The following is a 72,089-nucleotide window of genomic DNA, read 5'->3' on the forward strand; positions in this document are numbered from 1 at the left end:
AGACCTGGTCTTAAAGAATATTCTACCAATCTAAGAAGACGCTAGAGGAAAGTTCAGACCAAACTATGAGGGACCATTCATCGTGCAGAAAGTAATAACGGGAGGAGCTCTGATTCTCACAGAAATGGACGGACAAGTCTTCCCGCAACCAATCAATGCTGACACTGTCAAGAAATACTACGCTTAAAACTGATCCTGAGACGACGAAAGGCCATCTTTGCTATTCTAAACCAACTATCAACCTTAGTCAACCGTTTTGAGCCATCACGTTCATTTCTTAACCTAAGACTGGGGTAAGTCAACAATTACAAAAAAAAAGGTGACAAAAGAAAAGAAGATCAGAGAAATAGAAAAAAACAAAAGCATTGAAATACTCCTGGCCCGCATGAGGATAAACTGTGAATGGCTAAAAATACAAAAAAATCAAGAAAGTTAAAAACTCGAACACTTGATCTTGGCTCGATCCAAATATCCAGCCTAAACAAGTTCGAGAGACGTTGGGAGGAGACATAGATCACTTTTTCGAAACAAAAATAGACGAACCCCATGTTTATTCCACTTTAGATAAACTAAGACTCAGACCTTAACCTTTTTGTAACCTTCCACTACCATAAGCCTAAGCCAATGTTTCGTCCTACTTAAAGTCCTTTTTGATCAGGAAATGTTCTAGGGCAACATAATACAGTGGCATCACTAATGATCTTGCAACTTGGTCCGGACCTCAAAGTCTTGTTAGTTGTTGGAAGACTCGAGAGGGGAATCCAGATCGGATATTCGAAAAAAAAAAGAGTACTCGAAGTGTAGAGTAGTCGATCTCGCAGCTCAACTTGAGTTATTGAACCAGAATAGTCATCAGCATACTCGAGAGGGGAATCTAGATCTATTACTCAAGAAAGAGTGCCACTACAAGAGTAGAATAGCCGATCTCACAGCTCAACTTGAGTCACCAAGCCACAAAGATGCAGAGACTCCGAGTAGAATTGTAATGAAAAATCAATCAAAAAAAATATAAGCATAATCTGAAAGGGCATAGTGAAAACCTGAAAGGGCGCTATGAGTAAAAGAATCAGACTATGACAAGATCAAAGCCACCAGCACGATGAAAATCCCAAAAAGGACGTCAATGCGTAAAAATGTGAAAACCAGGTCTGATGAAAACCGTAATGGACATCAAGGGCAATAAATATTAAAAAAAAAAAAAACTCCTGGCCCGCAAGAGTATAAACTGTGAACGATAAAATCTTTCCAAAATCCCGAGATCCAAACAGATAATAGTCTTCCAATACCAGGGTACTGTAAATGACTCTAAAGGAATCAAAAGAGCAATTGACGTTTATATCCTCTGTGGTTGGCAAAAACACCAAGATCGTCGTAACCAAAGATTTTACAAACTCTGAATTTATCGTACTCATTTGATAAAGATATTTCATAAAATTTTAAAAAGAAAAATTACTATTTTGGCCGATGATGAAGAATTTAGGACTTATTCAAACTTCAAGTTTTCAAAGCATTAGATACACCTGAGGCTAAGTAAGTACAAAACCTATTTTCTTTACATTAATCTTTCAACATTTTGCATACATTCAGATAATGAAAAGAAAATACAAAAAGAGTGAATACAATGCAATCAATCAAACATCATGAAAAAAAGAGTCAAGACGTTCCTACAAAGCAAGGATCCGGACAGTCCGACTCATCATCAATTTTTCAGCGTCCGAAGCATCACGACTCACTAGACAAGATGCGAAGGCATCGAAACAGGGACCCCAAACAAGCCCCTCCTAAGATCACTCTTCGGACCTACTAAGACAGATAAACCATTGATCATCGAACTCGTAGTTGAAGCAATGGAAGAGTTTATAAGAATGGCCCAACTAGGGAAACCGTTGTGAATGCATAGTCTTGATCATGCTTATGAGATTCTTAGTGAAGATGAGTACATGCAAACATTCCCAAGGGGAATTGGACCAAAATCATTTGGATTGAAGTCAGAAGCTTCTCGAGAAACTACCATTGTTATCATGAATCACATTAACCTTGTTGAAATCCTTATGGATGTGAATCAGTGGTCCACCGTGTTTTCTAGCATTGTTTCAAAAGCAACGACTCTTGAGGTTGTATCAACAGGCTAGCAGAAAACTATAAATGAGCCCTTCAAGTGATGACAGTAGAATTTCAAGTCCCACCAAAGAGAGTTTTCAATTTCCTTCGCAATGAGAACTTTAGAAGTGAGTGGGACATTCTTTCTAATGGTGGTGTTGTTGAAGAAATAACACATATTACTAATGGTAGAGATCTTGGTAACTGTGTCTCTCTACTGATAGTTAATACTCCAAATTCCAGCCAGAGCAACATGTTGATATTACAAGAGAGTAGCACCGATACAACGGGCTCTTTTGTAATCTATGCTCCTGTTGATATTGTTGCAATGAATGTGGTTCTAAATGGGGGAGACCCAGACTGTGTGGCACTCATTCTCCTTGGTTTTGCTATACTCCCCGATGGGCTAACAGTAAATAGAGGTAGAATTACTGAAGTTGGGTCTGGTAGATCTCTATTGACTGTCGCATTCCAGATCTTGGCCGATTCGATTCCAACTGCAAAACTCTTTCTTAGATTTGTGGCGACTTCTAAACAACCTCAGTGCTTGCACCGTTGAAAGGATCAAATGTATCATTACAAGGGACAATGCATGAATTGGGAATGTTAACTTATGATAGAAATAGGGCAAAATCAACAAAAAAAGGCAATGAAGAGGGATTAAAAAAAAAAAAAAAACTTCAAAAACCTTTCGAGTTGCACTCAATTCCAATTTGTTAAAACGCGACTGAAGAAATACCTGAATTTCTAAACTCATCAAAATTTCATAAAATCCAAGATCTCACACGAGCTCCGCGCCATCGAGATCAAGGAATTAATAAGGCAAAACTCTGTTAGACCCCGTGCTTGAGTAGCCATTTTCCACAAAAATATTCAATACAATCGGTAATTCAAGATCGTGTTTTTACAGAATTTTTCTGTCCCGTACAAATAGGGGTTTAGTCTATTCTTTGCAGTTCTTTGCATACAATTCTTGCAAAGAAGGGCAGTTGTAGACACCTCAATTTGAACGGGCCACTACTCGAAAGGGCTGAAAAATACAGATTTTTCAAATAAATGGGCCAACGGGCCTTAAGGGCCAAAGTCATTGAAAAGTGACATTTCAATCGAACCAAGACCCTTAAGACCTCCTAATGGTTTGAGAGGCCCGCCGAGAGGACTCGGCCAACCCTCCGTTTTCCCAATATTCACCGCTCCGCTTCCAAAATAAAAAACGCCAAATTTTCGATAAAGTTCACCGACGGGCCTAAAAAACCCGATTTGCCAACACGTGGCATTTTGATTAATTTAATAATTTCAAAATCTAAAAAAAATGGATAAAACAAAAAATGTGAGACTTGGGACATCTATCACTTCCTCTACCCTCACCGTTCCATCGTCGAAACCAAAAATACTCTAAGCCCATTTACGGCCCACTAACCTTCATCTCTCTAAAATCAATTTCTCACCTTATCCTCAACCTAAAATCGATCCCATATCACCTAAACCCTAAAATGAACCTACCCTCGAAAATCCAACCCAAAACAAACCCCATCCAAGCCAAAATAACCCACAACCCTCTTAAAACTCAAACCAATACACTAAAAGCCCACAAACCACTATCCATACCCAATTCATTATCTAACCCACAACCTTAACCCATCAACCAATCACCATCTTGATAATCAAATATAACATATGTCATCACCCCATCTCACCTTCCTCATCCAACTACCTACCCCCATTAATTTTCTTTAAACCTCATCAACCCACACATCAACCCATCACCTTTTCTCTCAAATCAAACACATCTACCCACACCCCTAACCTATACCTCCCCTAATCTATCCACATCAACCCATCACCTTTTCTCTAAAAAAAAATCTAATCTACCCACACCCCTAACATATACCTCCCCCTAATCTACCATCATCATTCCCTACAAAACCCACATCTATAACCTAAACCTACACCCATCCTCTTAAGTCAAACACTCAACCTCTCACATCAACCCATCTCAACCCTTAATTTCCACCCATTTTAACACATGGCATCATCTCCCACACCCTCCCAAAATATCATCAACCACCCTCTTACACAACCCTTCTTTTAATTAAAATCTCATCCCCTCAACTCACTTCACCAATTAATTACTCTCTTACACAATCCCATCCTCTCAACCACTCTCATTTATTTTATTCCATCTAATACTCAACCCAAATGGGTTGAAAGATCCAACCCATTTGAGTTGTAAAACAATCCATTTACCCTTCTTACACAAATGCCTTTTAATCATCTCTAATTTACCTCCACTTTTCTCTTAAATCCCACACCATTATACCATTTTTCTTTATTTCACCCCATTATATCCCTAAAATAATCCCTCAACATTTATAAATACCCTCTTCCTCTTCCCAAAAATCCCCCAACTTTCACTACAAAAATTCTCCCCCCAACTCTCACTACCAACCACTATTATCAATTTTCTCTCACCAATTATCTCTTATTAACTCCACACCAAGTCTCACTAAAAAAAAAAGGAAAATCCCTACTCTCTCTAATCACCTCTTCACATTCTCATACTCTCATATTCTACTAAGGACTCAAGAAGACTCAAAGAAGGAGAAAAAAGGAAAGAAAAGAAAAAGAAAACTTTGAAGCTTCAAGGTGGGTTCAAGGCAATCCCTCATTTTCTCTCTACCCTCTCCTCCTCCCTCTTCTATTATCCCCTCTCCTCTTCATTTATTTTAAATGAATTTAAGATGAGTGGATCTCAAAGTAAATGATCCATTAGGATCATCTCTTTCAATGAGATGATCCTATGATCAAACCGAAAGTAAATCCTTACTTAGGGTACAAATGCACACACGTGGCACTTTATTTTTTGTATTTTTTTAAATCAATGATCGAGTTGAGTTGAGGTTACCACTATTTAGTGGGGAGAAAAGAGTGCCTAATACCTTCCCTTTTTTCCAATCGAGCCGCTTACCTCGAATCTCAAGATTTGATCCGTACCTTATCCATCGAGAGTCACTAAATGCCAAAACGATAATTTTTCAAAAAATGTACATCGGGTGACCATTCACACCCCTTACAAAGATAAATGGTGGCGACTCCTAATCTTAGTAGATGTGGTCATCATAATAACGAAACCATATATCTACAAGTTCCATACACACATCCACATCAACAACGATGTAAATTTCAATGTTACTTCAACATTTTCAAAAACAAAATTATAACAAAAATAAATTAAATTTTTTTATAATTACTGGATTCATTCAAAACTTTCAAAATGGAGAAAAAAAATTACTTGGTAAAAATACATTTTAAAATCAAACTCAATTGTATATAATTGTCTCCTAAATTACCATAATTTATTATATAAAAAGGGGACCTGATATTTGCACCTTATAAAATTTGTTAAATTATTTATTACCCCCTAATTAAATGAAATTATAAAACACACCATTCAAATATTATAAAAGCTTGTTATTACTTCAACATTACAAAGCATTATGACACATTGAATGAGAATTTCAATAGTTGTTTACATTTAGGGTCAGGCTCATACAAAATCCTAAATCTAAGAGAGAGAGACAGATGTTTCTAATGGCACCTCAACTTTTACTATTCTCAATCATTGATCTGTTTTTTTTTTTTTTTTTGTGAATCTGCATTGAATAGGCCAAAATTCTGGTACATAGTAAACTGTTCATTTTAATTCCCATAACATGCTTTTACAATGAATTCGTCCCTTTTATAATTTATGAATTTGTTGATAAAATATTAATGATTTTACCTTATCAGTGATCTCATGAGTAATTTATCAACGAAGTCGTTGAATATTGTAAAAGTGACGAATTCACTAGAAAAACATGTTTTGGGCGAAACCAGAATTTGGACAGCACACAATTTGGGAAGCCTCAATCAATTTTAATTGGGGTGTAATAAGTAAAAGTTGAGGTGCCTAAAAAAGGTAAATTCTCACAAAAACCTATGGTTCACTAATCGAACCGATTTGTTTTTAAGAATTTCGGCTTGAACCGGTTGGCTACCGGTTCGATCCGGCGTTTTGGTGTTTCTCTTCTCTTTTGATGGGAATTTCCCCTTTTTTCGGTTCCCTTTCAAACTTCCTCCAAACCAACGGTAAAAAAAGCAGCCATTTGTTTAAAAAAATAAAAAACCCTAGAAATTCCCTTTTAAAATTCTCAAATGGATCTGAGACCATTTTATTTTTAAATTAAATGGATCTGCGACCTTTATCAAGGTCTTCTAATCTTCTCAGATCCATCACCATTGTTTGATTCCAAAATCCTAACTTCAGACTCAATGAGCCCTAGATCTGAACTACCGATCCACACTAATGCGATTTTTGAAGTTGTTTTGTTTTCGATCTCCTCATATCTGGAGATCTAATTGCAACCAAAAATGCAATTTGAGCAAAATATGATTTAGGGTTCAAATTACTAAAATAAAGTTTGGATTTTTTTTTTGATTAATTTGGGCCTCCACTGCATTTCAAGGTTCAATTTCCCCAATTTGATTCATCAAATATGGTTTTCTGGGAAGGGTATTTAAGCGACGAATCGATGGGAACTTTTGCGCCCATTATAGTTTATTGGGTGTATGCTGGATTTTATGAGATTTTGCCGCCATTTGATCGTTATCGTTTGCATACAAGAAAAGAGGAAGAAGAGAAGAATTTGGTTCCACTTTCTTCTGTGATCAGAGGTGTTCTTCTGCAACAACTAGTTCAAGCAATCGTCGCCCATGGACTCTTCTTGGTCGGTAATTGTTCAACTTATCCTCTTTTTTACTTTTTCTTTTCCTGAGTAAATTTGACTTATTTTTGCATGAGAGATGATGATGTATGATTGAATTTCAAAGGACACTTGTCCTTAGGTGAAGAATTGTGAAGTTTGATTCTAATGTTAGCTACACAATAAGAAATTGGGTTTTTTTTTTCCTTGAAATACTCTTGGATTTGGAAATTCTAGTATAGTGTGTGTTGAAGTTCTAATATTTCCATGGAGGATGTGGAAATCTTTCTTGTAATTTCAATCCTCCCTTTCGGGCCCAAATAAAGATATTAGTGTCTTTTCCTTAAACACGGGAATTCGGGTTCTCTTCAAATGGATCCATTTACCCTCGTGGTCCACAAATCTCTTTATTGAGCCACTGTCACAAAATTCTCTGAATCTTTTCAAAAGGAAAATTTTGGCGAATAAGGGGTTGTCCGATTAATTCACTGAATTAAGTGAATTAATTGGTTAATCATAGAGTTGAAAAATAAAAGTTATATGTAATTGGGGGATCGGGAACGAGAGAAACAACAGTGTTCAATAATAAGAATAGCAGCTCTCATGCAGGTTTCTTGGAGATCTTGAGTTTGTTATACCTTTGGTCAAAGCAGAGCATAGAGTTCGTGGGGACTACATTTGATGATTTTGTTTTTAGATGGCACTCCTTATGTAATTATTGATGATGTTTTTCTTTTCTTTGAGGCTCTCTCGGCCTCTTTGTTTCTTGTCTTCCCTCTCTGATTAATATATTATACTTTTCAAAAAAAAAAGTTATATATATAATTGACTAACTCTGGCCTAACCTCCGCCTCTCTCCATCTCTCGAAACCCTACTCTGTAATGCACCTATTTTATTGGTTAAAAACATCATTTTTAAATCCCTGAATTTTTCCAAAATGAGTTCTAAATCTTCTATGAATTTAACTGAACTGACCCCTGCCCAATAAATGCTGAACCCGAACTTGGTTACTGTGATTTGAGCTTTCGAATTTTATCTTGAAGTGTCTTTCAAGAGTTAGAAATCTTCCATACCTGTTGTTAGCTAGTGTTTTGATATCCTCCTATTGTATCTTTGTTTATGAGAGAGACCACACAAGGGCTGGCCTTGTCGTGTATCACCAAGCTTTTGTATTCTCAGTATCTCAATTTTCGACAAAGAAAAATGTAGCCTAACATGGTCCCCTTATCTTCTCTAAAATGTTTGAGAAATTATTTTCTAGCTGCCATTCACAACATCAAGAATCAAATCAGCTGTAGGAAAAGATAGTTTTCCTAAAATGTTTTCTATCTTTTGTAAAAAATTTCAGAAATTTTTTTCCAGTCTAGCATACTGCTTCATGTATGACATGAGAAGGACTATATGTGGATAACAGCTGAATCATGCTGACAAATATTAACTCCTCATAATTAACAAGCACACTGTAGAGCCAAACTGTCAGTTGTTACCATAAAATTAAAATGAGGTAAGCAAAGCAGCCTTGGTGCTGGCTATGATTTAATTGGAAATAAAACACTCAAAGCATTTCTTGTGAAATACACCATCTTGTTTACCTACTTCATTTGCATTGGACTCCAGCTTCTCTATCATTGGAAACCTATGTAACAAGGACACTCGATATTCTAAGACTTCGATGTATCGGACACAAGCCAATGTACTTTTCCATGCAAACCTCATACATGGCTAATATGATTTGCTTTCGTGTCTGTCACATCGATGGTACTGGATTATATGTAGCTTTATTTTTCTCTGTTGTTTTGTGGCACACATACCAGCCCTACTTTACTTATGAAGTCATATAGGGGGGTCTATTATCAACATCTTATAATATGGCTGGAAAATAGTCATTACCCATACCAAAAGAGCAAACTTCATTGTTAATTCACTTGCCCAGGCACTCTCTGAGCTTAACAACCTTCCTAACCAATTCCATTTGGCTACTATTTGGGGTTCTAAAGCTCCTTCTAAGGTTTGTTTTTTCATTTGGCTAGCCACTTTGAATAAATTACCCACGCTTGATCTTCTTATCTCTCGTGGTTGTGACGCCCAATTGTTGTGCTCTTTGTCTAGCCAGTGGTGAATTCGTTGATTACATCTTACTTCATTGTGAAGTTTTCTCCGCCCTTTGGAGTAATTTCTTTGGTCTATTTAGGATTTCTTGGGTTCTTCCGAACACTACTTTCTCTCTTTTTCAAAGTTGGGATTTATCCTGTTTCTTGAGGAGAATGAACATTTTGTGGAAGTTTCTTCCTTTTTCCATCTGTTGGGGAATTTGGTTGGAAAGGAATGGGAGAATTTTTAGAGGGGTGACCTCAAACTTTCATGAGATTACCCTGAACATTTTGGGGATTTTATTTTTTTGGTGGAAGTTATACCTTGACTTTAAGGGGGTCTTCTACGAAGACTTTGTCTTCAGGTGGGAAGCTTTGATAGATTGTTAGGGGCTTTTTGGGTTGGTCACCTTGACCGCCTTGTATGTCTCTATTGTATTCTTTCCCCTCATTAATGAATTTATACTTATCAAAAAAAAATTATTCTTATGCTTCTTAACATGATATTTAGAGCTTCCTTCGGATTTTTCTTTTTTCCTTGATCAGAGGAAGGTGTTTTTAGTTGTTTTCCATCTCCTCTCTTTTGCTTAATCTTCTTATTTCCTAGAGTCTAAATAGCAATCAAATTTTTTTGAGAAAATTCCAATTGATAACAAAACAAAAAATTAAAGGGTGTAAACATTGAGGCATACTGAAATGATAGTCCTGAGTATATGGTCAAGAAGTAGGGAAAATGAACCAATGAAAGAATGGATACTTTGGGTCATCCAAATTAGGGGAGTTTCCTTGGTGGATCTCTGTCTCGTCAAGTCATAGTCACCTAGTCGGGGTTCGGGAATAAGTCGGCAAGGGAAAATGGCAAAATTTAGAAAGTTCATGAAAATCAGGCTTGGGTTAGGACTAATTTTGTTCCTACCAAGTGGTGTTCTCATATTATATCATCAAATCCCATATTAAACTATAATAAATCACTAACCCCATGTTGATATCATCCATAGATCTCAACAAAGTAATCGTAGGTCCACAACATATTTAGTCTTTTATTGTTTGAAATATAAAAAGATTACAATCATGAAACTGAAAGGAGAGAGGAGGCTGAGAAGAAAAACAAGAGGAGAGATGGACAAAGAGGGTTAGGAGACTGATGGTGAGAGATGTAGGGTTTTTTTGTCTGTGTGTGTGTGTGTGTGTGTGTGTGTGTGTGTGTGTGTGTCTGTGTATTTAATAGGTGACTTTTACATTTTTAATTGCAAAGTAAAGTCGTGATTAAATCGCCAAATTTGGTGACTATGCTTCATGTAACCATGTTTAACCTATCCCACATTGTAAACTGTCCTTAGAGTATACAATGGGCACCTTAAGAGTTTTTATTAACATTTTGTAAAGTATGTCTGTTGGTTGGCTTTTTGATTCAGATGACCTCGAAAGCAAGTTCATCGGGCATTGAAGTTCAACCCTCCCTTCAACTTCAACTTGTACAAATCATAGTCGCAATGCTTGTCATGGACACTTGGCAATACTTTGTACACCGCTACATGCACCAAAACAAGTTCCTATACCGGCATATCCACTCTCAGCATCACAGACTAGTTGTTCCATATGCAATTGGAGCTCTCTACAACCACCCCATTGAGGGTCTCCTCCTTGACACATTTGGCGGGGCCATTTCGTTTCTGATCTCAGGAATGACCGCAAGGACTGCTGTGTTCTTCTTCTGCTTTGCTGTTGTCAAGACTGTCGATGATCACTGTGGACTCTGGCTTCCTTGTAACATCTTCCATCTTATTTTCCAAAACAATACTGCTTATCATGATATCCATCATCAGTTACATGGCACAAAGTATAACTATTCTCAGCCATTCTTCCCAATCTGGGATAAACTTCTTGGGACCCATATGCCTTACAGTCTTGTGAAGCGCCACGAGGGAGGTTTTGAAGCAAGGCTGATGAAAGACTAGCCGTGTATTTTGACCATTTACATGACCCACGGGTCAGAGAGGCTGAACTGAGATGTTTGGAATTCCTTGTAGCAATTTTCCGAGGATTCGTTTGTTAGCAAAATTTGGGGTTGATATTAAAATAGTTCATTGATTTGCATTCTGTATACCCATACCATTTCATATGTTTGTGTAGTGTCATTTATGTTTGAAATGCAAATCTTGCAGTTGGAGTTTGATGAATTAAAACTCGTCGATCACCTCAAAACTTGGCCACCAAGTCGACTCAATTTGATGAATTGAACATATTCTCTGGAGTCATATTTTATCCCGGCGTTCGGATTTCGTGTTTTAACGGTCAGGATTGCTTTAATGAGTTATTTTCATGTATACATGGATTCAAGATATACATGCATATGGCTTGGGTTCTGGTGATTCACGAAAAATAACTCAAGAAAAAACATATGAGCCCAACCTAGATTCAAACCAATACTCAGTTTTCTGAAAATCTCAATCCCGTTTTTGAAAATTTATGTACAAATGATTACAAAGATTTAAATATTTCTGATTGATTGAAAATTTATGTGATAGTTGATAACCATCCTGCATCCGTATTTTGTGTAAACTTCTCTAGCCTCAACCAGCAAAAGAAACTACTCCCCCAACTAAAGTAGAAACACATTGTTACTGAGGATTATAACATCGTCCAATCACCAAGAGTTTTCGTGAAAGAGGACAGATCAAAGCCAGTATATCGCATTCATTTCTACAGATTTAGAATGAATTAAGATCCCGAGAACTGACCAATACATCAACATAAGGTTGCCCAGAAAATTTTCAAATAATTAAGCTTAGATTTTCATTTGGTTGCTCAGCAAGTCACATTGAGTTTCAAACTTATTTCAATGGTTGTCAATTGTCACAAAAAGAAAGAAAAAACAGACTTCTTGTATTACTACATTGGCATTTATTTTTAGAATTATACAACAGCAAACATTGGCTCATTTGAAGCATCGGTAGGGTGGGGTGTGGTGGGGGTGGGGTTCACCTAAATGCACTAACAAAGTTATCAAATCACATTAAAATTTTGAAGTTAAACAACAAATTTTCAAGAGATACACATGTTCCAAGCAACTAATAGATAAGACATTTGTGTCCATGAGAGGCTAAAGGTTTTGTATCCTTCAGATATCTATACACCATCCTATCAGTGTCAACTCTAGCCCAGACATCGTCCCTGGATGAGCATAGAATTGATTAGCAACCAATTAGGGCATAAAGTGGGTTGTATTTTATCCAAAATCCAAGTGATCTGAATCTGAATATAGCAAGTTTGGACTCTTGGGGTAGACCCAAATAAAAGAAATGAGTCGAATATAGGTTGATGTCCCTTGATCCGTGTCTGATACGCATCCATCCCTATATCTGCCTAGATCTGAATGATATGCTCCTTTGAAGCTAATATTGTATTTTTTAAAATATCTTTTTTCTTCTACATTAATTTTTATAAAATAAAATAATTATAATAGTTAAATAGAATAGTATAACAATTAGAAAAGAAATACAACAAAAAAAATGTTACATGGTCTGAAATTATCAAGTAATTTAGTCAGGTCGGATCCGGAATTAGTGATAGTATAGCAATTAGAAAGGAAACATAGCAAAATAATAATAATAATAATAATGTTAAACAATATGAAATTATCCAACAAGAATCAAGTAATTCAGTTGGGTAGGATCTGGATTTAGTGAAAGCACATGGTATTACCCAAAAGGGTCGGGGTTGGGGTCGAATTCAGATACTGATCTGGATCCAAGTAAAAAACTTGGATATGGATATACTCAGATCCAGGCCAAACCCAACACATTTTAAGCCCTACAACCAATTGACCACAAGCAAAAAATCACAGAATCAACAATCCATCTCTAACCAACCCATTGACATAGAAGGAAAAAAGCAATACACCATTCCAAAATCTGGTACACATAATTTAATTTATCAAGGAAAGAACACATTAAATCAAACCCTAAGAATGATAAGATGAACTTTTAAGGCATTCACTTTGACATCTCCGTAGGCAAATATCATTCCAGTTGGGTATTTGATGTTGGTTAACGCAGACGGTGCGAGCACAAGCATCAGAACAAGCATCGATCTCAGAGACACCACAGACAGTAACACAAGTGTCAGGAGTTGGGTCCTTGGAGAACGCACCAACCCGCTTCAACATTCTCTTTGATGTACAGACCCGCTCACAGACAAAGATGTCATCGGAGCTCTTCTCCCTCCCACGGGCACTGTTAATTCTTTGCTCGTCCCCACGTCTTCTCTTCATCCTCAGAGCTTGCCCTGCAATCATGGCTGGAATAGTGGCCCCCAATAGGGACCACCATACTTCTACCATCACTGTTGTCCAGAGTTCAAGCCAATCTTTTGTCTTTACGGTTCTTTTTCTACCTTCAAAGAGAGAAGAAAAAAAAATGGTTGATTATATAATTGGTATGCATTTCTTTTCTACAAGTCATGGAAAACTAACCATCCAACCACTATATAAAGAGAGATTTTATTGCCACACCAACTTTTGCTAACGTCACCCCAATTCATAAGTAAATCACTAAAGAATTAGAACACATCTTGGGGTGGCATTAGTAAAGTTGATGTGGCAATAAAAGCTCTATAAATGAAACTATTTTTGTCAGCCTAGACAAAGCCATGATTTTATCTGAAGTCGGAAAAACAAATAGGGAAGGATTGGTGCTTCAAAATGGATCCTATTTTTGTCAGCCTAGACAAAGCCATGATTTTATCTGAAGTCGGAAAAACTAAAAGGGGAGGATTGGCGCTTCAAAATGGATCCTATTTTTCTACTCAATTCTATCTAATATCAATGCATCTTCAGATCTTTTCTTAGTACTACGGTAAATGTCATACTGGCACTCCTACCTCCCTTTCAGAGCCTAAAGTGTCCCTATTGGTGTGTTAGTCCTCAGAGAACATGCCCAGACCATCTCAACCAACTCTTAAAGCCAGTGGTAGGCCTTCCCTTAGACCATGTTAGCCATTCAGCATACCCCAAACATAGAGTTACAGAAATAATTCAGGTATAATTGAATGTCAACATCCAAAACACCAATACACATGCAGCGAAAGGGGGACCAGTAAAAGATACGGTACAGAATGTATTAATTTTTAATAAAAGGTCAGGAGAAAATATTCAGCATATAAACATACAACAAATTGTGAGGGGAAAAAAAGGAGAAAACAAGACTGCCACGCAGCACTACATTAATAACATAGAATAAGAAAAATAAATAATTCATAATAAAGCAGTCCATTTCCATCAAAACCAAATTTGACTAATAATAGAAATCTAATTTAAATCAAAACCAATGTATTAGAAACATTGAACAAGGTCAAAACATCAAAAAACTGACGGAAAGAATACCTACAAGATAATACAAAAATGGAAGAAAAGATTATCTGCTATGCATGCATCATTCACCAATAGAGACAGACAAAATGGAGAGAGAAAAAGGAAAAATGAGGATTAAATGAAGTATCAACTTGTGAGGAGGGATAGTTCACGTTATCCAAAAAAGTGGGGAGATTTGAGGATGAAAAATCTTAAAGATATGAACAAAGCCCTATTGAAAATGGCTTTGGAGACTAGGGCAGGAAGTTGAGCCATTGGAGGAGTGTCCTAGACAAGAAATAAAGGTACAATCAGCATCGATATGATACTAATAAAGTCAAACTTCTTATGGCTTAGCATAATGACCATGGTGACCTACCCTACAATCGACCACCACTATTGATGAATAGTTTGCAAACTCTGAGATGGTAATGTATGCAAAATGCTAACAAAGATAAAGAAAGAAAATTAAAATTCAGACCACTATGGATCAATCAAGACGAAGCTCAAAAGAAATTATCGAATTTTTTCCTTTAGCTTTTGTACAATGTACAAAGTGTTCATATGTTTGATTACACAGAAAACGGGTACGAAATCAGAAATCAATGGAAAATCACATTTCTTACCCCGTTTTCTGTGTAATCAAACATGTGAACACTTTGTACATTATACAAAGTGTTCTCCCTCCCACACACCTCCCTTTGCCCCCCTTCTTCTTCTTCCCCTTTATCAGTTTTGTTTCACAAAAATAGGGCATCTCCCTCCCTCCCTCTTCCCTTTTATCAGTTTTGTTACACAAAACTGGGGCATCCCTCCCCTCTCTCTCTCTCTCTCTCCACCTCCATCTCCATCTCTTCTTCCTATTCTTCCTCCCCACCACCATCACACAAATGTGCAATCAAACAGTGAAATTCATTTTTTTTCACTCTATCAGTTTTCCCACGACGATTTCTTCACAAAAACAGAGCATCACTCCCATCTTTCTTCTTATCCCCCCCCCCCCCCCCACACACACACACACATACCCCATGTGCAATCAAACAGTGAAATTCATTTTTTCACTCTTATCAGTTTTCCGACAACCATTTTCCCAAAGGAATTCAAATTCCCTTCGAAAATGACTTCCTTGCAACGGGTCCCAAGTGACCAACGACCACTTAACCCTTGTTACACATGCCCCACGTAGCACCCCCACTCATGCACACCATTCAAAGAATGAGACAATTTTGGTCAGTTTTATAGTAGATGATGGAATTTGAAAAGACGGGGCACAAGAAATTTTCAAAAAAAGTTAGTTGAATTTCTTTCCAAAAAGAACCTCTCTCATTAAACTATGCCCACATGTAGGCCCACGTGGCACCCCCACTCATGCACTTCACCCAAGTTTGGCTCAGTCTGGCATTTTGTGGCATGGCATGCTCACATGTGTGGTTAGCACAACGACCACAACTTTACCTAGGGCTAGAGGAATTATCCATTCTACACACTATGAGTTTACTCTCCATGAGAAATGGTTTTTTTTTAAGCAAGCAAGTTAGTAGTTAGTAATTAGTAGGTGGAGGTGGTTTTTGAACCTAGGTTGTGGACTTGTAGTATCAACACTCATATGGTCAATAGCAATGATCACATCTCTTAACAACTACAACACAGTGTAATGTCAGCAACAAATATGTCCAAATTTTCCATTATGTTAAATCAATTTTTTTTAGATCTAATTTTACTAACACCTAGTAGTGTGTTGGCCCCTTTTCCAAGCTCTTTGGTACTATCTTGATCATGCCAAGGAACATGAAGTAGGTTCGCAATAGTGGGTGGTAGTTATCTTTTTCTCCTCACAATAGAGTTATTTCGTCCTAGTTTCATTTTGTGATATGTTGGGGAGGATGGAAATACATAAACAACTAGCTATTTGAAGGGGAGGATGAGTTTCCATATAGATTACCAAATGTTTATTTCATGAGGAATTCCACTGTTGGATGTTTTGTCAGTCTAGGTTCTATCTTTTGGAGGGAATTGTCCCGTCTTCTGCATACTTTACTAATCCAAAAAGAGAGATAAAAGGGAGCTTTGAATTTGCAAGTAGGAGAAGGTGAAGAGGGAGAACTAGAGAGAATGAGCAAAGGAGAGTGAAAGGGGCAGGATATCACTACTTTTCTCATCTTTTATTACAGAATCCACAAATTAGTCTTATATGATTTAAATATGGGCAAAACATATGTTTCAAAAAGAAAAGCAAACTTTCTATATTTTAAATCATATTGATATACTTGTCTCGAACATAATTACATGTAACAATACAAATAGGTGGCCAACAAGGTTTCTAGATGCTCTTAGATGTGCACATTTTATTTGTTTTTCCTAGTCTCGCCAAGCATCCATATGAACATCCTCATCTCAACTATACTCATTTTATCAAGCTTCAGTTTCTCAAAGCTAACTACTCCCACTTGCAACAACCACCACCACCAAAAAAAAATAAAAAAAAATAAACCTAACTAATCGTATGATTTCTGTATCACAGTGAAGAATCTATCTTAATGAAAAAGAACAAAAATAAGTCCAAGAATTTTAAGACAGATCAAGCAAGAAAAACCCTAGTAGTGTTCATGAGTGGAGGAAGAATCTATGTTACAATCACTATTAATTGTAGGGTTTTGATGTCAAGATAAAATCTCAGAAAATAAGTAAATTAGGTTTCATTACATCACTTTGAACCAAGAAAAACCTAGTTCTCAAAATTTTAAGGGCCTATGTAGACACAAGAGCCAAAAATACTTTTCAAAAAAAAAAAAATACTTCGAATTTTGAAATAAAGTTGGAGCCGAAGTACTGTTTGAAAGAGCTGAATAAGTACCGTGGTTTAGGATATGTGTTTGGGAACAAGTTCTGAGAAGTATTGTCATTGTACTCTTAAGATAGATTAGTGTTTGGAAACCATCTAGATTTCTTAAAAAATGATCAGAATGCCCTTATAAGTACTTGTAACTATTTTTAGCCCTACTAATCCAATTACTATGCCCTAAAATATGTTTTATGAACTATTAACTATGCAATGTAAATGATTTTTTTTTTTCTTTTGATAAGTAAATATCAAATTATGTTATCTAATTATAACAATTTCATGTAATAGGGAGGGAAACATAAAGCATCATTTGGTGAGTTGGAAATGCGTGACCAAAACGAAGTGTAGAGGTGGCCTTGGGATCAAAAGGTTTGACTTAGTCAATTCAGCTCTCCTAGGCAAATGGCTTTGGCGGATGGCGTTGAGGAGGACAGTTTATGGAGACATGTTATTGCTTCGAAATGCAGAACAGTATTTCGGGTGGGAAAGCGGGACAAATAGGGATGCTCATGGGTGTGGGTTCTAGAAAGAGATCTTAAAGAATCTCCCGTTGGTTAGGGTGAAGACCCGCTTTAAGGTGGGGAGAGGGAATAGGGTAAGATTTTGGGAGGATAGCTAGTGTGGGGAGGAATTTCCTGCCTTGTATTCAATTTCCACTAAGAGGGGTCTCCCAATGTCAAATTTTAAGTGGTGGTTGGATGGGTCTTGGAACTGGGATTTTGGATTTCATATAGCGTTCAACAATAGGGAATTGGGGGCGGTTGGGAGGTTAGTGAATATCACCAATTCCTTTTCGATTGAATCTGACTTTGATGACACTCGGGTGTAGTTGGAGAGTAAGGATGTAATGTTCTCGATTAGATCGTTCTTTCGGTCAATCACAAATGTAGAGCCATCTTCTTTCCTGTAGGTTGCAGTTTGGGGGCCTAGAGTGCCTTCCAAGGTATCCTTCACGTGGACAACAGTGTTAAATATAATTCAGACCTTGGACTTATTGAGATACAGAGGTTTTTGTGGGGTCAGTTGTTGCACGTTGTGTCTAAGAGCTACAGAATCGGTGGACCATGTGTTGCTTCATTGTAGTGTGGCAGCTGAGGTGTGGGCCCATTTCCTTAGTCTGTTCGGTGTTTCTGGGTGCATGTCGGATTCTGTTTGAGTCAAGGCTTGTTATTGGGAGCTCCTTTCATGGGTTCAAGAGAGTGCTTTGGCGCCTTACCCACTTCACAATTTGTTGGGTTCTTTGGTTGGACCGTAATAGGCTCATCTTTGAGGATAAAGTTTTGGAGTCTTAGTCTTTCATCTTGTCAATCATAGGTTTCTTGTCTTTATGTTCGAAGGTGTATAAGGAACTTAGGGGGATTAGATTTAAAGATTTTGTAGCGAGATGGGAGGGGGTGTGTTGTATTCCATGAGACCTTGTGTATCTATTTTGCACTAGGTTGGCCATAGATGGCCGACCTTGCTATCTATTGATGAAAATTTTGCTTTTCAAAAAAGAGAAAATGTTTCCTGTCAAGAAGTTCATTTTCAATTCCTTTTGGTTTAACATATAATGTGAGCTTAACTGAAAGATAAGAAAAAAGAAGTTCATTTTCAATTCCTTTTGCTTTAATATATAATGTGAGCTTAATTGAAAAATAATAGAATACACATAGATAGGTTACAAAGTAGGTAATACCTCCCAACATAAGAATCTCCTAATGAACAAATTGAATGATTGGAGGTTGTTAATGTCAAGAAGATTATTTTCATTTCCTTTTGGTTTCATAAAGAATGTGAGCTTAACTGAAAAATAGCAAAAATACATGGAGATAAATCACCATTTTTCTTATGGAGTTCGCACCAAAGTTCAAACTTGTTTTCCTCTGTTCATTCTTTATTTCAATTTTTATGATTTCAACTCTGCTTCATTGTCGTCTCTTTAAAGAATGAGATTTCAATTGTCCAACAAAACAGCAAAAGCAAAAGATATTCAGTGACTCACTTTTTTAGAAACCTTGAAAAGGATTTTCTAAAAAAATTGATATTTTTCTTCTTCTATGTACGATTCGAGCAAGAACAGAAAATGAGTTCTCCAAACTCGAAAGGCCAAGATCACCATAATAAATAAATAAATAATTATACAAGCTTTATCAGAAATGCTATAAATAAGAACATGTATACAGTAAAAGAATTACACTAAGAAAAACACCTTTAAAATGAAATTTCTATATTTCGCGCTGTTGGATTTGAGCTTCCAGGAGATTTAAAAATCGCTTGAAATCCGTCAAAAAACCTTACCTAAAATGATGATTGCGGCGAACCAATTCAGAGAAGAAAGGAACGAAGGAGAAAAAACCTTATTTTGTTCTCAAAGATATTTGATTGGATTCCATGATTTGGCTAAGGTCTCAAAATTATCAAAAAAAAAAAAAAAAAATCCCAGTTTTTTGGTATCCAAACACATACAAAGAAACCACATTTACAGATAAAAAACCACTCTCAGAAAAAGAAAATCAGAAACCCTAACATCAAATTGCTCCTAACTTCTAATCTGAAACTTCCCCAAAATACTAGGGGGGCGGAGAAGAAGGGAAGAAGAAACAAAATTAGGGTTTGATCTGCTCTAAAAGAAGTGATTTAACTATTGTTCGAAAAAAAAAAATATATATTCGAGAGGAATTTCTCACCTTAAACCCTATCGCAGTCTTCGGTGCGAAAGAACTGTTCTCCTCTGTTGCAGGTATGTTGCGATGGAGAGACGGGTTTATGGAGGAAAGATATAGTGGTGCTGACTTTAAATACAATGGTGTCCGGCAGATCATTCAAACAGGCCCACAATCTAGTCAAATAGACCCGTTGGCCTGCTTCTGACTTGGACAGCTAAGGCCCAGGGCTTGATTTTAAGCTCGTAAAGTAAGCTAGGCTAATAATTTTCAATCCCGTTATCTAAGTAGGATTAGGGCCTGGGCCCAAGGTCCAAACAAAATGCTACAGTAAATGATGGAAAAAATTACTTCATAGACCGCACGGTAGGGACTTTTTCTAAATGCACCCTGAGTTTTAGGGCAGTATCTTAATAACATGGTTAGTAAAAACTTTCTTTCTTAATCCCCCTACACCAAATAAAACACGTCGAATGCAAATCGTCCATAATGACATTTCAAATCAACCATTCATATCAATGATCTTGATGATTCATGTGAAACATCGAGATCATCAATTGTAACGAAATCAATATCAACCATTGGAGTGTTGATCTCGATGATTCATGTTCAAACATCTAGATCGACATTTTGCGATCTTTGATATCAATGGTAGTGAAAAAGTTGATCTCGACATTGGAACAAACTAGATGACACTTTCACTTGAAAAGGCCAACAATGAAGAAAACTCTCAGTCTTTCTTGACAAGCATATTGAATCAAAGATACCCACAAAAAAAAGAGTATTAAAAAAAACCAGAAACATCAAAAAATAAACAAATAAAAAACCAACATCAAAACCCAAAAAATATTATCAGTGAAAATCACCCACAAACCAACATCAAAATTTTAAAAACATGAGTATTACCAGATCTGAATTCAAATCAGAGAAAAAACTTTGAAACTTGAAAGTGAAGAAAAAAAAAAACTCACTTGTAGTTCGATAGAAACCCTAACGACGAAACCTTGCTTCGCAATCCTATAGAGAGTTGGGAGAGAGAAAGATTGGGTGAGCAAGAGATTAGCTCGAGAGAGATGGAAGAGAGGGAAAATGGTGGTATGTGTGAGAGTTTACTTGTTGATAGAGTCTTTGTGCGATAGAGAGAAAACCAAACAGGAAAACTCGTGAGTTCAACCCACGATATATCTCGCAAAATATTATGCTACTTTTCTAACTGGATTAGTTTGTGGCCCACTTTTAGTGGTAGCAACTAAGCATGCACAAAATAGGAAAAAAATGAAATAATTTGTGTTTCTGGCTCTCAATTTTCCCTTCGCATCACTCACACAGACTGTGGAGGGCAATTTTCGAAGGTGTTGACATGTGGCTCCCATGAGAAAAAGCAACCAATCCACCGAGTTATGTGAATAACTACCGAGGCACACAGGTCGGTTAAATCTAGCTCAGACCACTTAAATGTTGACGTGACAACGACGACAGTACTATCACTGATGGGACACACGTGACAACTCATAATCTGATAGATCAGTTGTAACCACCACAGACTTGTCAGGGCAATTGTAGCAACTCTTGCAGCTGTCGAGTCAAAGAGCAGGCCAACTTCTCTGAGTACAATCACTGAGAATATCCTAGAGAATCCACCAATCAGGATTCCTATAAATACCAGGTTGCAGTTCACATCAAAGGTTAGAAAAATTCTTCTTAGAGAACTCCTTAATAGCTTGGCACTAGTTCTAACTTGATCATCAGAGTGGTCCTGTTGCAGGCCCCCACCGAGCTAAGAGTCGTCAAAGGAGATCTCGAAGTAGTGTGAAAACTTGCATCTACACAGACTATGGCTTCTAGCTTGACTAGAGTTTTTCTATTAAAAAAGTATGGCAGTGTAGAACCTTAAAACCTACCAAGTGAATCCAAATATGGAATGCAAAAAGGATGTGAATCCTATTGTCGAACATTTGTCAATAATCATCGCTAGTTGTGGAACATTACTTCCTAAAGTCGAAAATTCTTATAGATGGTGGAAGGTGAATTGCAAGGTGGATTGAAATGGAACTTGTGTTGGGTTAGGGTTTACATTATGTGAAAATCATGAAAATTGAAGAAAACAATTATTGGGCTTGGCCTGACAAATTTTAGAAATACAAATTTGACGGCCACAAGCGCACGAAATTTAGACAAAATTTACGCAAATTTTTTCACCTCTCTCTCTGGTGTCTTTGTGTTTTTTCCCCCTCTCTTCACTCTCTCGCTCTGGTTTCTCTACGTTTTTCCCCTTCTCATTCTCTCTCTCTCTCTGTTCCATGAGGAGCTCTCCCAATTATGAGAAATTTCTCTACGTTTTTTTCCCTCTCTCTCTGGTTCGTGGGAATATCTCTTTCTGCTTGTCTTCCTCGATCACATCTCTATCTATATTTGATCGATCTCTCTCTATATCTGATCTCTCGATGTCTCAACACTGAAAATGATGGAGTGAAGATGAGATCTAGGGTTACTTGGAGCCTTAAAGTGATCTCTCGATTTCTTAGGTTGGTGGATTCATAATGTTGTTCAGTTTATTGAAGATGAGATCTAGGGTTTATAATTCTACGAACTCTGCGATCTCTAAATTGGTTTTAATCATTATTTACTTGGATACGATTTTCATTTTTTCTGTGAATCTAAATAGCAAGGATCAAGGTTCATGATCTCAGAGCTAAGTCAAAGCCAAATCTGTTGATCCAGTCCATCGTCCCTCACAATCCCACCTCTTTCCAACTCTCTCATCCGTCTTGATCAAGGTTCATTTTTTATTTGTTTTCATTTTTATGATGGTAATTCGTAGATCTGATCTTAAAACTAGGTTTTTAAAGATTGATTTGGTGTTTTAATTGCAGTATTGTTATTTTTTTAATGAATGTTTATGTTTTGGATTCCATCTTGAATGTGTAACAGTAGTTTGGGGGAAAAATTCTAGTTATATTTGGTTCAAATCATATAATTTTCTGGAAAAATATTTAAAATTAGATTATGTAAATAGATATTCAGAATTCAGGATCTTGTTTTCTTCTTGTATTGTTTTTGAGAAACTGATTTCAGACTCTAGAATTAGAATCTCATTTTCTCAACTTGATTCTATAGTTGTAACACATAAAAGTAGAATAAACACATTTTCACAAATGCAAGAAATAGATGTTGCATTGTTTTGTAATTTTAGTCAAATGTATTTTTAATTATGAGATAATTGCTTTTATGATCCAAATCAAAAGTGACATCAGATTTTAAAATCAATTATTGGTGAAGTTGGAAATCTGAACCAAATGCCCACAAATAATATCAAAGTTGCGTGCTAATTTAAGTTAGAAGTGACTCTTCTATGGCATTGAAAATCCTCGGGAGTGAGTACGTTGGATGGAGCTACAATCATTAAGGAATGGGAATTTTGCTCAAAGCATGATTTCCCTCAAAGTTTCTCTCCATAGATTCTTTAGAAAGTTGGGGGGTTTATTCGTCATCAAAGCCTTATATCAAAGATTTTGGAATTTTCTTTAATACCAAATCTTCAATAAAGTATATTGAGATTGATTTTTTTAGCTATCTCAATCCACATTCTTTTATAATAGTGTTGTTCGTTTAGAATTTTCATTCTGCATGTTCCTTCTAATTATGATTGTGATGCAATTGGGGGCATGAATTGCATGAGATACGATTATTTGGTTTTGCAAGTTTTCTTTTTAACTCACCTAATGATGATGGTAATGGGATTACTAAAATCTTTTACATAATTTTAAAATAATTCCCAACATGCCAGTTTAAACCCAATTATGTGTTTCTATAAATTATTTGGTGCATGGAGATGTTTCTGATTTCAATTTCGAATAACTCTGTTTCTTTTAGACATTTAAATATGATGATAACACTTAAATTTGCAAAGAAAAGTACCTTATATCACTTTCTGGTTTATCTATATTTACGACTCTTAGTTCTCTCTTCCTGAAAATAATCAATAACTCTGTTTCTTTTAGACATTTAATAAGGATAATAACATTTGAATTTTTGAGCATATCGGATATTTTGTGTTGTGAAAGTGTGTATTGGGCTCATTGGTTTTTATCTAAATAGTTTTTTATAAGCAGATTTAATCATGTAGCTACTTAAGCACCTTTTGAGAATTTTTTTTTTCATTATTCTTTTAATGAATTGCTCTTCTTAAGTTTTTTGTTGATGATTTATGTACAATATTCCAGGGTGCACATGGCTTTATGAAGACACATAAATGGCGTAATACAATTGGAGCTTTTATCAACATTGAAGCATCTGGGATTGGTGGTTTTGGTAGGTTCCATCCAAAGTTTCCTAATATTATTTGACTATAATTTTTTACCAATGAATTTCAATTAACAGTAAACCTAATCTTAAGATAATATACCTGTAAGCGAATGAAATCAAGATAAGAAATTATCATAGCAAAGAATGTTTAATTTTCAGTCAGTGCATATTTTCTCCATTTATGGTCGACAATTACTTTTACTAGCGTGCAGGCCCTATGTTACTCTTAGCATCATTTGATGGGAGGTAGTTTTGGACCATGAGTTGGTCATCAAATTGTTTTAAATTAGTGGTCACTTGTGTCCTTATGGTTAATGACATGTTAGGAAACAATGATGATCTGTACTTTTTCTAAAGAGGATACAAACTCTCTTATCTTCCTCATTAAGTTTATTCCATCTTCATGTAGTGTTTGAGAGTGTTTGGCTGATTTATAGTTTTTTATTTGACAGATTTAGTTTGCCAATCTGAACCTGGGTCTTGGCCTTCTCTTGTCTATGCTCAATCAACAGTATATCCCATGGCACACAGTGTAGCACAGGTTTTCCATTTACTCTCTCTCTCTCTTCCTCTAAAATATCTTTATACTATTGAATATGCCTTAAAAGGATGAGGAAAAGAGTGAAAAAGGATCTGAGTGAATGGTGATAGTAAGCCAAGATCTGAACACGTCTGAAAAAGATATCACCTTAGATATAGTGGACTATAGACCAGTATTCATGTAGCTAAACCCAAGTAGTTGGTATAGTGTATCACTGACTGATTGAAAATTAATAATGTTGTTGGGATCTATCAAATGATTAATATTATCCTGCTCATGTGTGGATAATTTAGAAAAGCAATTCTCAAATCCTATTTCATGAACATCTTTTTTATGGATTTTCCTGTCAATTTAATCAACGAAGTTAAATTAATGCAGTTTAGAGGTATATTCTTCTATTAATTTTATTGGGAAAGGAGCTTATTCTAATTTGACCATCAAATGAGATAGTGAAACTAAGTGTAGCGGTTGATTTGTCCATTACATCATCCAAAATAAGCTAATGTTGCTGCAGCTTAAAGGGGTCAAACGGGGATGAGTATCATGGTCCTAGACATAGCTTTATTTCACTAAATAATTTGAACACAATAATGTTCTTATCCATGTGTCTAAGGACAACTCCAATTTTTTTTTACTAGGCATAGACTTGCATTCTTGGAGAATGTTCCTTGTTGCCTTGGTTTCGACGTTTCTTCAAGATGAGCTGAATGTTTTGAGTAGGATCACATTCCATAATCAGAAACTAAATACCCATATCCCATACTAATTTTAGTCCCTATGGTGAGACCCCAAAACTCTGTGAGCGTGATGGTAGCATCTCCAGTTCTGCAAGAGTTAGAAATTGTACTTGTTATTTTCTTGGAATCCTCCTACAGATGGTGGTCCTGGATTTCCGTTTGAACTCTATTCTCAAATGAGTTTTGTCCATCACTTTGAAGGCGAGTACCTTTGAAGGTATTCAAACCTGCTATTGTGGTTATTTTTATTTTTGGGGCCATGGTGAGCACAATTAACATTCTAATATTCAACAAGTCAACAAGACGATGGGCTTGTTTGGTAATTATTTGGTTGAAAATTTAGGACAAGAATCAGGAAATTGAATCTCCAAGGCTCATCAAATAGGGGGCTTGAAGACAGCTTTAGATAAAGTCAAAATTTTATGGTCGCATGAGTCCCTAATGTGAGAATTGGTTTTAGGAATAAGATTCCGTATAGGGGTAATATTTTGGCATAAGTAACAAACAATTTTTGTGTATGCTGGAGTTAGCTTCTTTTATATCTTTGTTTCTTAGATGCTTTTTATGCATGTTTTCTAGTTCTAGATAGTTGATGATCCTACAAGTGATTTAATTTCTATATGCAGCATGTTTTTCCTTCTTTTCCTGGAGATACAGATTATAGAGTATTTGTTGAAGATGTTGGAAACATTCCAAAGCTGGATATTATCTTTCTTTTTGGTGGTAACGATCATACCTCTTATGATACTGTCGAAAGATTATTGTATGCATTACAAGTGCTATTTTGGTACATATTCTTTTATTTTTTTAAATAATTTAGTAACATTTTCCCCATTGGGGGTCTCTAATTCATTTGAGTTTCCATAAATCAGATCAGGAAGTATTCAAGCACAGGGAGAGAATTTGATCAGCTTAATTAGGACCTTCACAAATTCTTTTAAGCTACAAAATGCCCATGAAAGGCTATCTATTTTTATTGAGGCGAATGAAACCAAGAATGATAAGACTCCCCCCTCCTTTGGTTCATTTGTTTGCGATGATAGTCTCTCTTATTTTTCATATTATTAAAACCTCATTAAATTGTAACTTGAAAAGTGCTCATGGGTTAGTGGCTATCACAAAATATACATGGTTGACATTGCTCTGTTTAGCTCTACTAATTTTTATGTATTATCATCATACTTGAAGTGAAGTTATTCAAATTTTTATTTTATGATTCTTGTAACATTCCTCTTGATCCATTGTTTATGGAGGGAAACTTACCACCAACTCTTTACAATGTGGTCAAGGACCAAGAGTATTATGGAGAGATTAGAGTTGGCCTCACATCCACTCCTGAGGTATTTGTTTTGATGCCCTTTAATATGTTTATATGCATTTTCATAACTATATACAATAAACAACCTAAAAGCTCAACTTAAGTTCAAGCCCTATCTATCCCTAGGTGACTCAAGCACTATGGTTCTGTATACATTCCACATCAGTTGAGTGTGTTTAAGTTTAGTATTATACTTTTTAATTAATTACATAACATGCTTTGTTTGTATTTCATCTTCTGTATGATCATTGATTTCTTCTTCTGCTTATTGTTTTGTGGCTCCGGCATTTAAATCAGAAAAATGTCACATTTCTGTTGATGAACTTTTGATATTGATGGTATGGAGTGATATTTTGGTAATCATGTTTTGTGTTCATGAGGCATGGGAGAATGTGGGACTCTCTTTGACTGTTTGATGGTATTAGTGGTTTATATATGGTGATTGATTCCGCATGGCATGATCTTTGAACTTGAAATTTTGCGCATACATCACATAAGAAACTTTTGACACGACGGTGAAGTCTTCAACCATCTCAAAATTGAACCAATAAGGAGTATCTGATCTAGGAAACAGCGACAATGTAGGAGAAATTCAAACCTTGAGGAAAATAAGAGGACACGATAGAACGGAGAGAGCCAGAAGAGATGAAAGGTATCACGACTATTTGCTTATGATTGTGTTTTATTTCTAAGCAATTATGTGACTCAATTTCATTTGTTAGTGCCTAATTGCGTATGTTAGAGCTTGTTTAATAATGGAATTTCAATATATAATATGAATTTTGAGTTGTTTAGCTTAATTTGGAGCTTATTTTATGATTTTTCTTTTATTTTTCTGAATTTTTTTTGTTATGACTAGTGAATTAGAGGACCGTGTTATTGTTTGTTAAACCTCCAAATTTGACGGTCATACTCTAAGGAATTTTTTTTTTTTTTTTAAAGCTCATTCTCCAATAATTTGATTGTCAAGGGTCATAAAAAAAAAATTTCTACAAGAAAATATTTGATGGGCATATTTGACGGGAGGGTTCGTCAAATTTTGAGAAATTTGACGGGTTAAGATTGTCAAATATGGGCTTTTTTCACATAGTGTTAGCCACGTGAGGCCTAAGCCCCCAACCATTAACAACCTACTTTGGAATTGTGCGTTTTACTTGACTCGGGCCTAAACTCAAACCAAAAATGGGCTACAACTCCATGGCATTGGATTTTGTGGAAGATAAAGATGAATGGTGGCAAAAGACATCTCCTTAGAAATCAATGTCATTCCAAATTTTTTTTTTGGCTTATCGTGTGTATCCCCACCCTTCGAGTGAGATTAATCCCATGGTCACACGCACTTTAAAGACTTTCAAAATAATTTAACTAGACAATGAAAGTATTTGAGATGAACTGAATACCCAGATCATTAGATCTTGGGTTTTAACACTTATCAAATAGAAATTGTACATATAGTTACATAACCACCCTAATTACAATATCAAATTGATTCAGTGCATTTGTATGCACCTTAATACATTGTATCATAACTAACTCCATGATCTTTATCTAACTACACACTAAGATAATGATTTGATGCTTCTCAATTGTAGAATCGAGCCCAAGGCTAGAACTGGCTGAAGAAGATGATTGAGTTGAGGTAGAGGAAAGTGGGGGAATGAGGTTCAGAGTAATAGGTTTAGAAAAAGAAAGGTCGGTGAGCCGATGTTTTAAGTCTCGATCCCGTAGAATCACCTCAAGGACACCAACAGGAAGAGGATCCAAATCCTTAGGGTAACCTGATGAGAAAAGAAAATACACTAAGAGGTTAGCAAAAACTTTCACAAGAAATAAAATAACAAGAGGCTCGGGCTATTTACCCCCAACGAACCCATTATACTTGAGAGGGGGTTCGAGATACTCAAAGGACCGTTCCCAAAACCCTGTGATCTTTATAGGAAACAGGTGCCACTCATTGTCAGAGTCAGGGAGGCCAAACATCATGTCCCTCCCTTTCCTCTTAAACAAATATAAGTGTCCTATTCTCTTCGGGGCATTGCTCATCGTGAACTGAGTATGGATATCATCAAGTTCGAGCCTATGATGTTCTACCAACTTTAAGTTTGCCAACTCGATCATTCGAATGATTTGGTAAAAAGTACTCGTCATTTGGCTAGGGGCCTTGTGATAAAAATTAAGGACTTTGCGAGTCAAGGGACTTAAGGGAATCTGGAGGTCAATATAAAGTTGACCTAAGTAGATCACTATAGTGTCTTTCTCCCATTGTTCCAAAGGTCTAGGTGCATCAGTATAGGAGGTGGTGATAGAGTTAACAATTGCGAATTGATCCCTAATAGACTCAATTTCGGGTTTAAGAGGGGGTTTATAGGTTTTTTTCCCCAATCCTAAGAGTTTAAAATAAGGAAAATAAGATAATGAAAAATTCAAAAAAAAAGTTAAGAGAGAAAGGTACCTTAAAGATGAAGAGAAGTCGAAGGAGAAGAACCAATCTAGGAAAGAAGCACATGGCAATAGACAGAGGACACTAGGGCAATATAGAGGAGAAGATGACGAGAAATAAAGAAATGGGGAAAGTGATCCCTTAAATAGAAGAAAGATCCTTTGGAGTCGTAAGACATCAATGACCTGAATCACATTGAAAACTTAGTAAATGGTGCACAAGTAAATGATGTGTATTATGAGGCACAAATGGGGAAGATGAACCTCGAGAAACGAAGCCACCAAGTAAATGATGTGTATTATGAAGCACAACAATCGAGGTGACCAGGTGGAAATAGTGCGCAATAGTGCCAATGAAGGCATAATATGTGTGTGTAAGTAGTAAATAGTCGTCGGCATAATACACGAGACGTGACACCTCTTCAAACATATTCACACCGTTCAATCGACGCGTTAAACATGATGTATAAGGAATCAACACGTAAGCACGACCTTAAAAGAGGACCTGGGGATGCTAAACCAACACACCCATTAAAAGGGGGCGAACCCTACAAAATCATTAGTACAATACCTTGAGGCATAGGATTGGATAATGAGTCCCAAAACCTTATGTTGTGCCTAAACTTTCGAGAGGGGGCATTGTGGAGGGAAAATTTATCAGCCTAGGGTTATGGGACACGTGGCAAGAACATGCAAGAGTATGGCATCCGAACCGTTGAGAGAGACGGGTGATCGGTAAAAGGAGTGACATAACCTACAAGGTCGGAGAGTACGTCTAGGTCCAAATAACATTGTAAATCCCTAAAATTTTAGGATTCAATACTAAATGAAGCAATCTGACTTTGAATGGGATACGAATCGAAGAAATAAGAGAAGATCAAAGAAAGATGCTATTAGAGATAAAAGATGAACAAGGAAACATACTGAAACAGGGAAACTATCCTAAAAATTTGTAAATAGGGCTTCCATATTATGAAAAATGTACATATTTTCTGACTTGGACGTCGGAGTGTTTGTGGTGCAAATACCACCAATTGAAGGGCAAATCAAGATCAATCAAGTGAAGGAGAGTAGATCTCGAGGCAAATCACAAATTTGATCTCTAAAACTTCTATTTTAAGAGCTTTAAATATAAATTAATTTTATAAAAAGATTTTTTAATTTCCAAATCAAATATATTTGGCAATTTTCTCTTCTTTAGGAAAGTAAAAAATTTTCCAAAAGTGCTACGGTTCTCGTAATGAAGAGGGTTCCTTCAAAATCACAAACAAACATCAGATATGCGGATAGTGTGGCAAGGGATGAGCCACATTTTCATCGGGATACAAACGAAAAAGATATACGGTTGTTGACTCTTGACACGTCAGCCGCGTGCCAATACCGCGTGAATTCATCATTATTAATTTTCTTAAAGATTCTAAAAGATTCCCATCCTTGGCTTTGTTGGACATAAAAAAGCCCAAAAGCCGGCCTCTATAAATCTTCCACAACAGTCCCTCGTCCTCCAGTTCACATTATATCTTGAATAATTTACCAAAACGGTACAGTTTTGGAAATTAATTACCAAAACGGTAAACTGTAGCAATTAATTCCAAAAACGGTAATTTTACCGTTTTCGGAATTAATTTTTTTTACCAAATCGGTAAAAACAGTAAAATGTAATTTTTTAATATCGAAAATACCCTTTTTTGTTTTACATGTGCATTTACCATTTTAACCTTACAATAAATCAAATCCAACTAGTTCTTTGTATTCTTTTCTGCACTTCGTCTTCTCCGTCTTCTCAAATCTGAGATGTCTTCGTCTCCTCTCATCTTCCCAAATCTGAGACGTCTTCATCTCAGATTAAAGGACTAGTTGATTCCGGCATCACCTTTATTCCTCGAATCTTCCATCACCCATTCGAAATGACATTTGATCTCAAACCATTAGCTGCATTTTCTAACTTAACAGCCCCCATCATCGATCTATCAGGGTTGAATTCATCAAATCGATGGTCACAAATCATCGATGAAGTAAAAGAAGCATGCCACATGTGGGGATTCTTCCTACTAATCAACCATGGAATACCCATGCAAGTAATGGAGGAGACGATCAAGGTCGTCCGTTCGTTCCATGAGCAACCAGTGGAGATGAAGAAGAAGCATTATGGGAGGGATGAGAAAGTCTCATTCTACAGCCATGTGAATCTGTTTTACTCTAAAGCAGCCAACTGGTGGAGGTTGGGTGGAGCTCCAACCCATCCATGGTGCCATCACAGTTAACGTGTAGGTTGGGTGTGAGTTCATCAAATTGACGGTCACAAACGGCACCAAAACAGAAATATGAAAGATGAGAGGTCTTTTTCGTAATTTCAGTCAAACAATAAAAAAGGGTATTTTCGGAATAATGTTTTTTTATTTTACTGTTTTTACTGATTTGGTAAAAAAAATTAATTCCGAAAACGGTAAAATTACCGTTTTCGGAATTAATTGCTACAGTTTACCGTTTTGGTAAATAATCAAAATGTGGTGCATGTTTTGGTAAATTTGCCTTATATCTTCTAGTTTCTGAACAAGAGTCCATTAATGGCTGAAAAACCGGTCCGATTGGGAATCCTTGGTGGTGCAGATATCGCTCGCAAGGTATCGCGAGCCATAATTCTGTCCCCCAACTCAGAACTCTACGCCATCGGGAGCCGTTCGATCGACAAGGCCAAGAGATTTGCGGCTGAAAATGGTTTCCCTTCATCAGCCAAGATCTACGGTAGTTACGAAGGGGTTCTTGACGATCCACACGTAGAAGCTGTATACGTGCCTCTCCCTACGAGCTTACACGTGCCATGGGCAGTGTTGGCTGCTGAGAAGAAGAAACACGTACTTCTGGAGAAACCAGTGGCGTTGAACGTAGCTGAGTTTGATCTGATATTGAAGGCTTGTGAATCCAACGGTGTACAATTCATGGATGGAACCATGTGGATGCATCATCCGAGGACTGCAAAGATGAAAGAATTTCTATCCGACCCACACCGTTTTGGTCAACTTAAATCGGTATATTAATTTTTTTCAAAGATGTTTAAATGCTTTCAATGTTTAGAAAAACTTCTATTGTTCTTGATATAGTCAGTCTTCCATGGGCTATGCAGGTACACAGTGTCTTCACATTCAGTGCAGATCCCGATTATCTCAAGAACAATATTCGGATGAAACCAGATCTTGATGGCCTTGGAGCTCTTGGTGACCTTGGTTGGTACTGCACCAGATCGATTTTATGGGCTGTAGATTTTGAACTTCCCAAAACAGTAACAGCACTCCGTGGACCCATTTTCAACGAATCCGGAGTAATTCTATCGTGTGGGTCTAGCTTTCAATGGGAAGATGGGAAGGTAGCAACCTACCAATGTTCCTTCCTTTCCAATCTAACCATGGATTTAACTGTGATTGGGACAAATGGAACCCTTCATCTTAACGACTTCGTTATTCCTTTTGAGGAGAACTCTGCTTCGTTTACTCTCTCATCGAAATCTGGATACACAGAACTCTCAATAGGGTGGAACCCATTGCCAAGCAATCATATCGTCCCTACAGATCTCCCACAAGAAGCCCGCATGGTGACTGAATTTGCAAGCTTGGTTAAAAGTATTAAGGAGTCTGGTTCAAAACCAGAGAATAAATGGCCTGCCATCAGTAGAAAGACTCAACTTTTATTGGATGCAGTGAAGACTTCGATCGAGAAAGGTTTCGAGCCTGTCGAGATTGTAAGTTAAATTTAAACATTTTGTAGTATGAAAGACTTATAATTAAATAAAACAGAATGATCCAATTCTCTTCATTATCACTGTTTATGTTGAGTAATTAGTAATGAGATCATCATTATCATCAAATCCTTATACCAAAAATTTGTGTTTGTTGCAAAAATTAGTTTAATCACATTGGGTTAATTTGATAATTATCATATTGCAATTTATAAAAGGTTTAGGGCCCTTATGGGTTGTAATTTTTGCATAAAAAAAGTATATTGTATCTTTCCACCAAATGTTAGCAACTCTCCTTTCTTTCATTTATTTTAAAATCATTTATATATTTTTATCAATCTTGATATATTTCTTCTTTCACAATTATATAAATGGAAATTGGTAGTTAAAAACTCAATGATTTTTCAAAATTTTCAAGGTATAATTCATAAAATCTACCTAGTGTCAAACCTCAACACTGAAATGAATATATTTTAAAAAAATGACCCTATTTTGAGTATTTAAAAAAAAAAAGTGGCACTTTTTTTTGTTATTATCATGAACCTATGGAATTTTTATGCTAAATGTCCATTGTTCTACATGTAAAAATAACGTTCATTTTGAATCTTGACTTTGTGGGTGTCGTTCTCATCAATCAGGGTGGTGAGATTCTTGAAAGGAAATGTAATAAAAAAACATTTTCCTCTATCGATAATCCATTTTAATTAATAATTATATATATATTTTTTAAATCACACATTCATGGCTCAACATGGAGATGAATTGAATGCTGAATTTTTTCTCGGTGAATATTATATGCTGATTTTGGCCAAGATGATTATAGTGGCTCTCAAATGATTTTAGTGAAAATGAGTTCTAAAGCAAGCCCTTCCCATGGAAACCATAAATGAAAATGTTTGATATTTGAATGATCTATTTTGAGAAAGGATTTTAAATAAAATTTAGATTTGGTAACAAAAAGTAGCTCAATTTATGACTAGAACTCAACCAATATAAATGATCACATCCAACAATTAGAAGTCACTAATCTAGTTGAATGTTTAATCACATATCCCACGAGACAAAAAGTTGGCCTTATATCCTAGATCTTCTCATATGTCCATCTCTCGTGCTTTGTATAGCTTCTACTATTTCACAGAATCCCAGATTGACCAATCACAAACACCCATGTGCATTGAGGGCATCTCCAAGTTACAAAACTACTTATTAGGTTCCATGTGATTGATCATCTGAGATTTTTATTAGTTCCAGATTCACTATTCTGTCCTTCACTCGTTATTTGGATTAAACATGCCGCACACTAAATTGTGCTGTTATGCCACGTTATTTTCTTGCATTATTCAAGTTAACACTGATAATAAATAGTCAATAAAATTTCAAAGTTAAAACTAGTTTTTATAAGATTAAAACTATTAGAAAGGAGTCTAAAATTTGCTTAAACGAGGATGCTAAACTAGTAAATGAACAACATGCGGCCACATGTAGATCAACACTTAATACTGTACAACCTAATCCAACACTCTAACCCCTAAGTTTCAATTTTTTGAAAGATACGAGGATAAGAAAAAATCCCAATTGACATAATTAGTCTCATTTCTTTTATTAAAATATAGGGAGTGAACTGGGTATTGGACTTGAATTTTGGATGTTAGTGGAAGTGTGTCGAGCATATACTACTGGGTTGACCTTTTGGGCTCAATTGTTAATGGGTTGGATTTAAAGTTGGGAAAATTAAGCCTAAAAAGGATTGAATTTTGAGGCCTTCTTAGAGGACGAGACTTATGGTAGTTGTCAAGTCAATGACCAAAGGGATAAAAGGCTAATAAACCAACAAACCATATTGATTTTAAAGTGTGTGTAGGTTGGAAGAGATGTTGAAGAAATTTGACATAATCTTTGTTTGATGTCGCACCCTCAGTCCTAGGAATTCTTGAATGCATATGTACCAACATCTTATATAATACACTGGTAATGACAATCAATATATGCACACATTCAAAAGTTGAAGAGAACAATATGAAACAGTGGGTGCAAGTGAAAATCTCATCAATGAAGTTAGACTTGGTACTGCAAGGCAACAATGATGATTTTTTTTTTTAAATTTTATGGAGGAAGGTGGAGGATTTGAATAAGAAATGTAATAGTGCATGGAACCTATTTGTTAAAATACCATCAATAGATTACAAGGAAAGGCGTGGTTGATGTAACACGATAATTCAAGCTATGGTAAGGGAAAAGCCAAAGGTGGTACATGTACTTGAAAATAGATTCAATATTTGATATAAACACAATGATTGATCTATCTCCAAAATATGTTGCAAGCAACAAGAGAAGGTTGGATGTAGGAAAGGCAAATGTTTTAGGAAGATATATTAAATATAGGATCATGGCTGGCCTAATCGTAAGATCGAAGTAGGTCATAGCTCTGATACTGTAAAAGTATTTGTTGTCATCCATGACTTGTATTGTTTCTTGTATTTTATTTCCTTATAATTCTTTTTAAATGTAATTGATCATTGTAAAAGATCATGTTGGGAAGTCTTTAGCTTGAAGAAAACACATCAAAGTCAAAATTCGTTGAAGATCAAACTCAAAGAAGGTGACAAGAAGAATGAAGGACCAAATCGAGATCGACACATGTCAAAAAATGGAATTCAGAAAAAGATTAATGTGTGTGAGTCTTCTTGGTCGGTCGATCGAACTCGAAACTCGTAAACCTATCCAACTTTGTTACTCGGGCAACCGAACCCAAAAATTGGGTACCTTCATTTCTACTCACTCAAGTAACTTAGTCAATTCAGTCAACTGAACCTAAAAGTTGTGAACATTTTTTTTACTCACTCAGGCGATTGAGAATGTTTGATCGACCGAACTCGAAAGTTTTAGAGCTCTTGAGTTTGCTTGCTCGATCGACCCCAGACTTGTTTAGTCGACCGAGAGTTAAAATTTCAGTCGTGCGACTTTTTCTCATTCTGTTTCAAAAAAATAATTTTTTTAGAAAAACTTGGTTTTTGAGAATTTTCGACACTGATGACTCCTTCTAAAGTCTGTCCTTATTTGTTAGGATTTCTTATTTAAATAATATTCTTTTTTCTCTTCTATAAATAGGAGAGATCTTTCAAAGACTATCAACACACAAAAGAAAAGGGAAAAACACAATTAGCGCTAAAGTTTTTGTCGTGCAACTTTTTCTCATTCTGTTTCAAAAGATCAATTTTTTTAAGAAAAACTTGGTCTTTGGATATTTTCTAAACTGATGACTATTTCCAAAGTCTATCCCTGTTTATTAGGGTTTTTTTTTTATTTAAACTCTATTCCCCTTTCTCTTCTGTTAATAGGAGATATCTTTCAAAGAATATCAACAAGCAAAAAAAAAAAAAAAAAAAACACAAATAAATCTGAATAAAAGCCCTTGAGTTTTTCTATCCTTCTTTCTTCTTCTCTGATTATTTTCTTAGTAATATTTTGAGTTAAAGAAAGAGAGAGTTGCTCTATTTTTTAAATTTATTTTACAAAGATTTCTCATTTTGAAGTCTCGGAATGGCTCAGGTGAGAATCTCAGGCATAGTGTTGCGGTGGGATGCTTGTCTTTCTATGTAAGCGATTGTAATCTGAAAGCATTGAATAAAAAGACACTAGTTCAAGTTATTGAGAGTTTCAAAAGTGGAGTAGGGATTGAGATCACCCGAACCACTATAAATATGTGCTTTTTGTGCAGTTTGAATTTCTCTAAACTCTACTACTGTTTATAATTTCTAAAATTCTAATTGTTTATATGTTGTAATTTCTTGATTGATTTTTAGTTTGATAAGTTAAAATTTGTAGAAAACCCATTCACCCCCTTCTAAGTGTTTTTTAGAACTATTTTACTTGGTATCAGAGACATGTTACACTTTCTTAGGGCTTAACATCCTTGATGTGACACTTGTTTTAGGAGTATGGTTATGAAAAGGAAAGGTGGCTCAATCTCTCAACCATCATATTTTGATAGAACTCATTATGCACATTGAAAAATCTGTATGAGAATATGCTTGGAATGTGATGATAGAGGGATGGAATGAACCTGTAACACTTACTTTAGTCAATGATGTCGATATGAGTGGACTATAAATGAACGTGAAATATACAAAGTTAACTAAAAAGTTTGAGTGTTTTACATTGTGTTTTATCTCCTAATGAATTTAATCGTATTGTTTCATGTAAATATGTTAAACTAATTTGGGATCTCTTAGAGTTTACTCATGAAGGAACTTCTAATATTAAGAAAACGAAACTTCAAATGTTAATTACAAAATTTAAAACTATGAAAATGGATGGAAATAGATCTTTTATGAATTTTTATACTAAACTGAATGAAATTATCACTTCTATGTGGGATTTTGAAGAATTGTTTCCTAATGATAAGATTGTTAAAAAATACTTATGTCACTTCCTGAACGTTTTTATCCTAAAATTACTGCAATAGAAAAAAGTAAGGATGTTGATCAAATAAAAGTAGATGAATTGGTAAGATGATCTATGCAAACCTATGAATTAAATTATCATACTAATAAGGAAAAGAATATTGTTTTTAAAACGTCTAACAACTCATCTAAAGAACAAAACGATTCTAAAATTGAAAAAGATTCAAACGAAGAAGTTGCCTTAATGAGTAAATAATTCAAAAAAAATTATAAAGCTAAAATGAATTTTAAGCAAAGAAAAATTTTTCACAAAATCTGACAATAAATTTAAAAATTTAAGAAAAAAAAATAATAAAAAAGAGAAAACTAATAAAAATATTCAATATTATGCTTGCAAAGATTTTGGTCATATCTCTAGTGAATGCGCTAATACACATAAGAAAAATAAAAATAAAGCAATGACAACCACTTGCACAATGTGAAAAAAATCCAAATTTGATGGCCTTGGGTTGTCAAATTTCATAAAATTCGACAGACCAAGAGGTCGAATCGGCGTTGAATTTTTCATTGCTATTTTTTTTTTCGACGGGCCAAAACTGTTAAATTAATAAAGGATGAAAAAAATTCGACAACTCTAAGCCGTTAAATCTAGGAACATCAAGAATTTCGACGGTCCTAGACCATCAAAATTCAGTTTCTAAAATTCGTGGGCCTTAGCCCGTCCAATTTTCACGTAGTGTTGGGATAATGATTCAGATAATTCATCAAATGAGTCTAAATATCCTAATGAAAATAAAAATCTAATTCTTTAAGAGACTTAATGATGATTACAACAAATAATTTTGTTCAAAAAATTTAGCTGAAAAATAAAATAAAAGAAGAACATGAAAACATTAATTGTATTTTTGAAGCCTACAATATGTTATATAAAGAAAACTAAAATTATAAGTAAACTTAAATAAGATTTGAAAAAATTGATGAATGAAAGTTCAGAATTATTGATTACAAATTCTAACCTTCAAAATCTGACTAAAGAGAACTTGAAGTTAAGATCCATTGTAATGAAATTTGTAAAAAATTAAGATTTTGTGGAATCACTTTAAGAAATAAAATAAAACAAGATCAATGAACTCTCAAAACTAAATTGAATTCTAAATAAAGAGATCATACAAGTTGAAGTTAAAATTAAAAGCTTGAAGCTAACAAACAAAAAATTAATGATTTTTCTCAAAGTTATGAAACTTTTGATAAGTTACTTAATACAGGAAAATCATTTGGAGATAAAAGAGGTTTATGATATGTTCAAGATAAATCGTTACCATCAACATCCAAAATCATATTTGTCAAAGCAATATCTCTCTAAGAAAAATCAATTTTTATTAAACACCATTAAGCTATTCTCAACATGTAATGAGGTAAAAAACTGTTATTATTTATCATTATTGTGGAATTACAAGTCATATGCAATTTGAATATAGAAAAAAACGAAATAATCTCATAATTCAAAAAGAAATTTTTTTGAAAAATAAAGAAAATCATTGGAAAATAGAAGAACTAAACAGAAAGTCAAGATTAATAAGAGAAGAAATTCAAATAGTAAAACATATAAAAAGAATATCTCCTAAAAAATATGAATCGCAATTTGAATCTAAAATCTGGGTTAAAAATGATAAATTGAAATGTCTTGTTGTGCAAACTACTCTTAAAGCTTCTGAATATTTTAAATTGTATTTTGATAGTCATTGCTCTAGACATATGACTGGTGATAAATTCCAATTCTATATTTTAAATGACTATAATAACGGTAATATAACTTTTGGTGATGATAGTTGTATTAAAATCATTGGAAAATGAATTATTTAGGATTCTAGTTTGCCTAGAATAAATAATGTGCTGATGGGTTAAAACACAATCTCTTGAGTATTAGTAAAATATATGATAAAAATCATGTTATTAAGTATACCAATAATGTATGTGAAATTATAAATGTTAATATTGGAACTGTTATCATGGAAGGACTTAAAACTAATGATAAATGTTATGTGATAGAAAATAGTTCTAATGTTTGCTTAAATGTGAATTAAATTGAAAATGCTGAAATTTGTCATAAAATGTTATGTCACATGAACTTTAAAAATCTATCTAGACTTAGCAAAATAGAATTGATCATAGGATTACCCAAATTAATAAAACCTCAAAAATTAATGTGCAGGACTTGTCAAATAGGTAAGCAAACTAGATCAGTTCATAAGGCAATCAAGTTCATTAGCACCTCTAGACCTTTAGAACTCATTCATATAGAATTTTTAGGCCAACAATGGTAGAAAGTATAGGAGACAAAAGGTATTGTCTTATGATGGTATATGATTATTCTAAATACTTGGACAGTATTTCTTAAAAAAAAATCTTGTACCTTTGATAGATTAAAATAATTGCAAAAATGTACAAAATGAGAAAGGTACCACTATTATGAAAATTAAGAATGGTCATGGTACTGAATTCAATTACACCAAACCTATAGAATATTGTAAGAATAGTGAAATTAAAAATGAGTTTTCAACTCCTAAAACACCTCAAAAAGATAAAATACCTGAGAAGAAAAATAGAATGCTTCAAGAAATGTTTATAACTATGTTAAGTGAAAAGAATATTTTGAAATAATTTTGGGTAAAAGTAGTAAATATTGTTTGTTACATAATAAATAGAGTTTATCTTAAGATCGACATATTCATGAATGCGTATGAACTTTGGATAGGTTAAAAACCTAGCATTAAGTATTTTAAAGTTTTTGTGAGTGAATATTATGTTCTTAGTGATAGATAATATTTTAAAGCTAAGAGTGATGATACTATATTTCAAGGATATTCCATGACTAGCAAAGCATATAAAATATTCAATAGGAGAACCCAAACCATTATAGAGTCTATTAATGTGCTTATGACGGGATTAAAGAAAAAGAACTCAAAGAAGAAGACAAACAAGAATCTGCTACAACAATTGAAGTTCCTCAAGAAATCATCATGGAGTCAAAATCTGTTTGAGTTATTAAAAATCATCAAATTTTTTATATTATGAAAAATTTGGATAGTGAAATTAAGATTGGGAAACAACTTCAAAATATCTCTATTTACTTGTATTTTACTTCCAAGGTAGAACCTAAATGCATTGATGAAGTGTTAAGAGATAGTGATTGTATTTGTATTATGCAAGATGAGTTAAATTAGTTCGGAAGAAACAAAGTATGGATATTAGAATTTTATTTGTAAATTCTATGAAATCTAAATTTGAAATGAGTTTAGAATGAGAATTAATTTTTTTTTCTAGATCTTCAAATAAAGCAAATGAGTAATGGTAATTTTTTATGTCAATCCAAATATGCTAATGATATTATTAAAAAGTTTGACTTAAAAATGTCAAAACTTGCAAATTCTCCAATGAACACTTCTGTGAAGTTAAGTAAAGATGAGCATGGAATGATAGGAATTTTACTCTACTTAACAGCTAGTAGACCAGACATTATTTTTAGTATAGGTGTTTTTGCTAAATATCAATCACAACTAAAAGAATCTCACTTATTTAAAAAAATCATTAGATATGTTAATAGAATACAACTCTTTGGTTTATGGTATCCTTTTGAAACTAATTGTGAAACTTCAAGGTATTCAAATACAGGTTGGACAAATAATGTAGATAATCGAAAAAGTACTAGCGGAGCTTGTTTCTATATTGGTAATTATTTAATTTCTTGGCACAATAAGAAAAAAAAATTTAGAATATTTATCTACTACAGAAGCTGAATATATATTTTCAAGGAGTTGTTGCTCTCAATTACTTTGAATGAAATAAATGCTCAAAGATTATGGTATTCATCAACAAAGTATGCATTTATATTGTGACAACACTAATGTTATTAATATCTCTAAAAATCCCATTCAACATTCACGAACTAAACACATTGACATTCGACATCATTTTGTTCGTGATTTGGTAGAAGATAGGATTGTTGTACTTGATCATATTGAAATTGAATACAACTTGCAAACATTTTTACAAAAATTTTAAATATTTAAATATTCACGTATTTTTAAAAATCTTTGGGTGTTTACAAGCTTTAGTTTTTGTTTTATAATCTGTGACAAAATAATTTTTTTGTTAAATATTTTTTCATTTTGTCAAGTCAATCGATTGACCTAACAAGTTAAATCGTGCGTAGTTACATCTTGCACTTCGGGCGACTGACCCATGCTCAATCAACCGAGCAATTATGTTATATCATTTGACTAGTTCTTAAAAATCCTAATCTATTTTTTTGTTTCTCTTTCTCACCCATTTCCATCGCCTCCTTATCTTCTTCATCTCTCACAACCATTTTTCACAGTTCTCTTTAAGTTTTCATTTCCTTCATCAATGGTGAACACGCATCCTACCATGAGGAAGAAGCTAGCCTCCAAACGTCCTCAAGCTCAAGTGCAAGATGAAGATTTTTACAATAATGCTTGCAGAGATCATTATTTTCATATCTTTTATACTAATCCTCTCTTCCCTAAAAGGTATGTGAGTTTTCATGAGTTGGTTTCTAATAAAGTTGAACAAATAATAGTTGATTTGGGGTGGAAACCCTCATTCAAACTGAAAGGTAGCTACAGTGAAACTCAAATTTGCCATTTTTATTCTCTTTTTTTTTTTACATCGATTATTCCTCTCTTCATTTCAAATCATATTTTCAAGAAAAAATCATTGAAATTAGTCTTGATGTTGTCGCTAACATTCTTAGAATTTCTAGAGTTAAGAATGCCATTAAGTATATATCCTGTGTACAATTCATCTTCGAAAGATAGGATTACTGTAACTCTGTATGGTCAAAACATCCATTAGACTAACCAACTTAAAACCACTTATCTTCTTCCAAATTATAAACTTCTAGCTCAGATGTTGACTTATAACTTATTGTCTAAAGTTGGTCATCGCGATGAAATTGGTCCTAACATATTTTATTTATTGGGGTGTATTCATTTTAAACAACCCATTGATGCAGTTTCTGTTATAATCCATTTGATAATGAAGGCATCAACTCATACAATTTCTCGTCTTTCCCTCCCATTCTCCATTATCATTAGTAAAATCATTGAGTCTAATGGTTTTCGCCCCCCTCCTTCTAAGTTGATCATTCATCAAATGAATCCTCTCAATGCTACTATTTTATCTCGTATGAAGATCTAAACCTCGACAAAAGCTAATAAATTCAAAGGTACCAGTGAACATTGGGTTTTCCAGCAATGATTCAAAGATCTTAAAACCACTTAAAGGCATTGACAAGAAAGTCACACTCATTGATAACTACTTATGGAGCAAACATGAAAACTACCTTGAGTATCCTCAATCTTCAAGTGATGATGTAAGCGGTGACGCAAATGAGATTGAAGGCGACTAATCTCTTCTTATCAAAATTTATTTTGGGTCTGTACTTGTTATCTAATCCAGACAATTAGGGGGAGATCATATGAACACACACACTTTTGTATGTATGAACACAAGATTATTTTGGATGATTGGTATGTGTTATGTGTTGATAGGTGTTAATTTTGTTGAACATATAATCATGTAGTGTGGGGGAGGTTGCATGATGAATGGGGAAGTTGTTTTCACTTTATCCCCATGAACTAATGTGATAGGTTGTTGTGTTGTACGATGGCTTGAGGCTTAAATTTTTTTTTTTTGCAGCTGTAAAAATTACAGGAGATTATTTGAAAATCAATTCTGAAAAAACCTTTGTTTATGTAAATATAATTTTCATGAATTTAACAAAGGGAGAGATTGTAGAAGTATTTGTTATCATCCATGAGTTGTATTATTTCTTATAATTGATTTCCCTGTAATTCTTTTTAAATGTAATCGATCACTGTAAAAGATCGTGTTGGAAAGTTTCTAGCTTGAAGAAAACACATCAAAGTCAAAATTCATTGAAGACCAATTTCAAAAAAGATGATAAGAAGAATGAAAGATCTAATCAAGATCGACATACACCGAAAAAATGGAATTCAGAAAAAGGTTAATATGTGTGAGTGTTCTTGGTCGATCGACCGAACCCGAAACTCATAGATTTCTCCAATTTTGTCACTCGGTCAAACGAACTTAGTCGGTCCACCAAACCCGAAAGTTGGGTATTGTAATTTCTACTCACTCGGGTAACCAAATCAATTCGATTGACCGAACCTGAAACTTGTGAACCTTTTTTTACTCACTCGGGCAACCAAGATTATTTGGTCGACCGAACTTGAAAGTCTCAGAGCTCTTGAGTTTGCTAGTTCGATCGAACCAAGCGCTAAAATTTTCAATCGTGCGACCTTTTCTTATTCTGTTTCAAACGATCAATTTTTTTTTTGAAAAAGACTTGGTCTTTGGGTATTTTTGAAATTGATGACTTCTTTTAGAGTCTATCTTTGTTTGTTAGGGTTTCTTATTCATACTCAATTCCCCTTTCTCTTCTATAAATAGGAGAGATCTTTCAAAGAAGATCATCAAGGAACAAAAAAGGAAAAACACAATTAGATCTGAGTAAAAACCTTTGAATTCTTCTATCCTTCTTTCATCTTCTTTGATCTTTTTTTAGTAATATTTTGAATTAAAGAGAGAGAGAGAGTTGCTCTATTTTTTCAATTTATTTTATAGAGATTTTTCATTGTGAGGTCTCAAAACAGCTTAAGTGAAAATCCTAGGCATAGTGTTGTGAGGGTATGCTCGCCTTTCTGTGTAAACAGTTGTAATCCGAAAGTATTGAATAAAAAGATATCGACCTAAGTCATTGAGCTTTATGAGAATGGAGTAGAGACCGAGATCACTAAACCACCATAAATATGTGCCTCTTATGTTGTTTGGATTTTCTCTAAACTCTACTATTGTTTATAATTTATGGAAGAGTAATGTTGGAGTGACCTCAGTGGGGGACACATGGGGGACATCTTGACGTGGTGATGAGCGTATGCCCGTAGATGCATTTCTCCGAGATACCAGTAAAACGTATCTACAGACATGCACGCACCACCACATCAAGGTGTCCCCCACTGAGGTCACTCCAACATGACTCTTTCTGAAAATCTAATTGTTTGTATATTGCAATTGCTCGGTTGATTTTTAAGTGGCTTGATAAGTTAAAATTGACAGAAAACCTATTCACCTCCCTCTAAGGTGTTTTTTAAAGATATTTCAGATATCACAAAAGACTTTCAAAATAACTTAACTAGACAATGAAAGTATTTGAGATGAACTGAATACCCAAATCATTATATCTCAGGTTTCAACCCTTATTAAATCGAAATTATACATATAGTTACCCAAATCATTATATCTCAGGTTTCAACCCTTATTAAATCGAAATTATACATATAGTTACGTAACCACCCTAACTATAATATCAAATTGATTCAGTGCATCAGTGTGCACCTTAATACATTGCATCATAACTAATTCCATAATCTTTATCTAACTACACACTAAGATAATGATTTGATGCTTCTTGATACATCTTAATACCGTACAACCTAATTTAATACTTTAACAACACCGCCCACTCAGAAAGTCCTACATGCAACTAGTTTAGTTGACCTGGAGGGTGGCCCCAAGGAATTCATTACTTCATGGGGGTTCAAACACTTGACCTACCCATCATTTCACCTAATTTGTGGACTAGAGATACTTTTGGATGAAAAATGTACGCAGAATGATAGGAATATGATTTTTATCCCATCAAACATGTGCCTCCGTGATTGATGTTGTCAGAGACCTTGAGTTGAATGATGAGACATTTGAGCATCATCGAGGTTGGGATGAATCCTTAAAAGTCGCCACGATGAATTCAAGTATGATTACCTAAATCAAGGAGATAGTCGTAATTTAGGTAAATTAATTATAACCTGAATAAAAGTGAAACTCACTTATAAGAATAATGGGCTCATGCCACTTATTACCAGGCCCGCCGATTGTGATCAAGTCATATATCCTAGCCCAAGCCCGGCCGATTGCTTTTCATCGAGAACTGTCGGGCTGCACCACCAGATGGGCCTTGTTCTCAAGCCCAGCTATCGACATATCCGTTCTAGACCAAACAGATAACGTAGCAGAGCTAGTAACATTACCTCTACCAAGTCCACACATGCCAGCACAAAAACCAGTTCATTGACAAGCCTAATTAACACCCTAGTCTGTTACTTGACCAGAATTTGGTGGATTCACTTTGGATCCACTATTATTTGGATAAGGTTTATATTCGAATATCAAATCCAAGGTCAGATATCTCGGATCCTTTGCATTTGCAGAAACATATAAAAGATGGCGAGTCCTTTTGCAAAAACAACTTAATCACAGATCGGGATACACATAATCATAAATCTTTTTATTATGTATCCCAGGCAAATGATCTTCAGTTATGTGATGGGGCCGTGTGTCAGAGAGGGCGTCATATTATCACAACCCTTTCAAGAATAAAGCAAACTTAATGCTTTTGTTGGGTTGAATAGGAGATGGAATGCACATGATCATGTTAGATCATAAATTAATAAGGTCTTAAAAATTATCCAAGACGGAGTCATCTCAGTCCCATTCATGATCGAGATGAGACACAATCACTGAGATATTCTTCTTCGCCTCCTCAGTTCAGATATCATAAAAAAAAATTGTCTCATCCGATATGCTAAGAAGACTTGGTGAATGAGACAGGATGCGATACCAAGGTTAAAAACCATGTACATGAACACTCTCACCAGTAATCCCCACAAGAACAAGACCCCTCTTTGAAATGATGAAATCGAGCACGATCCCTCACAATAATTTCACGATCATAAATCTTAGAAATAAGCTTAAACACAATATGACAATCCCCACATATCCTAAGATTCTTAATCACTTGAATTGGGTTCCCTTCTTTTGTACTAATCAACCCAAACGCTACAGCCAACTTCTCACTATGATAACACAAAGCATTCTCCTTATCTTCCTCCCCAATATCATGCAACACATTACATGTTTCAGGCAAGTACCCATAACCCTTAATCTTAAAACCAATCTCATCTAACTTTTGATAAATCTCCCGCCAATATGAATGACTTTGATCACCATTAACAAACTTGTGTATCACACCTTCAACTTCAATGAAGCTAAACCCGGGAATCTTTTTCACTTCTCTTTCCCTCATTGCATCTCGGACTCTCCCCACATCATCCCATCTCTTATGGACCGCATAAACATTTGATAACAACACAAAGTCACCGCAACTATTAGACCCCATCTCTACTAGTGCTCGAGAAGCTCGTTCCGCCATCTCAACATTCCCATAAGTCTTCGAAGCTCCTAGTAGGGTTTGCCATAGCACCACATCGGGGACTATAGGCATCGATGTTATGATTTGGTAAGCCTCCTCAAGTCGCCCCGCTCGACCTAGAAGATCGACCACGCTCCCAAAGTGCTTAACACTAGGGGTGACCCTAGATTGGGCCATTGATTTAAATAATTGGAGCCCATCCGAGACTAGGCCCGCATGGTTGCATGCACAAAGTGTAGCGAGATACGTAATAGAATCGGGTGGAACACCCGAATGGGCCATTTTGTAAAAACACTCGAGTGATTTTGACCCGTGCCCATGTAAAGCAAGCCCCATGATCATAGTATTCCATGACACGAGGCTTTTGACACATGGCATTGTATCAAACACATTGCAAGCCTTGTCGACGGACCCACATTTAGCATACATATCAATAAGCGCATTGCACACTTGTACGTTAGAGTCTAAATGCTCATCACGCACGTAGGCGTGAATGGCTTCACCCTCGACTAATGCACCTAATTGGGAACAAGCCGAGAGAGCACCGAGGACGGTTACTTCGTTTGGTTTAAACGCGTCAATCCTCATGTTTTTAAACAAATTCAATGCGTCTCTAGGTCGGCTCCCTTGAGCCAAGCCAGCTATCAAGGCATTCCATGTCGCAATATCTCTCTTACGCATTTCGTCAAACAGTTTCTGTGCATCGTCAAGATTACCTGTCTTTGCGTAAACATCTAACAGAGTGGTTTGTAATAAAACGTCGGCTTGGAAACCGCAGCGAAGGAGCTGAGAATGAATCTGTTTAGCTTCTAAAATAGCTAAGACACGTGCGCAGGCTTGGAGGGCGAAGGAGCACGTGAGAGCGTCTGGTTTGTAGAGTTCACGTAACATGGTTTGATACCACGTGAGGGACTTTTGGGGTTGTTCGCTTCGGGCGAGACCACGAATGATAGCGTTCCAATCGTTGGTGGACGGAGTTTGTATCCAGCGGAATATCTCGGTGGCGTAGTTGAGGTTTTGGGTTGAGGAGATGGCACATATCTCGAGGAGTTTTGTACGTGAAGGGCAAAATTGGAAAAGTCCAGTGGTTATGAGGTGGGCTTGGAATTGTTTGATGTGTGTAAGCGAGGTACACTTCTGGAGGAGAGAATCGAAGGAGGCCATGGTCAATGAAGCAGGTTTGAACGAGGATCGTTATATAGGTTGTGATGAATGTCAGGGTGTACATTCGGGTACCCAAAACCCAACCCGACCGCATGAAACAAGAATCGTTTCACTTATCGTTATAGTAAACCCACACCTTACCCAAACCCAATTTTTCTGGCTCGGGCTAGGGGAGTCAATGGGTCGGGTTTCGATTCGATTCCTAAGTAACCTAGAGCTGCGAACCATTAATATTATCGGTTTTGATTCCAATTTTAAATTATTTGAAATCAGAGACAATAAAAACCATAGGTATCCATCAGTTCCGATTCTATCCACATGATTCTTATTGAAAATTTTCATTTATTTATTTAAGAATTCATATAAAATCTCCTCGAAGAATATGAGATGAGAATTTTCAAGTATGCTCTATGAGGGTCTTGAATATACATTTTGATTGTAATATTGCTGATAAAAACATGATTACTAAGTTTTTTTTTTTATTGTCATTGAGTTTAATTTGGCATACAATAGAAATATAGAATATTTATATAGCCCCATGGATATATGAACAATCACCAATAACAGGAAAAAAAAAAGGATTAAATGCTATTTATTGTGGAGAGATTTTATTTCCACGGCAACGCAACCCCAATTCATATCTAAATCACCAAAGAATTAGCACACATCTTGGGGTGGCTAGCAAAAGTTGGTAATAGAAGTTCTCTTATTTTATAACAATTTGATACACAACTATATGATAGAGAATACCATTATTTATTGTTTTAATTAGTAGTCCAACATATCAAAAAAAAAAATATGTAGACAAATTGTGCATTGTGGATGCAAAAATTTGCATTACCTTTAGATCTATGACGATGTCTTGCAACCTCCACTTTTCACGCCACTGGGTGTGCCTAAAACAACACCACTCCAATGCCTAAGTCAAAACCTTAGTGCAAAAAGTAGAATAAAATTTAGAGGGGGAGAATCTCATATCTTCTAGTGTCTCTGTCCATATATTTATAAAGATGAAATCTTATGATCCATTTACATTTTGTTATCAATTTGAACCATATCCGATTCAGAAGGTAGATCTTAATTGGTAATTTGGGAAAGTATATATTCAATATCATGTCCCCATATATTCCTTTTTTTTTTTTTTTTGACTTTCCTTCACAAACATTCTAACCACTTTTGACTTAATCCCTGATTTTTAGGGATCTGGATTGAATGGCTCTACTACTTGTTCTTGACCCAATATTCTCCTGACCAACCGAGACCCTAATCCATGGTTGATTTACGACTGAGCCACTGAACTTACCCTCAGATCTTCATACCTAATCGGAATCCCTAGGTGTCGTATGTCACCCCTTGGTACCCAACGATAAATATCTTCTACAATACTCCATCTCGAGGGGTTTGGATTTTTAATCCAAGCGCTTGAGAACAAATGAATGATACCATGTGACACGTGGCCCTTCGTTGTTAGATCATGTACTTCCCTAAATTCTCATTTCGAGGTCTGGGGTTCGTTAAGTAATGTTCATGTCATGAGTCATCCAACCATTTCACCTTAAAAAACATGACGACTATGATTACCTTTATTTATTTGAACCGTTGGTTTTGTTGCATGCCTTGAGGTGTTTTTCTCTTATAAATACATTGTCCATTTCACCCATTTTTTATCATTTCCTCTTATCGATTAGGCTTGGTACTATCATAAACCAAAAATTTTAAGCCATTAGATCTGACCCCCTATGGTCGAGCTTGGAACAAAAATCAATTACATCGACCACCCAATAGTTGAGCTTGGTTTTGTTTGTGAGCCAAATCTATAAAAATAAATAAACCGCCCCATCAGTGGGCTCAGTTCCCTTACAAACCAAGTCTTAAAAGACAAAAAAGCTAAACCGATGCCCAATGGTTGGGCTTGGCTTCCTTACGAACCATTCATTATTAAAAATAAGAACGAATTAGTCCAATCCTCATTGGTCAGGCTTGGTTCGCTCATGAACCAAGTCCTAAGTAGCAAAGGACCGACCTCATACCGCCAGGTTTGATTTCCTTTAGTGAATCAATTTTGTATAGAACCGACCCAAAATAATCAGGCTTGGTTCCCCCTACGAACCAATAATTTGTAGATGTTAACCCCAACACAGTCAGACTTAGTTTCATCATGAACCAAGTTCCTACTTGAACCAACCCTAAACGTTCAACCTTTGGTTACCAAGTGAGCCAACATTTTGTAGGTGCCGACCCCCTTACGGTCGGGCTTGACTCTCTTTATGAGCCAACGCTTTCATTGTGAACCGACCCCCTTAAGGTTAAGCTTGGATCTCCTTATGATCCAAAGATTTTATTGTTAATCAACTCCTTTATGGCAAGGCTTGACTCCCCTTATGAGCCAAGACTTTTATTGTGAATCGATCCCCTTAAGGTCAAGCTTGGATCCCCTTATGATCCAAAGCTTTCGTTATGAACTAGCTCATTTACAATTGAGTTTGACTTCCCTTATGTAGACACCCCATTTTTACACTTACCTGATTAATCAACTCGTTAATCAAATTACGACGATTCCCGATGATAGATGAATATTATAAAATTTTATTTGTTATTAGATGTGTTTCCAAAATTCAGATGAGATATTTCAAGGAAGCAAACTTTAAAAATCATGCTACGTTAAGAAAATATGACTCAAAACATAGAAATCATCATTTTCTGACAAAAAGAAGTCTTACGAAAAAAATCATCAAAAAAATGACTAAATTATCAAAATACCTCTGACATCAAAACATCCCTAGAGCTTATGTTATGCTTAAGAAAACCCTTTCGAACACATAAAACAACAAACTAAAACTAAATAAACTGTTTCGTCAATTTTCACCAAATTAAAAAAATTACGAAAATACCCCTATAGGGTCCACAATCATTTCATGGCAAAAACCCATAAGTGACACAAACCAATACTATCATTGAATTTTTACGAAAAAATAATTCCATAACATTCCAAAACGTCGAAAATTAGCCTCTCAACACAAAAGTCCTCTTTGAGGGTAAAATGATAGTTTTTCAAACCCTAAAAATAAAAAATTATGAACTAATAATTAAAACATTAATTAATGTAAAGTGAAATCTTAATAAATCAAATTAAATTTTTGAAAAAATAAAATTAATTAATTAAGCCCATGGGCTAAATTTTAAATGGTGGCCCATTTCCTTAAGTGGGGTTCACATGATATTTAATAAAAACCCTCTATCGAGGGTCCCAAATAATTAAAAATTTAATTTAATAAAAAATCATACATTGGGGGTTATCCAAAAATTAAAAAATTCTCATTCTATGTAAATAAAAAAAATTCAAAATTAAAATAAAAACTTATCCAAATATTATCCTAATCTAAACAGTTTAACAGATTAGTTAGAGATAAACCTTATCTCCAAAAGATCTAATCCAAACCCTAATCTTATCACAAAGCTCTTTAAAAATGAATTTCTACTACCTAATTTTGGTGGTCAAGAAAAATCCTAGAAAAGAGAAGTTAAAAACTCTCTAAGCACTCTCCAAAATCCTAAATCTGAAGTCCCAAGTCTATACTTGTAGATACCCCATTTTTGCATTCGCTTGATTAATCAACTCGTCAACCCGATCGCAACGGTTCCGAAGGATGGATGATTATTCCAATGCTTTATTTTGTTACCAGATATGTTTCAGAAATCCGGATGAGGTATCTTGAACTGACAAAATTGTAAAAACCACGCTACGCTAGGAAAATATGATCCCAAAAACATAGAAATCATCATTTTGCAGACAAAAATAAATATTATGATAAAAATCACTAAAAAATGACCAAATTATCAAAATACCCCTAACATCAAAACAACCCTAGAGCCTACATTACGCTTAGAAAAACCTTTTCGAACACATAAAATAACAAATCGAAACCAAATAAATTATTTCGTCAATTTTCACAAAATTCGACAAAATTATGAAAACGCTCCTCATAAAGTTCACGATCATTTTACACAAAAAAATTCATAAATGATAAAAATCAACATTTCCATTGAATTTCTTATGAAAAATCGATTCTAAAACATCCTAAAACATCAAAAACCGACTTAAAACACAAAAAGTCATCTCCGAGGGTAAAACGATAATTTTACAATTTTTATAATTAAAATTTTTGAAATTAATAAATAAAATATTAAATAATTAAAGTAAAACATTAATAAAATTAATTTAAAATTTTAAACTAAAAAATCGATCAATCAGGCTCTCAGGCAAAATTGTTGAGGGTTGCCAAGATATTTCTTCAAAGACCCCTCCATTTGGGGATCCAAAAAATTAAAGATATAATAGAGGGGGGTTCTCCAAAAAATTAAAGTCAATCAAGCAAAATTAAATTCAAGGTATTAAAGTCAATCAAGTAAAACTAAAGTCAAAATTAAAGTCAATTAAGTAAGACTAAAGTCAAGATATTAAAGTCAATCAAGTAAGACTAAAGTCAAAATCTTAAAGTCAATCAAGTAAGACCAAAAGTCAAAACCCTAATAGAATTCTAATTAAATAATAACTCTATTTAATAGAATTCTAATTAAAATATAACACTACCTAAAATAATTCTAATTAAAATACAACTCTACCTAAAATAATTCTAACTAAAATATAACTCTAACTAAAAGAATTCTAATTAAACACTAATTTTATCTAAACAAACCCTTAAAAAAATCTATAAATAGGGGTCCTCACACCCTATTTTCATAAAAAATCATAACTCTAAGAGAAGTAGGCCAAAAAGCTTCCCTAGCCTCTCATAAATCCTAATTTTAAAGCCTCAACTTCTTATCAAATACCCATACTTCGATTTTAGCTTGAAAAACACCTAGAAGTCCTTCAAAAACACCCCAAAATCCATAACAAAATTCGAAGAATCCAGATCTAAGAAAGAGATACCTTGCCTCGGAGATCAGAAATCAGATCCGGAGATAGAACGAAATAAGGAGTACGGTACAAGGAGTGGTTTTATCAGATCTAAGGAAATAGGACCGTTGCGTTTGAAGGTAAAATTTATTTTATTTTTTCTATCTAGATTTTTTTTGTTAGCAATGTAGTCTTATTTGGGATAAGTAGAGACCAGCATTGGCCGGACGGGGTTGGTGCCTAACACCTTCCAACCCCGTACGTGATCCCCCGGACCCATATTTTTATAGTAGATTAGTTGATTTATCCGTTTCGAGTCTCTATTCAGTTCCTAGACCGTAATAACTAGGTGGCGACTATCAAACCTTAAGAGTCAAAAGCGGATCCGCTCACCCCGCGGATTGAGGGCGCTTTCAATACTTAACCCCAAGCCTTAATTTTCAACCTTAAAAACACCCAAAAAAATTAGTAAAATATTCAAATCTAAAAGAAAAAAATCTCATCTCAAATATCCGAAGCAGATTTAGTAATAGAGATAAAAACGAGAAAATTCACACGAAGAACGCTCTCCATCAGTTTCTAATGGAATCAATCATAATAATCACTCAAGTAAAGAAATGTAACTTTTATATTTTTTAGGCCATTTTTTTGTAATGTAAAACTTTTGGAAAAAGTAGACACCGACGTTTGTCGGGCGAGATTAGTGTCTAATACTTTCTAGTCCCGTAACTTAATCCCTGTACCCATAATTTTTTTCGTAGTTTAGTATTTCTTATCCCTTTATAATCATGTTTCAATTCCTAGATCAAAAAAATAGGTTGTGACTCCCAAAAAAAAAGTGTATCCGTACCTATGGATCGATGGCGTTTTCACCTTATAAGCCAAGGGTTTTATTATAAACCAACCCCCTTACTGTTAGGATTGACTTTTCTATGAGTAAAGGCTTTCATTGTGAATTGGCCCCCTTACGGATAGGCTTGGATCCCTTTATGATCCAAAGCTTTTGTTGTGAACCAACCCTACTACAGTCGGGATTGGCTCCCCTTACGAGCCAAGGCTTTCATTGTGAACCGATCCCCTTAAGATCGTGCTTGGATCCCCTTATGATCCAAAACTTTCATTGTAAATCGACTTCCTTACGACCGGGCTTGGCTCCTCTTATGAGCCAAGACTTTCATTGTGAACTGACCCTCTTAAGGTCAGGTTTGGATCCTTTTATGATCCAAAGCTTTCATTGTAAACTGACTCCCTTACGATTAAGCTTGGCTCCTCTTATAAGTCAAGGTTTTCGTTGTAAATCAACCCCTTTACGTTCGGGGATTAGCTCTCCTATGAGCCAAGGCTTTCGTTGCGAATAGACCCCTTTATGATCAGGCTTGGATCCCTTTATGATCCAAGGCTTTTGTTGTGAACCGACCTCATTACAGTTGGGCTTGGCTCCCCTTATAAGCCAAGATTTTCATTGTAAACCAACCCCCTTAAGGTGGGGTTTAACTCCCTTAGTAAGCAAATACTTTTATTCCACATTTTGATTCACATATTTAGTTCTTATAGTTCAAGTCCTTGGGTAAATATTTATGAGTCACAAATTTTCTCTTAATATAGAATAATAACTAAGTCGATCTTTGCTCATGAGTTGATGCATGCGTATATGCAACTTAATGGTATTCCCTCATAAATAAAAGACCTTATGCCATGTGGACAACTATAATGTTTCTTCTCAACAACTCTTTGTATGAAAGCTGGATCAATATAATGACATCGTAGTAATAAGGCTTTTATTTGTAAGCATGGTCGGTTAAGAGTAATATGACCCATTGTAACTTCTTTTGTATATAAATTAATGTGATAGAGAACCTCGATGTTCTCTATTTGACTCTATTTTGATTGCGGGTAATAAGTGTGTAGTAAAAAAAAATTAAAAATTAATTTTTTTTTTTAAAATTAATTTTTTTTTTTTTTAATTTTAGATTTCGATTTGTAACCACTTTAGATATCAGTTTGTAACTAATGTCTAAAGGCTCAGACTTAAGACGTCAATTTAATAGACATCAGATTTTAAATTGATGTTTAAGGTATATTTTTTTATTAGTGCATTCCGTTTTATAAATACAGATTTTGAAACGATTTTTAGCCGTTCAAAATCCTGAGATTTGAAATGGCTTCCAACCGTTTAAACTCATTAACGACGCATTGATAAGAGACGATCTTTCAACCGTTTCAGATAGACTTAGGAACGGTTATAAACCGTTCCTAATTTCCATTTTTGGTGTAGTGATAATTTTAATAGAAAAAAAAAATAAATAATAAACATGAAATTTCATATAATAAAGTATTAATTTATCGATAAAAAGTCATTAATCTTCGTCCTAAATCCTTAAATGGCAGTGAGTCATTAAGAGTTTGGTTCTCGGTTTAGTCCGGTTCTATACAAGTCATAATCCAAGAACCGAACCAAATTGACCAGTTCTCCATTTTCTTTTCCTAGAACTAAATCACCACCTATTCCAAATCAAATCAAATCAGCCCAAAACCATCGATTTAGTTCAATTCTCAATTTTAAATGGACCAAGTTTCAATAGATTGTGCGTGCGTGCGCACACATGTGTGTGTGTAATATAAGTTTTTGGACTAGACTGCTCGAGAAGCCTAGCTCCCAAACCTGAGCATGACCATAATATATTGACTCATGCATTGATCTCACCAAACCCATTGTACCTTCTTCTTCCCACTAGCCAAGCTCTTAGTTTCACCTCTCATATCTCGTTCTCTCCACTTCTAAATCTATTTGTCATTGAATTGATTTGTTTGTGCTTTGAAAATCCAAGCCTTTATCCTACTTGTTCTTTAACCCTAACCTCAACATTCAATTAAGTTGAAAATCATTCTCATGAGAAAATTTGTGTATAAATTTTTTTTAATCCAATATGAAAATACCAATTCATATTTGCAAGGTTCACTAGATACCTATTGATACTACATATAGCGATTCGTACTGGCATATCAAATACAAAATTTTAGACAAGAAATTTTAGTTGTATAGACAATTTTTGTATTGTAGTTGCTTATCGAATCACTATTGAATCAACAAAAATATGTTCGATCTGAATCTATCAATTGGATAAATCAAAAAATTTGAGTTCGGTACAAAATCATCACTCTGAAGGTTTTATTAATGATTTTTCTGTCTTCCTCGATGATTAAATATAAGAAATAAAATAAATTTCATACAAATTGTATGTAATTTGAAAATTAACCTATATTGATTCAACTTCTAATATTTACTATTATAATAAGAGAAGGTGGAGTAGAAATGGTTCAACACCAAAATTTGGATTTCAAATATGCCCCGACTTAACATTTAAATTTGATATAATCAAGATAATTTTGATTCAAAAAAAAAAAATCAAAAAAATTACAATCCTTATTTCTAAAATCACGCTGGTTAATTTTCAAAAGAATAAGGTTGAAGTGGCCTCAATATTGTACCTCATATCGCACATCGTGGTGTCTAAGTGTGCTGGAATCATATATGTTTTTTTATCCAGATACGAGTCAAAAGACATCTATGATTCTTACACATTTTTACATCAGGATATGCAATATGAGGTATAAGCTTGAATCACTCCGATTATTTTCAAAATTATAAAATTATCCATTTTTTTCCTATCTAATTCTCAAAATTATTATTTAATTAATATTTTAAAGTATAAATAAGCCCTTAGACATGTTGTTTTGCACATGCCTCCATGTAGCATAATCTTAAAAGAGATGAATATGACAAAGTTACCAAGAAAAATTAACAGGAAATATTGAAAAATAGTAATTTTTCTTGAAGGGTCCCATTCAACACCAAACATTTTGGCCAACATTTTAGCCAATCCTTTTTGTCCTACATGGGTTAGAAGTTTTGGAATGAGCTAATTTTTGGTGATGATGATCTCTACGGTGAGGAGATCATTCTCACCAAAAATCAGCCCATTCTAAAACTTCTAATCCCATGTTTACAAGTTGAAAAATCGAACCATCCATTTTTTATAAATCATTTTTGATGGGGTTAGAATTTTTGGAATGGACTAATTTTTGGTGATGATGATCTCCTCACCGTAGAGATCATCCTCATAAAAAATCAGCCCATTCCAAAACTGCTAACCCATGTTTTGAAAAATGTTTGGTACTGAACATTTTCCTTTCTTGAATGGTACAAGTTGTCAAACTGCTACAAAATTTGAAGGCTTTTCATTCGATTGGTTGCATTCGAGATTTTTTACGCAGGTGCAGAGAGTAAAATTAAAAATTGTAAAGGTCAAATTCGTCATTTTACTATTTAAAAAGATGTGGGTTGGGAAAAGCAATTCCACGTGTTGTGTTCATGACGGTTCAAGAAGAGGCCCCACATTAAAAAAGAATTAAAAAAAAAAACGATTTTTCTAGTAAGATCTAGAAGGGCCCATGCCACCTTCTTTCTCTGCTCCTTTATCTCGACGCTTCGCTACAGGCACTATAAAGTAAAATGGACTCTCTTCCAACGCCATTAACATAGCGAAGAACGAAAACGATTGTTATAAGATCCTTTCGATCAAGTTAAAAGCACGTTTCTATTCTGAGTATAAAACTCTTGATTACAAGGTAAATGGTTCGATTCTCATTCTCTTATTTGTTCATCATTTTCTATAATCAATATTTTTCATTTTTTATAAATGTCACATTCTTTTCTTCAATCGTGAGAACTCAATTGGTTTAGCAAATCTCTTGATCTTGAGAACCCAGTTTAGATTTTCGATTCTCTTTTATATTATATATATTTCCAGTACTTAGAAATCATTTAGGTTGGAAGCTCTAGTTCTGATTCTCAATTTTTTTTTCTCGGGTTTTGTTTAATTCTCTGTAGAAATAAGAAGCAACTATGAATCCTGATAAGCTCTCGTTTTGTGTCTCTCTTAATCTTGATGAGAACCCCATTTTAGATTTGCTACCATAATTTTTTTTATTTCTTTCAAAGAAATCATTTGGGTTAGAAGCTCTGGTTCTGATTCTCATTTTTTTTCTTCCTGGGCTTTAATTCTTTGCAGAAATAAGAAGCAATTATGAATCCTGATAAGTTCACCCACAAAACAAACGAAGCTCTTGTTGGAGCTCATGAACTCGCATTGAATTCAGGCCATGCACAAATGACTCCAATTCACATTGCTCTTGTGTTGATCTCTGATCCTAATGGCATTCTCCGCCAAGCGATCTCGAATGCTGGTGGTGGAGATGAGGCTGCAAACTCGTTCGAGCGAGTACTCAACCAAGCAATTAAGAAAATCCCCTCTCAACATCCTCCTCCTGATGAAGTCCCAGCCAATACTTCTCTGATTAAGATGATCAGAAGAGCTCAATCTTCACAAAAATCTCGTGGCGATACCCATCTCGCTGTAGACCAATTGATCCTTGGCCTCCTTGAGGATTCTCAAATTGGGGATCTCCTCAAAGAGGCAGGAGTTAGTGCATCAAGAGTTAAATCGGAGGTTGAGAAACTTCGAGGAAAGGAAGGGAAGAAGGTGGAGAGTGCCTCTGGTGATTCTAATTTTCAGGCTTTGAAGACTTACGGGCGTGACCTTGTCGAGCAGGCGGCGAAACTCGATCCTGTCATTGGGCGAGATGAAGAAATTCGAAGGGTTATAAGGATTCTTTCGAGGAGAACCAAAAACAATCCAGTTCTTATCGGAGAACCTGGTGTGGGTAAGACCGCGGTTGTTGAAGGCCTTGCTCAAAGGATAGTGAGAGGAGATGTTCCAAGCAATCTTTCTGATGTGAGGCTTGTGGCTTTGGACATGGGTGCTCTTGTTGCTGGTGCGAAATACAGAGGAGAATTTGAGGAAAGGTTGAAATCTGTATTAAAAGAAGTTGAAGAAGCTGAAGGGAAGGTGATTCTCTTTATTGATGAGATCCATCTGGTTCTTGGAGCTGGTCGAACCGAGGGATCTATGGATGCAGCTAACTTGTTAAAACCAATGCTTGCCCGAGGCCAACTTCGATGTATCGGTGCCACTACACTCGAGGAGTATAGGAAGTACGTGGAGAAAGATGCCGCCTTTGAGAGAAGGTTCCAACAAGTTTATGTCGCCGAGCCTAGTGTTCCGGATACGATAAGCATACTTCGTGGATTGAAGGAGAGATACGAAGGTCATCATGGTGTAAGAATTCAAGACCGAGCTCTTGTCGTTGCTGCTCAGCTATCTAGCCGTTATATAACCGGTCGTCACCTACCTGATAAGGCAATTGATTTGGTCGATGAAGCTTGTGCAAATGTTAGAGTCCAACTTGATAGCCAGCCAGAAGAGATAGATAACCTTGAAAGGAAAAGAATTCAATTGGAAGTGGAACTCCATGCTCTTGAGAAAGAGAAGGACAAAGCAAGCAAAGCCCGATTGGTTGAAGTTCGGAAAGAGTTGGATGATTTGAGGGATAAATTGCAGCCCTTGATGATGAAATACCGGAAGGAGAAAGAGCGGGTAGATGAAATTCGCCGATTGAAGAAGAGGCGAGAAGAGCTCTTATTTTCCTTACAAGAGGCCGAAAGAAGAATGGATTTGGCTAGAGTTGCTGATTTGCGATATGGAGCGATTCAAGAGATAGAATCTGCAATCGCAAAGCTTGAAGGTAGCACCGATGAGAACTTAATGCTTACAGAGACTGTTGGACCTGATCAGATTGCTGAAGTGGTGAGCCGATGGACTGGCATTCCTGTCACGAGGCTTGGACAGAATGACAAGGAGAGACTGATCGGGCTCGCTGAGAGGTTGCATAAAAGAGTAGTAGGACAAGATGAAGCAGTTAATGCAGTGGCAGAGGCTGTGTTGAGGTCGAGGGCGGGTCTAGGCCGTCCCCAACAGCCAATGGGATCCTTCCTCTTCTTGGGTCCAACTGGTGTTGGTAAGACCGAGCTTGCTAAGGCTCTCGCCGAGCAACTCTTTGATGATGAAAACCTTTTGGTGAGAATCGACATGTCAGAGTACATGGAACAGCACTCGGTTTCAAGATTAATTGGTGCTCCTCCAGGGTACGTTGGCCATGAAGAAGGTGGGCAGCTCACGGAGGCCGTGAGGCGGAGGCCTTATAGTGTTGTTTTGTTCGATGAAGTTGAGAAAGCCCACATTGCTGTCTTCAACACTCTCCTTCAAGTTCTTGATGATGGTAGACTAACCGATGGCCAAGGACGGACAGTAGACTTCACTAACACAGTTATAATTATGACATCGAATCTTGGAGCAGAGCATCTTCTTGTCGGATTAATGGGTAAAATTTCGATGCAGAGTGCTAGAGAGCAAGTGATGCAAGAGGTAAGGAGGCATTTTAGGCCAGAATTGCTCAATCGTCTCGATGAGATTGTGGTGTTTGATCCTCTTTCTCATGAGCAACTGAGGAAGGTTGCTAGGCTTCAAATGAAGGATGTTGCGAGTCGTTTGGCTGAGAGGGGCATTGCTTTAGCGGTGTCGGATTCTGCATTGGACATTGTGCTTGCGAAAAGTTATGATCCGGTTTATGGTGCAAGGCCAATAAGGAGATGGTTAGAGAAGAAGGTGGTGACAGAGTTGTCGAAGATGCTTGTGAAGGAGGAGATTGATGAGAACTCCACGGTTTATATTGATGCTGCTATGGGTGGTGAGGAACTTGTGTATAGGGTGGAGAAGAATGGAGGCCTTGTTAATGCAAGCACGGGGCAGAAGTCTGATATACTGATACAGATACCAAGTGGTGGTGCAAGGAGTGATGCTGCACAGGCAGTGAAGAGGATGAAGATAGAGGAAATTGATGATGAAGAGGGGATGGAGGAGTGAGTGTGATTGTTAAGAATGTTAGATGGTGTGTCTGCTGAATGTGGTGGATAATATTAGTACCTGTTGGGGTTTTTTTTCTTCTAAAAACTAGAGTGACTTGCTGTCTGTTTTGAGTAAGAAATGAAAATGTGGACTTTTAAATGACCAAATGTCAAGAAATGATAAATGTACTTAAGACTTGTTTTCTTGATTAACCCAACTTGACCTCTTTTTTTTTCCTCTCATTGCTTGTGTCTGCTATTTTTTGTTCATCAGTTAATTATTATTTGTGTTTAAGGTTGACAAAACAAGTAGATCAGTAGTGATGTCCTAAATAATCACATTGTAAGAGATTAATGACACTTGGGGATCTTTGGAAAGCCCAAGCCATGGTTTGAAGACGACCACACATTGGACAGCTCGCTCATCTAAATGTACTCGACTTAATAACCAAAAATCTTATATGGAGCAATTGTATACAGATTGCTGTGGTTTCTCTGTGGGACTTGATCATCGTCCTGCCATACCTACAAAGGGGCCAATTTGCTAAGTTGGAAAGAGTCTCTGAGCTTTAATTTTGGTTAGTAGTAATAGACTTCTTAATGGTTTTTTAAAGAAAGAATCATGCAAAACAGGTTATAGTTATAGGGCTATGAAGTTGTTGTTCACACTCTTCTATTTTGCACAAGATTTCGATCCTCGTTCCCAATGCCTTGATTAATTTTGATCTTTCTATAATTTTATGGAAAAAATGATGAGCGCAAAGAAATATGAAGGGTCAGCTCTTTGAGAGAAAGACCTCCGTTTGGTTTATCGCATTTTTTTTTTCATTTAATATACTAAGAAACAAATGGTTTCTAAAATTAAAATGCCTTACACAACCTTTAATGCTATGCAGTGGATTTGGCTAGGTTGCCAGATGGAATAGGGAGCTATGGAATGTTAAGGCTCACATTAGATCTCACAAAAATTAAAGAGAATGAAAGGGATAGAAAAGGGGAAGAGTGTATAGACATGATTTTCAATGTAAGAATCTCATACCACTTGGGGTTTGGAATTGCCACAATTTATTGAGATAAAGGATGTGAATGATCACGCAGGGATAGATTTTTTTCAAAACTTATTTGTCAAAAGAGTGACTTGTTAGTGATCTAAGACTTGAGTCTAAATAAGAAGGTTCAATTGAATAGTGGGAAAGGTGTTGGGCGCCCCATTCTTCGTATTTCTTGGTGATTACTGTTAATTTTTTATTTATAGAAATTAAATATAAAATGAAACAATTAACTTAGAAATAAAAGTAATAGATATGTGATCCCAATTAAAAAGCAAACTTGATTTTCGAAAAGTACCTTAGGATGTGGCCCAATTGTCGTGGGGAACCCTTGTGCATGTCTATTTTATGCTAAATTATGTGGAATGATGCATGAGAGTGAGTTTTTGTTTTTATTTACTATGTGTACCTACCTAAAAAGCTATCAATGGACTGAGTTGGATGCCAAGTAGGAGCCAGAAGAGAAAGGAGGGAGTTTACCCAAAAACAGATGCTTCCCAACCCCAACCATGGAAGGATGCACATGGTGGTTGCTTTGATGCTTGACGTTCAGCAGATGCTTTACAGCCCTTGAATTGATAGGGGCAAGGCAACACCATTTCCTATCCGAATTTCACCTCCCCACCTCGGCCTCGCATAGGGCACAAATGACTATATCCAACAGGAGCAGATACAAGTAAGTTAAAAGCTTTGGCTTCCCAGCCTCCGTCATCATTGGCTCCAATCGAGTGAGTTCTATGGTTCAGAAGCCATCGCCATTGCCAATTATTACTCAACAACATAAATGAGAACTATTATATGTGAAAGTTGTACGTATGTAAGATGTCAGCCATTGAATGGGAGAATTTATATAGCTATTCCATCTAAGGTTCAAAGGCGATTGAACTGCATTGACTTTACTGCGTTTAGGAGTGAAAGCATGCATTAAGCCTATGTATGCTTGGTGATCTCTTCTTAGCGCTTGAATGAACCACCTCCGCCCCCTTCTTCTCCTCTCTAGATGGGATTGATTAGAAGGTGTAGATCCCTGGTATTAACCTCTCTTTTTTGACCGCTTAGTAAGCCCCACCAACTTAAAGCCGTCAATCAATTAGGGTGAGACAAGACTAAAATGTTAACTAGGTGTTCCATCGATCGTGATAGAGTTCTAGTTACGAGGGGTCCATCCATAAGTAGGTAATTCCACTTCTATGTCAGTCCGAGTGTCATTTGATCACTCAAGAGTTCATCCAATGCTTTCAATCAATAAAAAAAAATCCATAATTCAATCAATCAAACTGTCTTTCACAGGTATAGTATATTACTCTAATTGAATCCATTATGCCTTCTTCTTCTTATTAGTTGAGCTCTTGAATTCACCTCTCATATCTCATTCTCTCCATTTCTAATGCAAATAAATCTCTCTTCACTTCTAAATATATCTCTACCTATTAATCAATCAATTTTTTATGCTTGGAAAACCCTTGCTTTATCCTACTTTATACTTTTATTTAAAGAGTCGTGATAATCTGACTCCCCCACGTGGCATACTCAATCGACTCCCCTGACATGGGGTGTGCCAGAATGATAGATTTCCTTTCATTAGGATACATAACTGCACAGATTTATGGGGATGTGAAGTTGTGTATCCCGAGGCATAAAGTCTATGGTTCTAGCACTCCCCACGTTAGGGGAGTCGATTGAATATGCCATGTGGGGGAATCATATCATCACCACTCTTATCTAAAACCTTAAAATTGAATTGAGTCGAAGCCACTCATATGAGAATATTTGTATGCATAATAACTTATGCTCAATATGTAAATTACCGAATCATTTTTGTAATATTCGATGAATACTTACCAATCTTATATGTAGCAATTTGGTACCAACATGTTGAACATAATATTTGAACCTACCGATTGAATCTATAAAAAAACAAAAAATACAAAAAAAACAAAGAAAAGAAACCAAATTCTTTGATCCAAAATTTTTGTCTCTTAAAATTTTAATAATTGATTTTTTACATCTCTTTTGGCGGTAAATGAAAAAAATAAGATAGATTAAACACACCTTCAAAATAACTTAAAAAATTAATCTCCATTTATACAACTTTTCACAAATCCTATGTGAGATGACAAAAAAAAAAAAAATGATGAAAGAGATTGAAAAGATATTAGCTTTTGATTTGATAGAGTAGTTCAAGTTGTCAAATTGGTAGAGAAGTTACGTTATCTCATTCGGTTGGTTCGAGAGAGAATGAAAGAGTAAAAACATGTTTGGATACCAGAAATAGAAGTAGTCTGCCAAAGAACATGAGTTGGAGTACTCTGTGAAAGAGTTAGAGAAGTACTTCTATGCTGAAAGGGTATTTGGGAATCAATTTTGCGAAGTACTGGCAGAAGTATTTTTGTGTTGGAAGTGTATTTGGGAACCATACTGACTTCTCATGGTTTCTGATAAAAAGACCAAAATACCCTTATATTTTACATATTATTTTTTGTCTTTTAGTGTCATAATATGTCTTCAAACTGTACTATTTTTGACATTTTAACTATAAATATTAATATAATATGTATTTAAACTTAAGTATACTCAAAATTTTAAAAAATAAATTAACAGCACCTCCCTTAAAAATTGGATGTTTTCACCTATCACTTATTGAATTACCATATATATAAAATAATGTTGTCTCAAACATATCAAGCCTGAAACATATCCATACTTAAACAAATCTCATACATACAATCTACATATATCTATCTAAGAAATAACATTATAACTAACACAACTATTATAATTATAATTGTTATGAACAACAATATATTACATTATATTGATGCATAAAAAACAAATCATTAGTGTTCTTTTGTTGTTTATTTTTCTTCCTATGCTTATCAGTCATATCAACTTCGTCAATAACTTCAATTTCATTAGCCCATAAAAATCCTCTAGTATGATTCTGGAATTAAAGAAGAAATGAACTTCATTAGACTATAATATATATATATATATATATATATATATATATAATATATATATATATATATAGATATATATATATATATATTATAAAGGAAATATGACAAGTTTATGTTTGTCTTAAGATCAATTATTACTTTCCAAGATGGACATCTATAAAAAAAATTAGTTTCATTTTCTTTTGTTCTAGTAGTGATAGTAATTAGATCCGGACCACACGAACAACAAAGTACCATCAAAACTACATTCAATGATTTACAACCAAACGTATGTACTTAAATTCAAATGCATAAAAAATCAAAATAGATAAATCTATAACATCTCAGAAAAATAACAAGTCAAAATTTTATAATATTTAAAGTAAAGTATTGAATTTAATTCAAGTCAGCCTCATACATTAATATCATATAGATCATAAGTCTCTTTTGTAGCTTGTATTATGACTTCTTTTTTATGTTCCATAGCCCTATTTACTTAGCAATGTCCCTATTTACTTAGCAATGTGAATACACAGATGGATTTCTATGATCTAAAGATGTGAAATCTTCTTCTATAAAATCATCTTGATCATGTCGAACAAATTCTACATTTATTAAGCTTTTTTCTGAATAAAATTGTGAAACCCATGCAAACAATCACAATATCCCATTGTGTATCAAATGAATATAAATGTATATCACGTAAGATCACCCATTGTGCCTTCAGAACACTGAAACAATTTTCAATCACATTATGTAGAGAATAATGAAGATGATTGAACACTTCTTTCTTCCCTTTTTATAGGCAACATTTCGAAAATTTTGTAGATGATACAAACACCCCTATATGATGTTTAATAGTCATCCATCAATGAGTATCTAGAGTCAACTAGATAATGCTTATCTATCAACTAAAATAAATAATTACAATCATTATAAAATATTCAAATAAATAAAGTATTACATCAATTAATACTTTAAATACTCACCTTTTGGTGGATTTGAAAATTTTGAATTGGGATTAATGATGGTATTCAATAATAGATTTGAGTCATTTGCTTGTTCTTCCCAACCAGTCATAACATATGTAAAAAAAATATGTCGAAAGAACGCATACAGTCAATACATTTTGTGTTATACCCTTCCGACCTAAGAAGTGAAGTTGGTCTGTTACGGGAACACGTGCTCCTATATGCGTACCATCTATGACTCCCATACAATCTTTTATATTAAAATAATAATAAGACAATGCATAGATTATAAAATAAATATTTATATTAATAATCAATTTTTTAATAAGATATCTTAAAGAAATGCTAACATATTCGATTGGTTCGAATTTCAAGAGGGATCTCATTCGTGTATCAGGACAAGAGACCTTCATAAATGTAAAATCACCTTCAAAACTCTATAAAATTGTCTACTTACAATTTTTTTAGAATGTTAAAATCGATTAGTAATTAATCTCATACTTCCATTTTGTCATAATATCACTAGGAACATAGTCAAAGAGACTTCTAAAAATTGTCTTGTACATTTTAGGTTTGTCTCATCGCGAAGAAATGACAATAGTCAATGGAAAATGTGTTTTTCCACCCTGATTGTTCATGACATATATAATTATTTCCTGACAAAACATATTTCGTATAATCTTTTCTAGTAAACTCACAATTTGTCTTGGGTTATTTATTTAAATTAAGTCTGCGTTGAAATAACATTTGATTTGCTGCAATACTAATTACAAACATTTCAAGACCATCATTTGATGATGAATCTGTCAAATCTTCATTCGATGATGAAAACATCAAATATACAGTCGATGATGAATTCATCAAATCTGTTTGTTTTCAAAAATATAATAAAATATCAAAATTCAAACTTATAACTAATCATAATACTATGATCTAACGACAATAAATAACATTTAGTTAAGTTTAAACATTAATATTGCAAGATTAAACATCCAATATCGATAAACACAAAAACATCTAACAAAGTGCAACACTAACAAAAATATCCAACAAAAAATCCCAACAAAAATTTAGATAAAAAAAATCACGACATACCCTACACATCACTAGGACCACTAGAACTACAACCACCTGACAATTGTCTCATATTCACCAATCACTATAGATGTATCTCCTTCATCTTAAAACAACAAAACATATTTTTAAATCCTAACTTTGTTTCAAAATTATAACATACCCAAACATATAATTTACTCATGAATGAGATATCATCTGATAGTTCATCCAATAACGCAACACACTCTACGATATTAGTTCTCTTGATACTCATTTCCTTAATAGCTTCAATAAGATCTCCAAATTAGTCTTGAGATATATTATTTTTGGTCCCCGTCTTACGTCGTAATTGAGACTTTTTTCCAGATGATATCCTTAGTAAAAGTACACGAATTAGGATCTCACCCTCAAAATCATCTATATTTTAAGACAATTTGGCTGATGTTGATTCTTAGACTGCATTTATAGTTGACTTTCAAAAACAAAATTAAGATTATTATTATTCAGATATTCTTCAACAGACTCATAATTCATTATAGGAGATTAAACATGAGAACCATTAGATGTGGTCCCATCGAATATAATGTATAACTCACAAACAGATTCAAGTCCCTTAGTTCAAAATTTATTTTCAGTCAAATGATGGTATAAAGAATATTAATATAAAATACTTGATTGAACAAATGCAATTGGCTAAGCTAGGTTAGGTTAGTACCTTCAACTTATCAGTCTATCAAGCATCGTCCATAACAATTACATTCATCTCTTTGTCATATCCAATCCCACTCATATTCATTAAACCATTTGAACTCTTCCAATCACCTTTGACTTTATCTCAATGGTTTTAAGTTGTCTATGTTGTATGTGTACATTTGTTCTTTTCATAAGCTCCAATCGAAGGTCTTTCCAACTTGACTTAACTAAAGTATAATCATTTTTATGACTTTGTTGGACTAATTCAAGACATATATATATATATATATATAAATGTCTTGTGGATTTCTCGTGTCCATACAAATTTTATTTTTTCTTATTGAGAAATCATCTCTTTTCCCTTAGATTGGGTTCTAGATATTTTTTGTTACCAGTAAAAAAATAAGTTACTTGTTAAGCAATGAATTAAAATATATTATACACAACATATATAACAAAGCTTGAATGTATTAGGTTGTCAAATAATTTCTAAGATAGTTGTGTTATCTTAAATGACCATGTGTTATCAATTATTGATATATGTCCATATTTAAACAAATCTCATACATGCAATCTACATATATTTATCTAAGAAATAACACCATAATTAACACAACTATTAAAATTAAAATCGTTATGAACTGCAATATAGAAATTTATCTTTTTTCTTAGACGAAAAGAAAATAACAAATCTTGTAATAAAAAATAGCTACTAGTGAAGGGATAATTAAATCAAAATCGATCATTTTCCACAAAATCAAAATGGTGTACAAATTTTCAAATAAAGAAGTTGATGTTATATATACAATCAATTTAAGACAGAAAATTCCCCTATGTTTGGCTCTTTGTTTTCTCAATATATTAAAAAAGAAATAGATATGTCTATCTTCTCAGTATCAAGCTCAAGCTTACTCCAAAAATCATAGCACTTTAATCGAGAGACCTAAAGGTCTTAAAGTTAGTTCAATTTTGAGTTCTATAATCGAGTTGTTGAAAAGCCTAAAGTTCTTAAAATTAGTTTGAGATTGATTTCTACAATCGAGTTACCGAAAAGCCTAAAGTTCCTACAATTAGTTCAAGTTCTATAGTCAAGTTAGGGTTAATAAGTAGAAGTTGTGGTTTTTTTCTTCCCATTATTAAAATAGATAAAATGTTGTTACCCTTTATTAAAACAAATAATATGTTTTCCCTTTTATTACTACTAGTCTGCTACAAAAAATAATTCATAAACATATAATATGTTTTCTTTTTTATGATTTTTTCCACAGTTTTGGTAAATTTTGATACGGTGAAATGCAAAATCCTAAAACTTTAGATTACCATACCTTTGTTTAGCATGAGTGTGGGTATCAATAGTCTGTGTAAAGAGAGAGAGAGAGAGAGAGAGAGAGAGAGAGAGAAAGATCGTATCTACTACAAGAGATTTTTTTATAAAGGAGAGAGATGCTGTTGCTTCGAGATAGGGAAGGATGCTTCAAGAAAGATCTACGATCTCAAATATGAAGATTAGTATTGTGGAGATAGGTATATCAAGTGAGGTTTTTGATGGAGAAAAGATATAGTTGCTAAGTAAGAGAAAAGAAATGAGTTAAAAGAGATAAGGATTTTTTCTTAGATGAAAAGTGAAGCAACACATATAATGGGGGAAACTCACCGTGAGATTAATGGTAGATCGTGAGGAAACAATCCTCGATCGTAGAGGACAACAACAGTAGCTCTTTTTGTTAGTTAGGTATGAGAAGAGAATGAGTTAGGGCAGACGTGTTTTGGGAGACATAAGTCGTGGGATTTGTTTAATTCGTGAGGGGTAATATTGTCTTTTTACTATATTTTTAATTTAAAAAATGACTTCCTGCTAGAGAGAATTTGCAAAGCACTTATTTTGGGTTTTTCATCATGGAGCAGTTTTTGCTCTTGCATGAAGTAAAACTCAAGAATTTGTTCCAATCCAAATAACAACCCTGCTAGCTTCTGCCTCCGCGTAGGAGCAAAAGCCGCGAAAAACTATATCCAAACACATACTAAGGTGGTGTTTGTTTCCGCTTTAAAACACAACTTTCAGTGCGTTTGCGCTAAAAATCTTCATTTCAGTCAAAAATTACCGTTTGGTAAAAAACTCTGTTATGAAATTGCGTCTTGGAACTGTGTTTTGAAACGCAAATTTGATAAGCGCATGTGAGGCGCTTTTTTATTCGAGTTTGCGGGGGAATTTATCACCGAATAAACAATTCATGTGAATTGAAAATTTTTCCCCTGTCCCTCGTCTCTATTCCCTCGTTCGACATAAGCTAATATCTCACACTCGTTCAACAGAAATCTCTCACACCTCATCTCTCCATCGACAAACCTGTCCCGTACAACCATTGGAGTACCAATGAACCCTCGGCGTAGATTAGCAGCAACCCCATAAAAGAAAGTATATTGGACAAAATAAAAAAGGGGGTTTTGTTAGGCAAGTAGATCTACATACCATGCTTGTGAAAGTGGAGACACCATGGATCAAACAAGTGGTTTTGAACCACGATTTCTTAGAGAGAATTCCGTACAAATTGGCGATGGAGAGAGGCCATTGGATGAAGAGCTCAACCCATATGAGACCAACAAAGAAATCAGGCTTTTCTGCAACCAAATAATCGTCGTAATCGAAGAGAATAGCTACTATGACCATGAAAAGGAAATAGAGGAAGAGAATGTCAACCACGAACTTGCCAATTAGACCCATTTGTCTGCAATCTCTCTCTTTCTTTGAATGGTTGATTGGTCTTGTTTATTTGCTAGTTGGAAGATTAATGGGGATGTTTACTTGTTTTAATCATAAAAAAGTAAAAATAAAAAATATTGACTGTTGGATTTTGTGTTACACAATCGGGGTATAATAGTATAACTGTTCCACCATGAATCATTACAATCGAACGGTTAAGATCAACTCTAGTCTACAAATTGCATGTTCTCAGGCAATTTGATTTAGTAAATATGATTAGTTTTCTTATAACACACCAAAAGGGTGATTTAGGAGAAATTTTTTGCTCACTAAGAAGCACAGAACTCTACATGTGGCTTCAAGAGGGTGATTTAAAAGTTATGAAAAGTATTTTCCTTACAAACTTAATAAGATTTGGAATCTTACTAAGGGTTTTTGAGCTCAAATGGATTATCACATTGGCAATCCACCACACAACCATCTAGATTTTATGAAAAAATTCAATTAAAATTTTTTTGAGGGCTTGATCATGGTTTTGAAAATAGACAGCTACTGAATTTATAAATTTAACAGTGAAAATGATATTTTTTTTTGAAGTTCATAGAATTTTTCCCCCACATCGGATCATGTTTTGGATGCCACAAGATGAGCTCAGCGATTCTTGATAAGATTTAAAATCTTATTAAGCAAGACTAGCCTTATTCAAGATTATTGGGTGAAGAGTTGAAAGAGATTTGGAACAAGGAAAATAATTATTTTTATAAATTTTTAATATAAAATTATTTTATTTATATATATTTAATGGAATTATATTCATAAGGGTATTCTGATAATTTTTTATACATTCTAGATACATTATCAACCTTAAGAGTATTCTAATCATTTTACCATAATACAATAGATTCTAGAAGTCTATCAAACAATAATTACTAGATTTTGATAAACAATACAATAGTTTTACAAAGCTCTATCAAATAAACTTTTCAGTATTTTAGATTCTAACAACAAAAGCTGACAGCAAATTCAGGCACCTGAATCAAACGGGGCCTAAGCTTTTGACGCGGGTGTAGGTGTAGGTGTAGGTGTGGGTGTGGGTGTGGGTGTACAGAATAAAAATCGCGAAGGTTATATTCGTCATTTTACCATTTTTAAAATTTTAAGAATTATGGTATCGTAAAGGAAAAGTCATTTCCACGTGTTGTGTATTCTGGATGACTCAGGAGGATGAGAATTTTCTAGTAAGATCTAGACGGCTCCAGACTGTCCAGAGTCCCGACACTCTCTCACCTTCTTTCTTCTTCTCCTTCGCGACGCTTCACTCTTCCCTCTATATATTAAAACGGACTCTCTTCCAACGCCTGTATCACAGAGAAGAAGGAAAACAAGTGATAAAATCCATAATTCAATCAAATTAAACGCACGTGTCAGGGAATAAAAAAAAAAGTCTCTGTTAAAAGGTACATTGTTTGATTCCATTCTCTTATTGTTCGTCATTTTCCATCAAACTGTTAGTATTCTCTGGTTTCTTTTATTACAATTCTTTTTGTGTCTCTCTTAATCGTGACGAGAACCCCATTTTTGATTTGCTACACCCCTAATTTTTTTTTTTTTTTTTTGTGTCTTTCAAAGAAATCATTTGGGTTAGAAGCTCTGGTTCTGATTCTCGTTTTTTTGTTCTTTCTAGGCTTTAATTCTTTGCAGAAATAAGAAGCAATTATGAATCCTGATAAGTTCACTCACAAAACAAACGAAGCTCTTGTTGGAGCTCATGAACTCGCATTGAACTCAGGCCATGCACAACTCACTCCAATTCACATTGCTCTTGTGTTGATCTCTGAACCTAATGGCATTCTCCGCCAAGCGATTTCGAATGCTGGTGGTGGAGATGAGGCTGCAAACTCGTTCGAGCGAGTCCTCAATCAAGCAATTAAGAAAATCCCCTCTCAACATCCTCCTCCTGATCAAGTCCCGGCCAATACTTCTCTGATTAAGGTGATCAGAAGAGCTCAATCTTCACAAAAATCTCGTGGAGATACCCATCTCGCTGTAGACCAATTGATCCTTGGCCTCCTTGAGGATTCTCAAATTGGGGATCTTCTCAAAGAGGCAGGAGTCAGTGCATCAAGAGTAAAATCGGAGGTCGAGAAACTTCGAGGGAAGGAAGGAAAAAAGGTGGAGAGTGCCTCTGGTGATTCTAACTTCCAGGCATTGAAGACTTATGGGCGTGACCTTGTCGAGCAAGCGGCGAAACTA

The 72,089-nt window shown here is 35.0% G+C and overlaps 5 protein-coding genes and 2 pseudogenes across 8 annotated transcripts in view; 5 read left to right on the forward strand and 2 right to left on the reverse strand.

The window, feature by feature from the left end:
• Nucleotides 1–6,221: 6,221 nt before the first annotated feature.
• Nucleotides 6,222–11,141, forward strand: LOC147409693 (very-long-chain aldehyde decarbonylase GL1-9-like). Its single transcript, XM_086431589.1, has 2 exons — nucleotides 6,222–6,866; nucleotides 10,349–11,141. The coding sequence occupies exons 1-2, from the start codon at nucleotides 6,636–6,638 to the stop codon at nucleotides 10,889–10,891; spliced, it is 774 nt and encodes a 257-aa protein (XP_086287715.1). The 5' UTR covers nucleotides 6,222–6,635; the 3' UTR covers nucleotides 10,892–11,141.
• A 1,654-nt stretch (nucleotides 11,142–12,795) lies between these two features.
• Nucleotides 12,796–19,922, reverse strand: LOC147409694 (uncharacterized protein At5g64816). Of its 2 annotated transcripts, none has more exons than XM_086431608.1 (2): nucleotides 19,795–19,922; nucleotides 12,796–13,328 (listed from the first exon to the last, which is right to left on the reverse strand). In XM_086431608.1, the coding sequence occupies exon 2, from the start codon at nucleotides 13,273–13,275 to the stop codon at nucleotides 12,898–12,900; it is 378 nt and encodes a 125-aa protein (XP_086287734.1). In that variant the 5' UTR covers nucleotides 13,276–13,328; nucleotides 19,795–19,922; the 3' UTR covers nucleotides 12,796–12,897. The 2 variants fall into 2 exon arrangements, with proteins under 2 accessions (XP_086287734.1, XP_086287726.1); XM_086431600.1 differs by lacking the exon at nucleotides 19,795–19,922 and adding an exon at nucleotides 18,804–18,887.
• Nucleotides 19,923–31,649: 11,727 nt separating this feature from the next.
• On the forward strand, nucleotides 31,650–32,920 carry LOC147409695 (putative oxidoreductase At4g09670). The gene is made up of 2 exons (XM_086459591.1): nucleotides 31,650–32,139; nucleotides 32,235–32,920. The coding sequence occupies exons 1-2, from the start codon at nucleotides 31,678–31,680 to the stop codon at nucleotides 32,853–32,855; spliced, it is 1,083 nt and encodes a 360-aa protein (XP_086315717.1). The 5' UTR covers nucleotides 31,650–31,677; the 3' UTR covers nucleotides 32,856–32,920.
• Nucleotides 32,921–44,600: 11,680 nt separating this feature from the next.
• LOC147409696 (Tetratricopeptide repeat (TPR)-like superfamily protein) lies at nucleotides 44,601–47,884 on the reverse strand. Its single transcript, XM_086431618.1, has 2 exons — nucleotides 45,211–47,884; nucleotides 44,601–45,112 (listed from the first exon to the last, which is right to left on the reverse strand). The coding sequence occupies exon 1, from the start codon at nucleotides 47,721–47,723 to the stop codon at nucleotides 45,999–46,001; it is 1,725 nt and encodes a 574-aa protein (XP_086287744.1). The 5' UTR covers nucleotides 47,724–47,884; the 3' UTR covers nucleotides 44,601–45,112; nucleotides 45,211–45,998.
• Nucleotides 47,885–57,093: 9,209 nt separating this feature from the next.
• LOC147409697 (chaperone protein ClpB1) lies at nucleotides 57,094–60,523 on the forward strand. The gene is made up of 2 exons (XM_086431628.1): nucleotides 57,094–57,252; nucleotides 57,696–60,523. Exon 2 carries the CDS (start codon nucleotides 57,711–57,713, stop codon nucleotides 60,444–60,446), a length of 2,736 nt encoding a protein of 911 aa, XP_086287754.1. The 5' UTR covers nucleotides 57,094–57,252; nucleotides 57,696–57,710; the 3' UTR covers nucleotides 60,447–60,523.
• A 10,614-nt stretch (nucleotides 60,524–71,137) lies between these two features.
• Nucleotides 71,138–72,089, forward strand: part of LOC147409698 (chaperone protein ClpB1 pseudogene) — a 3,344-nt pseudogene continuing 2,392 nt past the window's right edge. The window contains exons 1-2 of one of the 2 annotated variants that reach the window (XR_015175295.1): nucleotides 71,138–71,293; nucleotides 71,521–72,089. The exon at nucleotides 71,521–72,089 is cut by the window's right edge and continues 2,392 nt beyond it. The product of XR_015175295.1 is annotated as a chaperone protein ClpB1 pseudogene, transcript variant X2 (transcript). The remainder of the gene's footprint in view (nucleotides 71,294–71,520) is intronic. The other variant, XR_015175294.1, reaches the window with a different exon arrangement.
• LOC147409699 (chaperone protein ClpB1 pseudogene) overlaps nucleotides 71,553–72,089 on the forward strand; it is a 1,167-nt pseudogene continuing 630 nt past the window's right edge.

This window comes from Akebia trifoliata, chromosome 2, assembly GCF_017979445.1.
Source record: "Akebia trifoliata isolate Shusen 1 chromosome 2, ASM1797944v1, whole genome shotgun sequence".
Classification (NCBI taxonomy): domain Eukaryota; kingdom Viridiplantae; phylum Streptophyta; class Magnoliopsida; order Ranunculales; family Lardizabalaceae; genus Akebia; species Akebia trifoliata.

Bases quoted from the DNA above. Each gene is read 5' to 3' on its own strand.
- LOC147409693 (XM_086431589.1), top strand. From the start codon at position 6,636: ATGGTTTTCTGGGAAGGGTATTTAAGCGACGAATCGATGGGAACTTTT. The intron at 6,867-10,348 runs GTCGGTAATTGT...TTTTTGATTCAG, and splicing joins TCGCCCATGGACTCTTCTTG to ATGACCTCGAAAGCAAGTTC.
- LOC147409695 (XM_086459591.1), top strand. From the start codon at position 31,678: ATGGCTGAAAAACCGGTCCGATTGGGAATCCTTGGTGGTGCAGATATC. The intron at 32,140-32,234 runs GTATATTAATTT...TGGGCTATGCAG, and splicing joins GTTTTGGTCAACTTAAATCG to GTACACAGTGTCTTCACATT.
- LOC147409696 (XM_086431618.1), bottom strand. From the start codon at position 47,723: ATGGCCTCCTTCGATTCTCTCCTCCAGAAGTGTACCTCGCTTACACAC.
- LOC147409697 (XM_086431628.1), top strand. From the start codon at position 57,711: ATGAATCCTGATAAGTTCACCCACAAAACAAACGAAGCTCTTGTTGGA.